Raw genomic sequence first — 72,089 nt, 5'->3', positions numbered from 1 at the left:
TTTCATAGACATCCATCTCTTCAAACGAAAGCAGGAAGCTGAACAAAACAAGCGCTCCTCTTGCCAAGGAGGACTCTGCAGCCAGACAGTACGCACCCACCACAAACTCACACTGGCCTCAGCTCAACATCCCTGAAGCTGTTCATTAATGTTTATTGTAGGAGGAAAATTTAAAGTTGGAATTAATGGGAAATCAGTCTTGTGTGACTGTGTGTGTGGATGAATGAATACAGTACATAAAATGTTTGGTATAATTGTTTTTCCTGTGTGTGTGTGTGTGTGTGTGTGTGTGTGTGTGTGTGTTTTAACCTTCAGAGGTTATTAGAAATTAAACATTATCTTTTTAAGGGCTTCTGCGTCTCTGAGCAGAAAGTTTGCTGCTCTCACTAATATTTATTTTTTCAAAACCAAATAGTGTATTAGATCTAAAATGGATGTTTTCTGTGGTGATGCAGCGTTGCCGGGGGATACAGAAGGATTTTACTGAAACTGTGGAGGGTGATGGACATTAAATGGTCTTAGATGTAATCAGTGCAAAATCCAAAAATCCTGGACAACTGGCAGAAAGAACCATCAGGGATAAGATGAAGGTCCGGAGGCCTCTAGGTTTAAAAGCGTTCATGTTCAAATGATGATGAAACAGCCTGAGACTGATGACTCATCATAGCAGGATATGAAGAGGATTTATGAAGATCCTCACAAATATAGTGACATGTGAATACATCAGAAGATTTTTGTTTGTTAGTTTAATGAAGGAAGGCTCGATTTTATTATATATCATCAAAAAAGCTCAGCAGAGGATGTATTTCCTGAGGCAATTGAAGAAGTTCAACCTGCCAAGGACTATGATGGTGAACTTCTACACCTCCATCATTGAGTCCATCCTCACCTCCTCCATCACCATCTGGTACGCTGCTGCCACGGAGAGGGACAATAACAGACTGCAGCGTATCATCCACTCTGCTGAGAAGGTGATTGGCTGCAATCTTCCGTCCCTCCAGGACCTGTACGCCTCAAGGACTCTGAGGCGTGCAGGGAAGATTGTAGCTGACTCCTCCCACCCTGGACACAAACTCTTTGAGACACTCCCCTCTGGCAGGAGGCTGCGGTCCTTCAGGACCAAAACCTCTCGCCACAAAAACAGCTTCTTCCCGTCTGCTATTAGCCTCATCAACAAGGCTAGAGAGCCCCACTGTTGCTGATCAATTGCACCAATCACCAGAAAAAATTCCTTGTATGTGAAAACATACTTGGCAATAAAACTGATTCTGATTCTGATTCTGATTCTGATTCTGATTCTGATATGACTCATAAAGTAACAATATTAACGATTTTTTTAGATTATTCTTATATACTTCTACGTCTATATACGTCTACAATTAGTGACTGGTCGTCTTAATGAAGGCAGACAGGACAGAATAAGAGAAAAATGCTGAGACAACAAAGACAGTCTGGTGGCGAGTGAACAGCAGCAAGGTGCTACATCTACTGATGCTAATGATGTCATGGAGAACAGGTGATCAGCAGAGGTGGGAACCGCAGGGCCAGACTGCAGAAGAGAACTGTCGCTGTGTCCCAGTTCAGGGGCCACATCCATCAGAGGCTGCATTTAAAGACCCACGGCGTCACAGCGGCACGACTAGAGCGTCCCACTTCGAAGGCTCCTTCAAATCCGGCAGTGAAATGTGTTCTTCTTTTCCTGGGCAACAAGGGCTCCAGCCGAGGGCTCAGGCCTAAATTATCCCAAGATTCATTGTGCACAGGTGAACAAAAAGTAATATGGCAGCAAACAACACCTGAGGATTATTAGTTCATTTCAGCTCAGTTCAACAACTAGTACAACTGTTAAACTCGAGGCCTTCAAAAGTTTTTCTGACAAAACGTTTTGTGTTGTCAAGGTTGCTAGGGAAACTTTTTCTTTTTTTTCTGGTACACAAGAGTAACACTCGAGAAACTGTGAAAAACTAGATTCAATGAGAAACCAGTTTATTAGTTTTGATAAGTAGGAAAATAAAAAATGAAAAAAACAGTAGAAATACAGTAAATAACTGCAGTGCAGCCGCTCTATGGGAGCAGAGGAAAAACATAGTGTGTTCACACAAACCCTCAAGAGCTTATCACCAGCGTGTAACTGCATCGCTCTGTTACATCCAGAGAAATCAGAGCTTAAGAGGAGACTGTCATGAATAACTTTCCCTGTGTGGTGGTAGATTAAAGGCAGCTGCATGAGGCAACTCTACACACTGAAAGCCACGAACTATGGAGTCCTAGAGATGACAAAATAGGTGGCAGAAGGTTATCAGAAGCTTAAAAAATATAAATGAATACATCAATATGTAATACTGCTCACTGAATAATTTAAACTGAGTAGAAAAAGAAATAAAGCTTTATAGCCATTTAACCTCCAGTCAGGCAGAAGCTACACTTTTCAGACCCAACAGTCTTTGATACTGAAAAGATAGATGCATTCATTTAATTTGTAGTCATTAATTGGGCTGTAAATGGACAAGAATTCCTGACTGTAACACCTAACTTTTTTTTTTTTTATTTTGGCAAACGTCAGGCCATCTCCTTCACAAGAAGTTGGATCCTTTTCCATTTCACGATTAATGCTGATGAGCTGGATGTATTCCCACACTCACATCTTTACAGTTTTTATCTTCCTCTGTGAGGCCAGTTATATAATCATAACCTCACTAATGTGCCCTTGGCGTGGACGTTGTGCTGATGAAGGCCTTAATTAATGTCCTCTTGTCTTTAAGTATCAAAAAACTGTGTGTGTCTCTGTGCCTCTGTGCACATGCATGAGGGTGAGCTGGTCTGGTGTTTCAGACGCTGCCAGGTGGAGAGATTTCTCTTTAATGAGGCAGCTGAGGTTAGTTTTCAAGAGTTTTACCAGACGTTCAACTTTCGAATGAAAAGTCTTTGTTGCCTTGAAAAAAAAACACAAATCAATCTCGGAATAGAAAGAGAGAGAGAGAGAGAGAGAGAGAGCTACAGTTTCAGCTGAGACTCACAGGTCGTCTGTCAGCAGGTTACTATGACCCATAGTTAGGTTTTGTTGCTAGGCGACATCTAGTGGTCGTAGTGATGATGACAGGAGCAAAGGGAAAAGTGCGGTGACGTAGTTTATAGAGCGACAAAGTCCACGTCAGGAGGAGGTTGGGGTGGATGGATGAATATGACACAGATCAACCCAAATCACCATCTTCTCCTAAACCTGACCAAGGCATGACCATTATTATAGTAACCATAGCAACGAAGGTGGGTATGCTGGTCTCAGTACAGTCTGCACATTTATTATTGTAACCATGACAACCAAGGTCCAGTGCGCCTGCTTCCGTATTTCAGGTAACACTGCTACGGCTCATATCAGAGGGTCGAACAAATGACCTTTGTGGTTGTTCAGGTTGGAGCAGTTGTTGTATCAGCTGCATGTCAGATTTTGGGAAAGGTCAAAGGTCACCACCTTTACTCTCTCCTCTGCTTTTCCACTAGACTGAGCTGGTGCTTGTAACATCCATGAACATCTCTTCCTCTGACCTGAATTAGACTCCAGAGTTAGTCAGAAGAAGGTTATTCATTAAAAACAGGTCTATAGACACATGCAAACACACACAAACACACACACACACACACACACACACACACACACACACACACAGGGTAAGCAGGTATAGTACAATCAAGTATAACCTTGGACCTCTTCTGTCTCCTTTTCCCAAGTTATCACATGACCCCATTCATTATATAGTGACCTATAAGTATTATATATTTACACTCATAGAAACATACAGTCACACATACAGGCCTCAGGTATACCACAGGGTTGAACTGACACCATTAAACTACATAATTCATATCATATCTGCTGTGTTGGATTGAATAGATGAGATAGAGCTGTTCCTAATATTCTGGTAACTCAGTGCATGTTGATGGAAAAACCAAAAGTTAAAAGTACAAAGTGTGAAATCAAACCACAAACTACACACCACAACAGAAAGAGGAGACCTTTACTCTTTAACACAGTTTTTCCAGACACAGTAACAAAGCTGCCTTCAGCCCATACACTTGTCTTCTGAGGTCACTGCCAGTCAAACTGATTAATAGAGAAATAGAAGATGAATATAAAACTAAGATACTTTATTGATATCTGTGAGGGACTTCCAGATAGTTTGTTAAGAACAGGGTACAGATATGTGGAAAAAATATAAAACATTTTGTAAGCTATGTACAGTTTGTGGTGGAACAATGAGTTTATTGTTGATTTGGACCCAAACATCTTTGTAGGACTCCCAACAACCAACAAACCTCTGATACGACCCATAGCAGTGTCACCTGAAATAGTGTCCCAACGGCAGCGGGCGTACAGGACATTGGTTGTCATGGTTACAATAATAAACATGTAGAGGTTACTGACATTGGCGTGCTTCTCCTCGTTGCTGCAGCCGATGATGGAGAAGTCTTTTCTTGGATAACCATCTTTGGAGATGATTTTAAAAAACTTTGTGTAGTCTCATGATTTTCACAAAAAACATATCTTACTCCTCATTCTGTCACAATCATATTATCTCTCCTACCATTTTTACATTTCTAAAAGCCAAATCTGTTTCCTTCTCGTTCCTCCTCCTCTGAACGTCTTCCATCTTCTTTCCTTCTAACGCTCTCTCCCTCTCACTTTGGTCTCTCCTCACATTCTTCCCTCTAAGCCATCCCCTCTCCCTGTCTTCCTCTTCCTCCCCCAGCTGCATCATTCACAACTCTTCACTTCCCTCTCCCGTTTTTCCCTTCAAAGCCAATCTCTCCATTCACCGTTCTAATTAGATTCCCCGCGACTCTGCCCCATACGTCCACACCACTTGATGGGAGTTCTCCATGTTAAATAATGGATGAGGGCTGGTGGAAGACCTGTGTGTGTGTGTGTGTGTGTGTGTGTGTGAGAAACTGAGTGAGATCCAGTGTGTGTAAACAAGCAGGAGAGCAGCACAGCGAGGGTGAGTGTGTGTTTCTGAGTCTGTCTCTGGGTGTTTGGGGGCCGCAGGGACGGGCCCTTGCCATAATAATGGATCAATGTCATCCAGCCTGTTGCCTGAAGGACCCCTGCATCTCAGCCAGGAAGCCATCATTCTAGTCAGGCATCTCAACGGGCACCATGGGGGCCTTTACTCATTTAGCCTGAAGCCTGAATGGGCCCTCTCCCAAGTTTCCACACACGCACACACACACACACAAACATACATTTGCAAGCACATATAGATGAACAAAAGCACACAAATGCAAGAAATACACATCGGTAATGAGCTCAAAGCAACTTACACACAACGTCTACCTGATAATGTTTTTCACTTCAACGTCCCTGAAGTATTTTACAGGGAAATCTGATCTTTTTTTGTTAAACAAAGTGTCTGTGCTCAGGAGGCAGGAGAGGAAAATGGAGAGCAGGCAAACACGGGGTGAAAGCTTCATTAGGAGGATCATTAAATATGGATAAACTCATTCCACAGATCAAAATAGAGACAGAGGAGCTAAGGCCATAAACTGCACTGGAGACAGGGGGGGCAGAGAGGGAGGCGAGTGCACTTTCAAAGCAAATCACTTGGTGGAATTTACACTCACAGGAAATTTTCCTACATCCTCCTCTGTCTGGATTTGAAGATTTGTGCAAGTCAATATTTGAGGCGAAGTCGCAGCAGCTGCAAACTGGTTTTATCATATTTGCTTTCGTTTTGATGATGTTTTCTAGTTTCACTGTGAAGCTTTGTGGATCTCCCACTGTGACCTCCAGCGTCTGTGGCGGTAATTGTGTGTTGGATGGTTTAACACAATGAGGCACACACACACAGGGATGTCTAAAAGCTGTTTATCATGAGGAGGTGACTTTGGTCTGACTGTCTGGATTTGGAAGGACACACACTGTCACACTCACAGACACACACACACCTCTTTCTGTCTCTTAATATGTCTGGGCCAGCAGGACAGTGTCACCCCTGAACGACAATGACAGGGACACGTCCTGTCGTCCACTTAGCACGCTGGATTTAGGATAAATCCTGTATGACCACAATTAAAAACAGGTTTGCTAATAAACAGCATGTGAACAATTTGTATGAAAAGTTAGCAGCACACCTGTGCTCTGGTCTCATCGCTCCCTTTGTCAGAGGCCTTTTTAGCCGCAGTCACTTTCACCTGAACGCTGCGTACTGCACTGTGTCATCTCACCTGTGGGCAGTGCCAGTCTGTTAAATGTGGGGAGGGCCAATGCTTAAACAGGAAGTACTCACAAACATTAACATGTAGGCTACATGCTACCAGACCAACAACCAAGACAAAAACAGAAAAACTCAGATTACATCACACACAGAGGGGGTGTGGCTTCGTTCTCTGCTCAGGGCGCCATGACTCCACTATATCTTTACATAGAAAACATTTGTTTGCTGTTGTGTTATTGTTTAAAATCTCATTTACAGAACCTTTAAGAGAGGTTGGCAGGTTTTTCTCTGATGATTCTCTTTTGTTTTGAGGCTGCATTAATTTAATGGAGCACAGCAGGGAAAATTACAGCAGAGATTTACATGTGGTTAGTCACTGTTCTGTCACTGTGAAGTGTTTGTGAGATGTAAACAGTCCACGACTCAACTCACAGCTCACAGCTTTCCATAATCAAAATCTAGCTCTGCCATCGACGTGTTAAAAAATGTCAAATAAGTAGTCGACACAGAAATGCATAAACTGTATGGAAATTGCAGAGTAGCAGTTGTTTGTATCTCTGCATTCACCCTCACTGTGCAGAAAAATCACACTTTTTTTTTTTTTTTGTCGCCCACTTAGTGTTGACATACTGTTTCCTCCTCAGTGTGTGCCATCATCTCCAGCAGGGGGTCATGTCGCACTGAAAGGGTAAAATGAAAGGAAGAAAGCCTTCACTTCCTCAAAAATGATTTAAGTGTAAACACTGTGATATTGCAACATGTTTATTTAGATTTCTAAGTGGCCACATGAGGCTGCAATGCTCATTACACACCAGGAAGTAAAACTGTTGGATGAATGAAGAGTATCTAAAGTGTAGATACTCCTCCTCCTACTAGCAGCTGTGCTTTAAGTGTATCTGTTAATACCTTACCTTGTTAGCATTAGCATCTAGTAGATGTTCAGATGAGGAAATTTAGCATGTAACATTTTTGCATGCTAGTGTTTATGTTAGCTTGCTGATGTTTAAATTGATATAAATGATATAAATGTTAAGGCCACACATTTTTGTAAGCATAAATGTAATGTCAACGTTAGTTTGAACATTCAAACACTTTGGCATTTAGTATGTTTCTTTGTTTTCGGCACTAAGTCGGTGAGCGTTGTTTGCCCTTTGTCCCCGACCCTGTTTGTGATATTCATGAACAGGATCTCAAGACGCAGCCAAGGTGAGAATCAGCTCCACCAAGTCTGAGGTCATGGTTCTCAGCCAGAAAACGGTGGACTTGGACTGCGGGGTCTTGTTCACGAGCAAGGGTAAGATGGAGCCGGAGTTCGACAGGTTGATTGGTGCAGCTGCAGCAGTAATTTGGACCTTGTAGTGGACTGTTGTGGTGAAGAAGGAGCTGACCCAGAAGGCAAAGCTGTTGCTTTACCAGTCGATCTTTGCTCCTACCCTCACCTATGGTCATGAGCTTTGGGTAATGACCAAAAGAACGAGATCACAGATACAAGCGGCTGAAATGCGTTTCCTCTGTACGGTGGCTGGGCTCGCCCTTAGAGATAGGGTGTGGAGCTCAGACATCCGGGGGAGCTCGGAGTAGGGTCGCTGCTCCTTCGTGTCAACAGGAGCCAGCTGAGGTAAGCATGCCTCCCAGACGCCATCTCTTGGAGGTTTTCCAGGCATGTCTAACAGGGAGGAGACCCTGGGGCAGACCCAGAACTCACTGGATGGATTACATATCCCTTCTGGCCAAGGAACACCTTGGGATCCCCCAGGAGGAGCTGGAGGGCAGGGATGTCTGGAATTCCCTGCTTATCCTGCTGCCACCGCAACCCGACCTCGGATAAGAGGAAGAAAGGGGATGGATGGACCGTCTACGATCTAAGATTAGCTACAGCTTCTGTCATGAAAAGGTTTGTTTAAGTCTGGTCCATATTTCTCGTTGGTAGTAAACACACGGAGGTTGTGGTTTGAGTTGGCTGATGTGAACTTCAGTCATGAACAGTGAGCTGCTGGGTTTAAAAAAACTGTGACTCCATCTGCAGTTCTCTGTCCTCTGCCCGTCTCTCTGTCTTTCATCAGCCCTCTTTGAGCATTCCCTCTCCCTCCATCTATTCCAGCATTCCCAAGACACTTAACAGATCTCTCATTCACCTCCTCCTCCTCCCTTTCCATGCTCACCTCCCTCACTCCACCCTTTCTTCTCTTCTGATGTCGAACCAATTCCACCTTCTTCTGTTCCCTCGTTCTCATGTTCTCATTAATCATCCCTTTTCCTTCCCCCAGATTTTGTCACTTTCTCCCCCCTTATTTTGTTCTTTTCACGACCGTCCTTTGCAGTGATCCTTGTATGTTTTCTTGTATGCTTCTCTAACAGTCTTTATTTGCTCCTCTTTCTTTCTTGCTCTTTCCTTCCTCTTTTTATCTCACTGTCTCCTCTATCATTTGTTTCTTTTCCCCCCTTTCATACCTTGCACTTTGTCACTATATGCTTCCTTATTTCTCTATCTTTCCAAGTTTTTCCTCCCTTCCCCCCTCTCTCTCTCTCCATCCTTCCATCATTCTTCCTTTTCTACACTTGTGTCTCAGTTTTAACTTTTGGTCAAACACCATGTGTCTTTCTTTAAGTGCTTTATAAATAAACTTGACTCCGTGAGTCTCTTCTTTCTCCTCTCCTCTCTCTATCGCTCTATCATCCCTCCTTCTCCTCCTCCTCCTCTGACCTCTTGTCAGTCGGCTCTGTCCTCAGCCAGGTGGCTCGTCAGCACTAATGAAAATCCTTTACACTTTATTAACCAGGACTAATGAAGCACCCCGCCAATCACAGTGTGTGTGTGTGAGTTTATATGTGTGTGCATTAAGTAGTGACTGTGTGTATAGGTGGGACAACGGGTGTGTTTTTAAGGAACCAAGGTCTCACAGTAAGCTGCATGTTTTTCAGCACATGTTGTGTCTGCTTTCTAAGGTGATATGTTTTTGTGTGTATTGCTCTACATTGACTGTTGTGATGGTGTGTCACCTATTTATTTTACTTTGAGAGAGATTTGAATATATTTGTATAGTGTCTATAGTGTACAGTGTCTGACCACTGGGAACAATCTGGGTTTGAGTGTGTTGTCCATGGACTCCACACTGTGGACAGGAGGAGCTGCAGATTCGACTGCGCAACTGTTGCACGACCTGCTCTGTCAAACATACAGTGCATGTATGTTTTTACGGATATTTATGGCAAACTTTACCGACACAAAATTGTGTTGTAAAATGTATGTTTTTTGGTGGCAGTGCTGGTCTGTTTTGTCCAAAGATTCATATTTAAATGTAAATAAATGAAGAAAATGAATGAATGAATAAATGAATAACTACAGACACTTGTAGTGAAAACTCTTGTGAGCTGAAGAAAAGCTGTTCACCAGTGAGGATCAGGAGTTTGGGTGCAGATCACTCCGGCAGAACTATTTATTGAAAGCTTGATGCACCAAGATATCTGGTCCTACAGGGCCGACTGTAAATATTTCTTAGCGTCACATGGTTACAACACTTAGCGTACCTCACCCAAATAAGGCTAATGTATAGTTTTAACCTATGTGTGGATACTCTATTGCTCACTTAATCCTTGTGCATCCTGAGGGACATTTTGTCCTTTTCTTTTTGTATTTTTGGGGGAATTTTGGAATTTCAGACTCCTATAATATATCTGTGATACACTGTGTACACAAAATGGTTACACACAGGACCCTGAGGACAAAAATGTACATTGAAACCCATTAAAACTTCAGTTTTTCATCTCTCTGCCATTTCAACATAAAACCACACAATCTGTTCCATTAGGCTTTCATTCCAAAGTTCTGGCTCCAAAATGTAAGTTTTCATTTTCAATATGCAGCCATATTTGGCCTATGGAGCAATACAAACCTTTCCTGGTCTCTATGAGGGGTATTGCTCTCTATTAATTCAGTGAAAGTGGGAAATGTGTGGACATTTTCATCCTCTCAGGACCCCAAGTTTTTTTTAAAAGGATGCACAAGGGTTAAATCTGATCATGATCACATGTTCTTATCTAATTAACGTGTCTCGTCTTTTCTCCTTCCTCCAACTTGTTCTTGTCTAGAAACTTGATTTTGGACAGTTTCCTCTAAGTTATGCATTTTCTCTACATCCTTATCTAGAAGACCATGGTCACCACAGCAAAAAGGAAAAATGGCTCCAGCTGGACACTATCAGTCACAATAGAAGCTAAACAGTTAACCATTATCTAAGCCTCTTCTTGGAGTGTTAGTGTGGGCCTACAAAATAAGGAAAGAAGACTGGAGGGAGGGAAATTCCTTCACAATACTTACTGGAATAATGCATCTTCACACCGTAAAATTTGGATCAGCAATTTCCTGACCCTGCAATAACCTGTTCTTCTTTCTACACAAACAAATGCACTGCAGAATCTCCCCTGGCAAAGCAACCAAGATAATGTGGGAAAAGGAAAACATTTTGTGCAATGTAACATTGTTAGATGTGACACTGGTTTCAGCAATGACGCTGGATTAGTCGGCTCTTTGAGCTTTTCATTGTGAGGTATAACTCAGTAGCCCTGGGATGAATGTGCGCTTGCACACATACACACAAATGCGACACACTTTAGGGCATAAAAACACACAAATCCATGTGTAGGTACACAAAAATGATTGTGCACATTCTCATTCAAGTAGCATTAAGTCCTTAGCTTTTCATCTGTTTTTAGCTTTGGCACACACACACACACACACACACACACACACACACACACACACACAGTGTTGTAGGTGCAGCACAATGGGATCCAGAGTGAGGCTCTGCTAACCCCCTGCAGTAGCCTGAGGATTGGGGGGGGGGGCTGAGAGTTGAGGAGGGCAGGTGAGAATGAAAAAAAGAATTAGAAAGTGGATGATGAGATTATAAAACCAAATGAGAGGAGGATTTATTTGCAGCAACAAAAGCAGGTAGAAACTGAGCGGATATTCACTCTAATTCCACCGGTAATGGGCTTGTCAAACAATAGTTTCCAATATGCTAGATATCGTAAAGTGAAGACTGTGTTTAACTGTTGTGTGTTGTTTTCCAATTGGCAATTTTCTGGTCCCGAAGACCCCGTACTTCATTCTGAACAACTGCAGAGAAAACTAAACGACAAGCAATTACAGAGAACAGGCAATTACTTGTGCTGCGATCCCCAACACAAGCAGCTTTATGTGCTGTACATGCCGCGGGTAATGAACACACATGAATATGATGCATACACAGCAGTGACAGGCAACACATATCCACACAGCAGTAACACACCCACACACACACACACACTCTCACAGCCTAACTTGTATCATTTTAATGTTATTTCTGTGTAACCCGTCAGAAGCTACAGAGACCCTGTGAATTAGTGTGTTTCTGTGTGTGCGTGTGTGTGTGTGTGTGTGTGTTGTTCAGATTGTTGACAAGTGTCAGGTCACTGTCAGACGTCCTTCCTGTCATTCCTGGCTGGGACATTCAGACACAGGCCTGGATGTCTGCACCACAGTGACAACAAGAGAGAGGACTGGAGGAGAGGAGGATGGACAGACTGACTGACTGTGGTTCCACAGTACAGTTGGTCCAGTTTGGAGCGGGAAAGTCCGTCGGTTGCAGTCGGATATGGTTCAAACCTGTTGAGTTACAGCCCTGGTGAAGCAGCGGTGGACAGAATGACCTGACTCTGTGTGACCGTTTTAGAAATGTGTGCATGTGGTTTGAGCATCTGTGTGTGTGTGTGTGTGTGTGCGTGTGTGTGTCTGTGTGTGTGTAATAACCCCAGCCGATACTAAACACTGTAAACACACAATCAGAGAAGCAAATAGCAGAGCAGAGGTGGCAGCTTGACACTGTTCAAGTCACATGTGAGGTCTGCAGGAACTGCTTTAGACCAATGAGCCCACGGCTGAATGGTATAAGGCTGAAATCAAAGTGTGTGTGTGTGTGTGTGTGTGTGTGTGTGTGTGTTTGCCTGTCTGTGTGTGTAGGCCTGGAGGGCAGCAGACATTATGGAAGGCTAACAACATCCATTATTGCTGCATTAAGCCTTTCGTCACATGGGAGGGAACACATACTGGTGTTATTAGGCTATTTATTTGATTAACATGCAGAGTCTCCCACCCAACACACACACACACACACACACACACACACACACACACACACACAGAGAGAGAGAGAGAGCTTTCTTTTTTTTGAAGCTCATTCAGAATAGAGGAAAAATGTTCTATAATCTCATGAATGTAATCTCAGTAACACCCTCAGGACATTTCTTCAAATTTGGCACAAACATTCACTTGGACTCAAAGATGAACTAATCAGATTTTTTCTGGTCAAAGGTTAAAGGTCACTCTGACCTCACTAAACATGTTTTTGGCTATAACTCAATAATTCATACACTAATTATGACACAATTTAACTCAAATGTCTAATGGGATAAAATGACGAGGTTAGGACATTTTATATCCAAAAAGTCAAAGGTCAGCTTCACTGTGACATCATAATGTTCTGGACATTATTCATCACTCTAAATCAGGAAGATTACGACCATATTTCCTGCAATTTAGCTGGAACTTGGGAATATAACTGTGAGGTAGTGAGTGTAGTCATTTTGTGCATATTGACACTAAATTGAAAACTCATATTTGTTTTTTTTTTTCTCAGTTAGTCTTAAATCTAATTTCAGGAATCATTAAAACATTAAGACAACTTAAATATAGCAAATGTGCAGATACAATCAATCTTTTCTGCCCACAGTACCTCTCAAAGCACACACACACACACACACACACACACACACAACCTGTTTCTCCAGTCTCTCAGGGATTCGTTTCCCTCCCTCTTCGAGCCTTTTATAGACTGATTTTAAATTAACATCTGCTGCTACTCCATAAAAAATGAACCTGGAGGATTCATTTCAATTAGAATGGGAAAAAAAGGACGGCTTAATTCATTTAGAGGAAGATGAACTCTGAAAACTAGGTTGCCCTGGCCACCTGTGAGGAAGTGGAGACAGAAAAACAACTTTATCAAATAAAAAAAGCAATTTATTCAAGGATTAAGCATTAAGTTTGTCTTTTCAACAACACCATGAGATAATTTGATTCATTTATGGAGCATTTATAAGCTTGCTTAAATCAATGCATACCTTTAGAATGAAATGCCTCAAAATATCAGTACATGAATAATCAACAGAGCCTCCAATCGGTGGAAACAACAACTCGACAAAAGGACTTTTATCACTTGGCTGGCAGACTGATGAAAAACCAGATAAAGTGTGTACCGTCAGTACGATTAAGAGATGAAAACGTCTGCCATCTCTGTCAGAGTACATTTTTGTTTCTGTAGCGATCTTACTCAGATGTTTTGCTTGGTTGAATAGAGCATTGAATTCACATTTGTGCCACGAAATACATCTGTACTTATCTCTCTCACAACTCTTTGTGCTAAACTTTCCTGTTTTCAGCTTTTTGTGATTATTTGTGGTGATTTTGCTCCCTTTGAGATCATTTGTTGCTCTCTTTTAACACTTAAACACTTCATTTAAACACTTTATGATGTTTGAAGCTTAAATACAACCAGCAGCAGTAAAAAGCTCATGTTAGGCAAAAACCAACGACACCACAGTCACATGACTTCACCGTCACCACCACTCACCTTCAGCCTGTGGTCTGATTCAGCTCTGAGCTCTTCTACAGAAGCCTTTCCTCTGACAGAGTTAGTGACAGTCTGTAGAAACACAGCGAGGCTGTAAAGGTGGACTGGTGAGGAGGTCGGTTTCATGTTGGACAGATGACGTTTAACATGTTGTCTCATTTAGACACTCGTTAGCAACCAGCCTTTTTAGAGTGTTAACCACCATTCAAAACACCCACTTTCTTTGTATATTGGACTCATTCCTGCTGCGATCTATTCTTCCTTCAGGTTAGTGGACTCTTTAGCTCATAAATTAGGGAATCAAAACCTTTTGGTTTCCAGCTTCTTCGAACACATAAGACCATATGGTCCTTTCTCTTTCGTACTCCAGAGTATGAGAGTGTTTGTTTCTCTGTGACATTGTGTGGTTGTTTGCTGGGATTAATAAAAACCTCCACATCTCTTGGACTGAATCTCATGGTGAACTACGATATCTTCCACTGACACAGCACAGATGATTAACTGAGACCACAGCGATCATGGTTGTATTAACATACTGTACGTTCCCTGTCCTCTAATCTCACTAGGTGGGCGTCTTCAAGCTCCATAAAGCCCTGAGGAAGACTTCAGCTCGGCTTTAAAGAGTTGATATTATATGCATTTCCTCTTCAGAACATACTATACGTACACCAGTATAATCTGGACCCCTCGTGTGATACGTTCTCCGGTAAAGCCTGTAAGACCCGTGACACCCTCACACATGCAAACACATTCACAATTAGCCTCCCACTCAGTGCATTCTTCGGCTACATGTAACTCTTCTCGGATGTGTATTGACACATTTGGTGTAACATTAATCTGTTGGGCACACCTACGCCGTGCTCTTTGGCTGATTATTAAAACGTCACATCACATTTGACTTCAGCGTCCGGGACTGACGAGGATTTGAAGGATTACAAACTGCAGCTGAGATACGACACCAGCAAACATGATGCAACAGCAGGCACGAGTTCAGCTAGGTGAGTGAAGACACACTCATACATGCTGCACATACACAGGCTGGATATAGCATTAAGACGGTGACACATTAACATATGTATTTTTCATTGTGTAAGTTATGTGTTGCAGCACTTGCTTTTTATTGCTGAAAGGTTCTGTAAACGATCGTCACTGCCACAAGATGTCACACTTGACCTCCAGCGTCTCAGACCAAAACAAACACTTCTTTGGTCACAGCTAACGTTAGCATGCTACCATAGCCATCACTAATGAAAACAGACATTAACATTATGTAGCATCAAGTTACTGACACATGGAGGAGAAAACAACCAGTTCTGAGTCCAGCTGGAGCCTTTAGCAGCTCGTAGGGTTCTCCACCTCAGTACAGACAGACCAGGACTGGATCCACGGTCGGACTGGGAATGAAATTCAGCCTTGGACTGATCCACTGGGACCAGCTGCATGAATGACACTGATGGAGCTGGTAAAGACTTTAAAAACACCTGTGACCAGTATTTGAGCCTGTAGTCCTGAGTCCAGTCCTCCTGTGCTCTGGTCTTAGATGAAAACGTGGTTCCTTCTTCAGTTGAGGAGATTCTGGAACGTCCCTTTCACCTGAACGCTGCATTCTGAACTGTATCATCTCACCTGTGGGCAGAGCCTGTGTGTTTATAAATGTGGAGCAGACCAATGGTTTAACAGGAGGGACTCACATGCACAAACATTCACATGTATGTGCACTAACATGCACGTGCTACCAGACCAGCTACCAAAACAAAGCCCAGAGAAACTCAGATCACATGACGCACAGAGGGGGTGTGGCTTCGTTCCCTGCTCCGGACGCCATGACTCCACTATGTCTTTACACAGAAAACAATTTGCTGCTGTTTTCTTGTTTAAAATCTTGTTTACAGATTCAGATTTCAGATATTTTCTTCAGTATCAGAAGTAATCTGGTGAAATCAAGGTGCTTTTTGGATCTGCTGGTAGCCAAGTGGAGCATGACTTTATATGGTGCAGTTCAGCCTGTGATAGAACAAAACACATCATTATTCCTTCATATCATTGGTTTTTTTTCTGCTCACTGTTGCTCTCAGAAGTGCCACTGCTCCCTGTTGCACATCAGATGCCAAATGTCCCGTAAGCATTGTGGCTCCCTCAGTGTTCATGCCTGAAAAAAGCCCAAACAAGCATCTACAACAGCACCTACATCTGACTGATGAAAAGCCACTGATGAAACCAGGAATGTTACATACTAAAACAGGACTTACATCATGTGTAGAGGTACAGTGATTATCCCACAGTTTTAGGGAACAGAGAGCAACTGGACAACTGACTTAAGATCTGACTGTTAATAGAGAAGGGCTTAAGCTTCGACACTGCTCACTTAGTTTAGTCGATGCTGTCACTAAAACCTTTATTTCTCAGCCTCTGAATCAGATAGAAACATGAAATAAAAACCATATGAGCTTTATTTTAAATCATTGCCTTTACTCTTGTGTTCATCAACATTTAAAAAAAATAATAAATATTTTAAAAATTGAACTAAACAGAAAATGTTAACAAATGTGCTTGGTTTTCCAGCCATATCCAATTTATGAGGCAAAGTCAAAGATTTCAAATGGAAGCCACAGGTTTAAGGCCTCAGATGATTTTTATTTCATGTTTCTATCTGCTTCAGAGGCTGAGTAATAAAGGTTTTAGTGAAGTGGTTGTTTCGAGACAATGTTGAGGTTGCCTGGGTCTTAACGGTTGATAATATGAGTGTGAATAACTGTTTTCACATCACAATAGACATACATGCTCAAACATGTACATTAGGGTCCAAAAAATAAATGAATCAAAATACAAACACATAAATTTGCAGTTAGAGTCACACGTGCCAACAGAAGGGGAATGAAGGGATTTCTTCAGAAGCCTGTGAGATCTATATTCTCCTTGTTATTTACACACACACACACACACACACACACACACACACACACACACAAACAGCAGATGCCTGGAAACCCTTCATGGCCCTGTACTACCCGAGCAGGTTTCAGGGTGTTTGTGTGAAAGCTGTTACGATGTGTCCTCCGCCAGTGCCTCTGGCAGGAGCACCTTCCACACTTTGTTCAGGTCCATCTGGAGGTTACACACACACACACTCATGTACACTCATGGAGACACACACACTTTCTTTCAGACATGGTCACATTACTGATGTGAGTCTCACTCCTTTACCTTGAGCAGGTTGAGTGTGTGGCAGTGAAATGAGGCAGCTGGGGGGGGTCAAACAGTAGACAGAGTGCAACTCTCAGATGATTTCATGTGACTTTCATAATTACCATGTCTTGCAGATGAAGGCAATTATGGCAACTGTCGCTGGCAAACTCAGCTGTAGCTACGTCTGTATGTCGCCAAACAACAGGAAAGAGAATCATAAGTGATGACTAATGATCGCTTAAAGCTCCATCCAGTCTAAAGGTAGATGTCCATGTGTTGGTGATTATAAAGCAGGTCTAGGTTCTATATTAATACTGTGAAAGTATCAAAGCCTCAGTCCACAGAGAAATGCACACAGCCTGTATTCAGACACTGAGCCTTAAAACCAGCCGTCAGGACTTCTGTCAGGAATTCAATACATCATTACACAAACTTCCCAAGGACAGAAATACAAGAGACCAGTGGCTAAAGTTTACCTCTCTGCAATAGTGTCACACTAATTTCTGCAAAGACTGACCATTGCTGTTTGCATTTACCACTGAGTGTCACCAAGCTAAAGCAAAAAAGCTGTTACCTGTGGTTGGCCAGAAACCAGTCACCCAATCGGAAGAAGGACTCATAGACTGACACAGAATGTCTTGTTCTTGATAGATCTCCACAGAGAAGCCTGAAGGAGGAGATGTTTAACTATACTGAGACAGTTTTTGGTACAAAAAAACACAAATATATCTTCTTATGGAGATCAACACTTCAAATAAAACACTGGATAAGTGTAAAATATGGGACCCTTAAACTGTTATTACTTATTTTCTCTAATCAAACATGGCAACCCTGTAAACAGACACATACACTGAGCTTTATGATAAAATATGGATGTATTGGAAAGGAAAAGGGAAAAAGTTACTTGATGCTGTTCCTTCCTGTCAGCTCCAGATGTTTGTGAGATTTCACCTTGTGTTGTGCAGAAATGACAAACCTGGACCCAAAAACTCATTCTGCTGTGTGAAAATACAATTCAGGTCAGCTTCAGTGTGGACTAATTGCACAGTAATAACTGTCGACTAATATGAAAGATGTTCCCTGCTGCTGCTGTGTGTGTGTGTTCATTAGATTTTAGACCTGGTGCAGCAGCCCTCTGCAGTTCAGAGAGGAAACGTAACAAATACAAGCTGCCGCAGGAGGCCTGTCAGTAATTGCGTGTTTATGTTTTATACAAAAGCACAGCGTGATGTAAATGTGTGGGAATGTGTGTTCCTGTGCAAATGGAACAGTCTTTGTTAGAGGGAGACTGACTTTTGTGTGTGTGTGTGTGTGTGTGTGTGTGTGTGTGTGTGTGTGCGCGTGCATGCGTGTGTGTGAGACCGTGTGAGTATGTGAAATCATATAACAGCCCAACATGAAGTCAACATGTGTTCCCTCCCATGTGTCAAAAGGCTTCATACAGCAATAATGGACGCTGTTTGCCTCGTGTTATCACAACTACCCTTAAGGCCTACACACACACACACACACACACACACACACACACACACACACACACACAGACTGGTTGCCGACATGGTGTTCTTCTCATAGAACAAAGAGGCTTGGATGGCAGTTGTTAGGGAGTGGAGGGGAGAGAAGTACTGTAATACACAGATATGATAAATACAGGAAAATTCTTGAGGGGAGGAAAGAGACAAAAAAAAAGATGAGAAAACATCGTAAACACTGAAATAAACGCTTGTGTTGTAATTCATTCAATTAACTTTACAATAAGGTTGAAAAAGTGTGAGGATCTGTGAAGTGAGAACCACAGCAGATAATGACGAGTTAGTGGAGAACAGACTGGGAGACACTGTATTCATCAATCATTAGGAAATGAATAGTTCACCATCTGCAGAGTAACGACCAGTGTCTTCATAAGTCACTCCTGATTAACTAGCACAAGCTACTAACAACTCATTCATTGCTAATGACTTATTTACTGTCTCTCTGCACCTGAGAGTGCAGTGGCAGATCATACTGAGCAGTCACTGAGTGAAACTCTCTGTCTGCACTTTTCCTTGTGGCTGCTCCAGTGTGGCTTCAGATGAAACAGTGCGCAGCTCCTGAACAGGCAGTTAGAGGGTCCCAAGGGCTGACAAACTTAACTCCACGGCAATGTCTTCAAAAAGGGGGCCCATTTAGAATAAAAACAATGAGGATCAGTAATTGGTCGTTAGGTACGGCCATTCACAGCTCATTCACGTCTTCTGGCTGGTGATTGGTTCATTGACGTGCTGCTGCTCTGTCCCGCCCACTGAACATTGTCAGTCTAGAGCAGGGGTGGGTAAACTACGGCCTGCGGGCCACATCCGGCCCATTGGTCTTTTTAATCCGGCCCGCCGACGGTTGGTACAGAATTGCCCAAATCAAATCATATCGTAATCATAACTGCATTCATTTGGCCTTGTCCTGTAATGCCTGGCGCTCCACCAGGTGGCGCTTTAGGCACAGTGATACATGACTTGATTTTGTGGAGCCCGCACTTCTTTCGGCTATTACTCTGCTACTGCTTTGAACCCACCAACAATGAGTGGACCAAAGAGAAGAAAAGTCGACAGTGAGTGTCGAGTGTTCAATAAGGAATGGACAACTAAATACTTTTTCACTGAAGTCCAGGGGAGTTTCTAAAAGAGTGCATGGTAGAGACAGCAGCTGTCTTGTGTCTTGAGAGCAAGAACAAATTTGAAAAACTTAGTTTATCACGCAGGACAGTGACTCGCCGTATTGAGTTAATACACGAAGACTTATCTAGCAGGCTAAATAAAAAAGCGGAGTCATTTACATTATACTCTTTGGCACTGGACGAAAGTAATGACATAAAGGACACTGCTCAGCTTTTAATTTTTATTAGAGGGATCGATGGCAATTGTCAGATAACGGAGGAGTTTTTGGCCATGGAATCATTAAGGGGGAAAACATGGGTAGAGGACTTGTTTGACAGCGTGTCGCGCGTCATCGAGAGGCACAAGCTACCTTGGAGTATGCTAGCCAACGTTACCACGGATGGTAGGTAACGACTGGCAAAAACGTCGGGTTGCTCAAAAGAATCGAGCAGAGGGTGAGAGAGGACAACCCTGAGCAGGAGCTAATTTTCTTACGCTGCATAATCCACCAGGAAGCTCTATGTAAATCTGTATTGCAGCTGGACCACGTAGTGAAGCCAGTTGTAAAACTCATTAACTTTATTCGAGCGAGGGGACTTCAGCATCGTCAGTTTATTAAGTTTCCTGAAGAAAGTGACGCTGATCATCAGGACTTGCTTTACCACTCCAATGTCTGCTGGTTAAGTTTGGGCAAAGTATGTCAACGAGTGTGGGAGCTCAAACAGGAGATTATCTCATTTTTGGAGCTACTTGAGAAAGCTGACGATTTTCCTGAGCTGAGTGACACAGACTGGCTTTGTGATTTAGCTTTTGCTGTGGACATACTGACACATATGAACGAGTTGAACATGAAGCTACAAGGGAAAGACCAGTTTGTGCTTGAAATGTACACAAACGTCACAGCCTTCAAAGCCAAGCTAGCTTTATTCTTAAAGCAAAGGTCAAGCAAGTCATTCATTCATTTCCCCACACTGGCTACACTGAAAGAGGCCCCTCGACACGTGAAAAAATACAGGAAATCACTGGCTAATCTGCATGGAGAATTCTGCCATCGGTTCTCTGATTTTGGGAAAATTGACAAGTCACTTCAGCTGGTGTCATGTCCCTTCACACAAGACCCTGAAACTGTACCACAGGAGTTGCAGTTGGAACTGATTGATCTCCAATGTGACTCTGTGTTAAAGGAGAAGTTCAACTCTCTTTCACTGGTTGAGTTTTATGCTTCTTTAAGCACAGCCACATTTCCAAATATCAAGAAGATGGCACAGAGAATGCTGGTGTTATTTGGCTCTACTTACGTGTGTGAACAGACTTCCAGTGTGATGAACACCAACAAAGCCCCCCACAGATCTCAGCTGAGTGATGAACACCTCAGATCTGTTCTGAGAATTGCCACAACTAAACTAACACCAGACTTTGATGCACTGGCAAAAATGGGTGATCAACAACACTGTTCCCACTAAAAGTGAATGTAACTTTTAACACTTTAATGCCTTTTTTATGATTTTGCTTGATATATATGCATCTGGTGCCAGCCCGGCCCGTCTGTCAAATTTTAAAAGTCAATGTGGCTCTCTCTTCAAAGTTCTTTTCAACTTTCCCTTAAGGTACTTGTCGACTATCGGTCTCGTGCCGTGGCCCCTGAGCCAGAAAGTTTGCCCACCCCTGGTCTAGAGCCACATCAGAGCTTCTTCACTCTGATGAAGTCTGTCCAGAAAGTCTACCGCAGCGGTACTCAATAGGCGGCCCCCGTGGCCCCCGAACTGTTATTTCTTCAGTATGTGTTTAAGGGTCCTATCGGGACTTGTCTCCATGCCAACGAAACACAGACAGCCTGTTAATGGGTCGCACCGCGAGCACATTTTTAAGTTTCACTCTCGCTTTTGAAGCCGTTCGCATTGTCACTTTGCCTGAGAGCAGGGGAGGAGCCTAGATTGCACACGAAAAAAAAAAGGTTGCACGAAAATGGCGTGTTCCAAATTATCTGCCAAAAGAAAGGTGGACAGTGAAAATCGCCAATTCAAAGAAGAATGGACTAAAAAATTTCTCTCATTAAGCTGTGTTTCACACTGACACACTTAGAATGTAAAATAGTTTTTCATTATATTTGATTCCTGAGATCTTGATATGTTTGTTTGTTACCTGTTACGACTCTATGGAGGTGCTGATTTATTTTTGTTAAACTTAATGGTAAACTGGCCTGACCGACCTCAATAAATGGACCTTTGAGTCACTGAAAATCATCTTTGTGGCCCTTGAAGATTTGTATTTGAGTGCCCCTGGTCTGCAGATATGTCACTAACTGCTTTTCTGAAAAAAAGTAGCTGGAGAGTTTTAACAGTCACCAAATCTAGAGAGAAAATCTGATGTCGGTTTTTATTGTTCTTTATAATCTATATTTAGAAAATTACAAGGTTTTTCATGTTCTTTATATTCTGAAAATTCTATTATATTCTATCTGTATAATTTTATGCACATTCGGAACAAAAAAGAAATGTTTCAATTCCACACATTCTGCATGGGTGTCAGATTATTGATTACATTATGGTGATGGATGCTGGGTGTTTACAGGGCCAGAGGAAAACAGGCATGTGGCCCAAATATGGGCCGGACTGAGAAAGAACTTGAACCACTGTGACTGTGTCCAACCAAGTGGCAACGTCCCACTGAGAAATGAAGCCAACAGTGAAGAGCTGAGAGCTGCAGCTCCTCTAATGACCACTAGAGTCTGGCTCCAGCAGTGAGTCAGTCCCCAGAGACTCCCATGTTCAAATGTCCAAGTTTACAGCAGAAAGAAACATGTTTACAGCCTGGTACAGAAACTGTTCTGGTCTCTAGAGATCATTTCCTCCTTCATGACACCTGTACGGCTGAATTTTATACAACTCACCTGTTTACATTTCATTAAGGAGTAAAGTCATGTATAATTGAGGGCGTGGCCTATGTGAGTGACAGGTAGGTGAGAGTATGCTTGCCATGAAGCGGCACAAACCCAAGTTTCATCTCCGCACTGGCCCCACCTCTTTGATGATGAGCTGGGAGTCAGACTCTTCAGAAACCTGTGGGCGACGTCACGGAGGCTACGTCTATCTTTACAGTCGGTTTGTCTCGTGGTGTTGTTGGATCAAGGGGATCATAAGTAAACCAAACCAACAAACACATGACCCAACCTTAACCAGAGAGACTGTTCTCCCAGAAAAACCTGTTGAAGCACTTTGTTTACATTTTGACAGCAGGATGACGGATCAGGATAACCACACCAAACCTAAAAATGATGAATCAGAACACATTCAGAAAAAAAATAACAAGACATGTCCACACAAGTCATACACATGTAAGCAAATACAAATACACACGCTCAGTAAATCCACACGCAACATGAAGCACTAACACACAAACACAAATGATAAAGATTCTCCCTGTTATATCAGAGAAATGACAGGAGGGAGGAGGAGGTGTGTTCACTGGTGTGTGTTTATGTTTGTCTTCCCTCATCCCTCCACCTATCCATCTGCCTGCCTGTCCATCCCCTCATCCATCCTCACCTTTAATGATGTGTGAAGAAGAGAAGCGTCCAGAGGAGAGGAGGAGGAGGAGGAAGAAGGAAGAGCCTGCAGTTAAATAAGGAAGTGCTTCCTGACATTATTCAAAAAATGATATTATGTGTTGATTAAACAGAACTGTACCGTGGTCAGTTTGATCCTTATTAATTATTTGTTGGTGCATTTTTATTGTCTTTCATGTGAAACATGTCTGTGACACAAACATGAAAAGCTAATAAAAATCCTTCGATCAACATGAAACTGATGTCACAGCAGATTTTTACCTGCGGTACCTCAAGCTTCAAAGTGACGATTGTTGGAAACAGAGAAGACACACACTTGGATCATGAGCAGACAGGCACAGGTCAGTGCTGGAGATGTGATGCGGGCAGATCGGTGAAAAGGTTGAAGGACGACATTAACGTGGACGCAGCTCTCACGGCGAGCGTTTGTAAATGCATATGTTTGCTTTGTCTCCACGTGATCGTTGTCCTGGCAACACGTCAGGGAAACGTCAGCTGGACTCATCTGATAGTTTCACAGAACAACGGAACAAATTCAGTTCAGCCACTTTAAAACAACACAACGATCCACCGTGAAGTGTGGTAGATATGCTCATGAGCTGACTAAAAGTAATTCCCATTAAACATTTTTCTCAGAGCACGTGGGTGGCGCTGACACGAGCTTAATTTTAGCATGAAGGAGTTATAAGAACATTTTTCATTAATCTGCCAGTTTGTGCTGAAAGTTGCTGCATGTGAAAAGAGACATCAGGAATATTTTGGTATGAGCATTTATGCAAGAATGTAAGAATACAGCTGAACATGCTGTAAAAATATGGAGGAAAAATAGGTAAGGTCAAAAAGTACAATGGCCCTGAGAGCTCAACACACTGCAGCTTCAGGTTTCAGATAAACACTCAGAGAAGCCAAATCCTGCAAGCTTGGATGGTGGGTCCAGGTGGGCGGGGCTTGGGGCGTACTGAGAGCAGTGACTGCTTTGTTGTGACATCACAAAGTTCCAGAAGTCCTGACGGCTGGTTTTAAGGCTCAGTTTCTGAATACAGGCTGTGTGCATTTCTCTGTGGACTGAGGCTTTGATACTTTCACAGTATTAATGTAGAACCTAGACCTGCTTTATAATCACAAACACATGGACATCTACCTTTAGACTGTGTGGGAAAAGTTTGACTCTGAATCACAACTATTATGGTAATATATACGTTTTGTTTTTTTAAATAAAAACTATCCTGACGAGTGTGGACTGTCATGTGCAGGAACCACAGCAGTGCAGCAGGTCAGAGATGCAGCGGAGTCCCAGCTAACTCTTCCATTAACAAAAAACAAGCAGCTCTGCACGTCGCTGGCAGCTCAGCTGAATGTGCTGCTTCTGTAACTGAAGTTCTGTGTGTCTCTGTTTCTTCAGCACAGGCCAAATGTCCCGGCTGTTAAACAGCTGACAGATAACAGCTGTGTTTAGACAGCAGGAAAAATAAAGTGATCACTGCTGTGTCTCAGATCGAGGAATGAATACATCATTTCTTTTCAAATGTTTTTGCATGTTAATCTAAAGATTATTACTTTTCATCCCCTCACTCTCCTCTTTTTGTTCATGTTTTCTATTTTTATTTATTTCTAAGTTCTGTCTGCCATTTATTTTGGTGGATGATGGCGATGGTCAAAGAAAAGTGAGCACAAGATGGTGAGGCTGCGACATGTGCGTGTGTGTGTGTTTATAGCTGCATTTTTATTAAGCTTGACAGGTGTAAGATTTAAATTTGACTTTTACAACCATATTTATTTTACTCAGAATGTATTTGTTTCCTGCTTTAAACGTGCAGTATGTAACTTCTGCTACTAGAGGTCTCTCAATCAAGACAATACAAAAGATGGCATTGGATGACATTTTGAAATGCCGTGGAATCATGGGAGTTGTTGTCTTAACCACCGTTGTTGTCAGCTTCTCCACCGTTGTTGTCAACTCTTCTCTGTGGAGAATTCAGCTGCGGATGAAAAACCCCCTGAGCCACTGACACTGAAGGAATCCAAACCAGAAGAAGCTGACGACAACAACTCCCATGATCCCACGTTGTTTCATGACATCACCCAATGAGATCCTTTGTTCTTGTTTTGATTGCGAGACCCCTAGAGGCAGAGTTAACAGACTAAGTGTTCAAAAGATGTAAGAGATGTGCCACTAACACGATCGTAAAAATAAAAACTTTTTGATGGGTCTGATTACATAATTTAACATAATTTAACAACATTTCTCATAACTGCACACAGAAAATACCAACAACAGTAGACACATATGAGACCTTTCATTCGTCTGAGTCTTGTGGAAGTTGATAATGGGATGAGAGAACGGAGGGGACTAAAGGGAATGGTTCAGGCTTTCAGGCTGAATGCACCACTGATTCCTTCAGCCTGTCACTTTTCACTCCTTCCTCTTTAAGTCTTTTATACAGCCTCCTACCTGCAGATGCTGTCTCCACCTTTTCCCTACTTTTAGCTTTGATTTCCACTCCATCTCCCATTTCCATTTTCCTTTCTTCCCCCTCTTTGTGATGCCTCCTTCCACCACCGCATCCTGACTTATCCGTCCTGTTCGCTCCATTTCCTCTCTTCCATCTTCCTCCTATTTCAGCATTTCCCTGCTTCCTCCTCTCTTTTTTTCTTACCCACAATCCCAATCCTCTGAAATAAATGAGCAACCTGGTTCCAATTCTCATCCTCTCTCTGGGATGGCATTTAAACGGCAGGGTGGGAACGCACACGCGTGTACCTGCTGAGTGTGCAGACAGCAACTTTTGATTCCGCACAGCTATGACATATGATATCACACACAACGAGGTACCACACATGCACAAAAACAAAGAGCCTTCCTCTGGCACATTCTTCTGAGCAATCCAACTGTGAAAGAAAATGGTGAGAAAGGAAGTGCTTCACCATCTCCCCCTCCCACGCCTGTTTTCAGGTGTGGTCTGTTGTACTTGGCTGATGTAGAACGATGTAGCCTGAGTAAATTTACTCTATGCAAACCTGCATCTGTATGAAGGTAGATGAAAAGTACTCAAACAGATCACTGCAGAGGATGGAGGAGAAAAACAAAATAAAAGAATAACATGTAAATATTATAATACTCAGTTCTTTGAGGCTCTGCTCCATGTTGACATGATTGCATCACATCATTTTTACAGATTTGTCAGCTGCCAATCTCCTGTTCTACCACATCCCCAGGGTGTTCTACTGGATTCAGATCTGGAGCCACTGAAGTTGAAGATCCTGTGGGAAACCGCCTTCAGATTCAGACTGCAAATGGTTTCTCGTTGATCGGTTCTTCTCATACAGGCGTGGTGGCCAAGTGGTAAGGCGTTGGTCTCGTAAACCAAAGATCATGGGTTCAATCCCCATCCATGCCTTGAAATCTACTTCCCTTAAATAATGAAGGAGAAGACGGGAAATATGATCAGATGACCTCACTGGGTTTAAGGTCTTCTCTGGATGCTTCAGATCCTCGCACTGGGTTAAAGGTTGTGTTTACATTGAGATGAAACTGGAATGTTTGCTGAAGCACTGATGAGAGTGTTTAACAATGAACTTATTCTCTTTTGTGCTTTGCTTATAACATTGTAATTGTAATATGACAGCATCTGAATTTTTATTATTCTGTTTAGGTTTTATTGTTTTTAAAAAACACACATGCGTTGAGCTGTTGACATGCTTTTGTGTTACACTGTCACTCACTGTCACTAATATTGTTTGGCTCTTTTTTATTTGGAACATGTGGAAAACATATCTTCTGAAAAAAAGAACAAAACAAAAAAAACCTTCAACATTCACATATTTGGGGGGTAAAAAGTGTCTTCATGCAGCGTGGGGGTGGCACCACAGGAGGCTCCTCCAAAACTGTGTCATGCAGAAACAAGTTGAATCTGGTTCAACTTTATGAGCTTCTGCCTGGACGTGATGTCACCCGGCGAGGCAGCAGGAAACTTGTTTACCATGAAGCATCGGTGCATTTTCCTGTTCACCCAGAAACTGTGAACATGCAGGAGAAACTCATTTCCTCCTTCCAGTTTGAGTCATGTCAATTCTTTTTCACTTTTGACTTGCATTTCAACATTTTGAAGTTTTTGCATTTTTATCTTTGAACCTTCATGGTTATTGCCACCTTGCAAAGTTTAAAGTATTCAAACAAACAGTCTTAATCTAAAGGATTCTTGTAGAGACATGGTGTGTAAAGAGCAGGAAGAAGGACAGGACGAGACAGCGAGGCAAGAGGAGAAAAACTGAGAACATTCCTCTGTGGCATTTTTCTTTTGTCAGCCCACAGTGAAGACAAATGGAGAGAGAGAGAGAGAAAGAGAGATCGTTCTCCCTGAGTGAACCTGCAGCGAGGCTTATTGGAGAGAGCTAGCTACAGAGAGAATATTCCTCATAATGTTTTTGCCGTGCAAACCCACAGAGAGAGGAATTGAAAAGCAGGAGGAGGGAGCTGTGGCAGGAGGATCTCACTCCTCCTCCTCTCATCATCTGAGTAGGTTAAACCCTCCAAATGACACTGGACAGAGAGCTTGTTATTATTGGGTCTGCGTTCTGGACAGGAGCTATCATGGGCTCGGCTACAGGGTAAATAGTTGAATTAAGTCTTTACAAAGGGTTTGTAGTAAGCATCTTAATTTGTCATCAATTTGTTGAGAGTCTGGGCACAGTGACAGTACATGAGTTAGGTACAGAAAAGTGTGAGTAATCTGGTTTTAAAAAAAGATGGCAAGATGGAAATTCATGAGACGTGTATTCAGAGGAGGATTGACGTGTGACGCCCGTGGGAAACTGACAGTCAGTGACCCACGACCTTAACCTCACACTTATTATTGTAACTACGACAACAAAGGTCCTCTTGCCTTGAGGAAGAAGTTGTTTTCATTCAAACCACCATATTTTCTGACCCTAACCATGTAGTTCTTGTGCCTAAACCTAACCAAGAACCTAACCTGGCTGTGATCCTGGCCTGCCAACGTACCATTGTACCAGTATGCATCGAACGTAACCGTTGTCAAATATTCAGAACTCAGGCATTGTTAAAGTGCAGAGTTGTATCTGTACACACCCTGAAACGAGAGCTCATTTAAAGGGATTACACTGTGAAAGGGAAAAATACACCGGTGAGGAGGAAGATGGAGGGTTACTAACACATGGAAGTCAAAACAGGATGAGAAGAAGAGTGGTCATGAGCTGTGTCCCAACTCAGGGACTGCATCCTTTGAAGACCAATTGCGTTGCAGTGGTGCAACTAGACTGTCCTGTTACGAAGGGTCCTTCAAATGCATCCCTCATTTCCTGGGCATCAGAAGGATACAATGGGTGAATCCTTCAACCTATCCCAGGATTCATTGCACACCATGAAAATATACAGCAATCAACCACAACAGAGAGCCTGAGGATCACACTTTTAAATATAAGTTCTGGGTTTCCGCTCAGTTCAACAGCTAATGGTGCAACTGCTAAAACTAAGGACCTCAGTCTCAAGTTGTCAAGGTTGCTAGGCATCAGGAGATGCAACACTTCAGTAAGGGCGAGCACAGCTGGTGACACAAGGTGAAACTCCCCCACAGCCCAGACCTTCTCATTTCAGTTCAGCCATTGCAGTCTCTGACAGCTGCGATGGGACGCACCTTCGTAGACCACTGGGACTCAGCTGTGGAGTGATATTGGGAGAGGTGGAGAAACTAACAGGAAGTGTTGAGAGAGAGGTAAAAAAGGCACAAAAGAAAGCAAAAAAAAAAACTTTTAGCAGTATTTCCTGTAATTAAATTGATATATGGTCAATGTCAAATGAGTCAGAGTCAGGTGGGCTAAGAGACGCACAAAATGCATTAACAAACAGAGAGGACTTGTGACTAAAGTAAGAGAGAGTGGAAAGTGAGAAAGAGAAGTAGAAAAAGGAGGGATAAATGGATGGAGAGTAGAAGAGAGAGAGAGAACGAGAGGCAGGAGAGCAGCTCCGCAATGATTTGACAGTTCTATTATGAAGAAGGATGAGTGGTAGAAAAGTGAAATTTGAGCAGATCACTCTTTTCTCTCTCGCTCTCCAGTTGTCTCTCGCACTTTTCTCTTTCCTCTTTGTTCTCTTGCTCAATTTCTCCCAGTCCTTCCCACCACTTAGCTCCACTTTTCTTTCTCTTTCTCCCCATCTCCATCGCTCCCATGTGCCTGCTACCTAAATGAAAAAGGAGAGCTCTAATCTTTGACCCCTTCTGGATGATTACCATTTTATCTTTCAATTACCAATAATCCCTCTCCTCTCTCCCTCCCCCTCTGTAGCTCTATTTTTATCTCACCCTCAGTTTCTTTCTCCTTTACATTTTCCATCTTTCTGTTCATTTATGGTCCATTTGCTGTTAAAACATTTTTTCATAATTTTATTTCACCTTTTTTCCAGTTTTCTGAGGTGACAGAGATGAAAATGTCTTTTTAATTTAGCTTCCTGCGTTGGTTTGAAAACTTTTATGGCCTTATCACTGACCCTTAACCGCAGCATTGCCGGCTAGCATCCAGGTGGGGGCTTTTGTTGGAAAATTATATCTGGAAGCTCATGATGATTCGTATGTATGAAGATGGTTTGAGGAGTAAACAGCGACTCAGATGAGGAGTCTGTTCAGACCAGAATCAGAGACTAGCAGATGGATCAGAACCGTTAGTGTACTTAGTTAGTTTTATTTGCTTGTAACTGGCAGTGGCTGACACAGTGTTAGTGGCTGTGCCCCCCTGCCCCCTTTTTATGCAGACATTGGTTCACTGCAGGTCAAGGTGGAAACACTCAGTCATGGTGTTGACTGATTATTTCACTCATCAAATGTCTTGTATTATATAAAAGCACCATTTGGACGCTAACAAGGTGAAACATTTGACTTTAATCAGAGGGGCCTTTTTCCTCCACCAAATAAACCAGACTCCCACAATCTGTAACCCCCCACTTACCTGCTGCTCATCTCTTCTCCTCGCTTCACCTCTCCTGTCTCTGTTTTCTATAACTCTTAAGCCTTCTAAATCTCTGCTCTCTGTATTCTGTCTCACTAACTGTAAAGCTGCCTCCTTTTCTTTTTTCTGTCTTCAAGTAAGCCCAGAATCATGCCTCCACTTCAGTGCGTCTCACTGTCGGCGGTTGTTGTAACAGCACCTCAGATTTCTTCACCTCACTGTTACATGAGCAAACTGCAAACAGCCAAACTGTTTTATAACCAAACTTCTTACTCACACTGAGAACAGCAGTTTATGGGGCAGCCTGTTCTTCCCAGAGGTGCTCTGCAGTGTCAACATTATAAACCTGCAAATTGTGCATTTTTTTCACTGCTGTGGTGATGTTTTTGTACATAAAGCAACCAGACACTTGAAAGAAAATTGAAAATTCAGTCCGAACCATCAACCCCTGTGATGCTTGCATTGCAACCATTCTCCAAATATCTTTTTGGGGATGTTTATTCCTGTAGTTTTTCAAATTAAACTTCCCATGACTGGGAAATATTGAATGGGTGTGATCAAATCATTGTCGCTCAGGTGCAACGTTGCTCACCAACAAGTTTTTTGTTTTGTTTTTTTTTTACTTTCAGGTACTTTGACAATTCCTGCTGAGGGGTTTAAACCTTTGGCTTTTATTGTAAATCATTGTCTGCACCCTTATGTTCATCAACATATTTAAAATCTATAATTTTAAATATTGGATAAAAGTTGAACTGAACTGAGAATGTTGACAAATGTGCTTCTTTTTCCAGCCATATACAATTTACAGAGCAAAGCCAGTGACTCACAAGAAAAGCCAAACGTTTAAGTTCTCAGATGTTTGTATTTCATGTTTCTATCTGCCTCAGCAGCTGATTAATAAAGGTTTTAGTGAACAAGAAGTTTTTCAGAAAAGCCTCAGTTTTAGGAGCTTGTTTTCGTACAATGCTGAGGTTTTAGAGGGAGACTCAGGTCTTAATGGGTTAATGTTTCCTGTCCCTTTCCCCTCACCCTCCTCACCTTCCTCACTCCTTCCATGTTTTCAGTCCCTCTTCCCTGCTCTGGTTTTCTTTCCAGTTGGTGTATTTTACCTCCAGGTGTCAGATTGGTTCATAGATTAAACTGACTTACTGCCTGGCTTTTCTCTTTCAGACTACCCCACAACACAGACACACACACACACACACACACACACACACACACACTTACCTCACTCAGCCTATGTTTCACTTCTCTTCACAGGCAAGACGAGCTGCAATTACCTCCCAAACTGTCTTGTCTCATCCAGACTTAGAGCCTGGGTGAGCGGGATCCCTGGTGTTTATAGGTATTTCTGTGTGTGTGTGTATGTGTGTGTGTGTGTGAGAGAGACAGCACAGTGTGTCTGGGTGTGTATATATATGTTTTGTTCCTGTATTTATATACTTATTAGGACCAAATCCATTTGCAAGAACAAAACCTTTGGTGAAACGTTTAAAGTGATTTGAATCCGACCTGTAACCATGTTGTTTATCTCACTGGTCAAAGCTGAATATATGGAGGGAAGCTCTGCCTCTTTACTGACCACCTCTTGGAGAAGTCAGTGAACTCTATGACTGCACAGTGCTGGATGCATACATCTCTTCCTCCAGGTTCAACAGAAACTCTTTACTGAGTTTGTTGACGTTGAGCACTGAGTTGCTTCTTAGCCATCATCTTGTTCAGCTTTTAAATTAAGCGTTATTGGTCCCTCGCCACCTATCTGAATAATTAATGAGGGCTACATAAATCAGGGCACTTGGTGAGGTAGACTCAGTAGGAATCACTGCAGCTGCTTGCTTGTTGTTCGGGGTTTGATGAAGTTGATGCACTGCTGCTTTTTGAACTTGAACCAAAAACGTCTAAAAAAATAAAGTTAATTGAAGAATATCTGGAGGCCTTTAGCTTCACTCCCCGATTTGTCATCTCTATACAGTCAAGCAGCATTTCACAACCTTTTGCTGCAGCTCCTTTCTGATTGTTCAGGGTCTGACACCTTGTTAAGGCCCATCGATGCACTCCTGCTTTTTGGACTTAAACCAAAAACTTCTGAAAATATTGAGTGAATTGAAGAATAGGCCAAGGACAAACAGCGGGGGCGTGCATAAATCTGTGTGAAGTAAAGGTTTGGAATTCAAAAGATTTATGTCAGAAGAAGATGGGAGTAAAAGCCATAACTGTCTGACTTGAAGTCTATTTAAAAAATCTGAAATCTATTTTAGAAAAATTACAACTCAACACTCAAAAGATGACTTCTTCACAGCCAAACTAGAAGAACTGCTTGACCTTAGCCTCTTGATTAAATTTCTTCCATCCTGTTTGTTTACGCCCTACGTTTTCTGCTTTTTTTAAAAAAAGAAAAATTCAATTTTCACTATGTAAATAAACATCAGGAGTTTTTCAGTTTGTAGTCGTGTGGTATACTTGTTCTTCACATGTGAGGCATCCCCAGAAAAACAGCTCAGGAATCCCTCCCCTGCTCTTCACAGTCCGAGTCCTGACACCTTCTTCTGATGTCTGTCTGCACCTGAACAAAGCTGAGCACATCACCTGTGGCTGCCACCATGCACAGAGAGAGAATGGAAACAAATGTCCAAGGTTTTCCAGCATAGACATGAGCTGCAGTTATGACATACCTGCCTTTCTAGTACCAACCTATTAAGAAATATCTGAGATATGCTGAAGAAGAATTACCTTTCCCTCCAAGAAGTTTGGTGTGTGAATGCAGCTGCAGCACCATCACTGACAATCCACTACAAGTCCACTTTATTCCAATCATTTCAAGGCATAGACACCATGACGTATAATGATGTGGATGGTGTATAATACAGGCTAATTTGCAGTGATGACATGTTACCTAGATAATGATGGGGTGGGGAGACACATTCTGGATCAACACTGCTCTGTACGCTGCAGGTGTCTGTGTGCAGGAGGCGGACTGTGTACGTCTGCTTGTGCATAAAAGTGTGTGTTTGTGCATATGTGATTTAGCATGAAAGCTTGCTTGTATACTTCATGCATTTTGTGTGATACATTACCGAGCGTGCACGTGTGTACATGCACGATTCCTGTGTGCATTCAGATGATCCTGACATCCTTGTCTCTTGGTTAATGAGGTGTGAAGATGAATGTTGCTGTTGAAATGCTGCCAGGAAGATGATGATCACAATGATGATGATGATGATGATGATGATGATAGGAATTACTCTGTGTGTGTGGTAGTGTGTGTGTGTGTGTTTTTGTGTATGAGGATGGCTGATGGGAGATACGATGAGCGTGTTTGTGTGCTGTGGATTCAGGAGGTGAGGTTCGGGCTGAGTGACGCTCCATAGTTACTCATAAAGCATGTCTGATGAAGATTACCCCGCTTATAGTATCATCACAAGCCACAACACTCAGTCATTTAATAAACTGCATATATTCTGATTGGATCCTGTGTGTCCTTGTGCCTCAATAATGAAGAGGAAATTGAGTTATTTCATGAATTGATGAGAGGAAACTCTGTGTAATTAATGAGTCTCTGGGAACAAATATGAAAATGGCTGCAGTTCTTACTCTGATCCACTATTTAATTAAAAACACTGAGCATCATTCATCAAGTACCATACTACATTTACATTTGTGTGAAAATCGTGTTTAATAGATACAATAGCAAGGCGAGGTGCCACAGAGCTCAGCCTCAAATTGCACTCAGAGTCACCGGCAAACAGACATTGAATATTTTGTCATGTATGAACTTCATTGAAGTTTAATTCAAATACTCCTCTTTTTTTCATTTTAAAATGTCACTCTCTCTTACTTGTTATTTGGAATCATCTATTTTTTATTATCTTTTATTAATTCTTATAGTTTCATTTTTTTAATCAGAATCTCTAGAAAATGATAAAATAAGAGAAAAGAAAATCAGATAACTACAGCTGAGGTAATTTATCTTTTGTATTCAACCTTGTGCAAAATGTGCATTTAGGAGAAATGAAGGGAAAGTCCCAAAACAGCTTATTACAATAAATATTTTAATAAGCAGTTGGCTTAGTATTCAACATTAGTATCAATGCACCATGTATTATATTTACCCCAGGTAACAAGAGATATCCACTGGGGGCAGTTTTGACCCTGATACAGTCTGTCCTCCCACAATCAATTAGCCCACACACTGTAAATGAACACAAACAAGGGGTCCATGTGGGGCCTCGGGATCATTGCTCACACAGGCCTGAGGGCCCCACTTGTAACTCAGCTTGGCCCCATTAACCTCCACATGGGCAGACACACATCGGGCCTGTACGGCCCATCAAACGGCGAGCTGGCTGGGCGCCTGATTCCCTCCGGCTTCGTTCATTCTCTTCCAGCTTTTCACTCCAACTTCTCCCTGACAGCTATTTCCACTCCTCCCTCCCTCTCCTTCCCCTCCTCCCTTGCGTCACCCTGTCCTTGCTTCCTCTGTTGTATTCTCTCCTGTCCTCTTCTCTCCACTCTGCTTTTTATTTTTCTTCTTGAAGCTTCAGTGCATTAGATAAAAGAAAATTATCCACAACAGCCCAACAAAGCCACGAAAAGTCTGTCTGGGGACGGGGCCATCATCATAGTGTGTGCAAGGATCAGTGGCTGAGGCTTCTATGTATAATGTATAGAACACTGTTGACCAAAGTTTATGCCTGAACTAATATTTTATTCAATGTCTGAGTGAAAAAAACATGTTTCTTTTGCTTGCAAAGGAAACTGCACAACTGACCATGGAATCAAATGTTTCAGCAGCATGAACTCCTGAGATTAAAGCTATAAAAGCACTATGGTACAAAACAATCTCACCATAAATTTCATTTAGCAGCTGTTGAGTGTGTCACTCACTCTGCCTCGACCAGTGGTGTCCAGTTTTCATAGAATTGTAGAATTTGTTCTTTACCCCCGCCCCCTGCTTTTTTTTCCCTGGATTTTGAAACAACATAATCTGGAGAGAAAAAAAAACAAGAAATTGGGAGAGTACAACAACAGATAGTAACTAACGTACAAATTAAGATCATTCTCCAGTACTAGTTATTGCTGGCCACTCACAACCTGAATACGTGCTGAGAGAGGAGAGAACCACTCCTACAAATTCATCTAAGGTTCCTTGTAGTACACTTGATAACCTTTCATAAGGGAGAACTGAAAATAATTTATCATACCACACTGATAACCTTGGTGGATAAGAATGAAAGGCGAGCAGCGCACAACATGATACTTAGCAATTTAGCCTTTTGACCAGACAAGACACTGACACCGAGAATATATCATTTTGTATCCATTACTGTCCAAGAAAAGAAGAAGAGTGTTGTGATCAATGGATGCGACCACATTCAATCAAAATAAGAGTCAAGTTGTTTTTGGATCTTCTGACAAACCTCAGGACATGAATCTGCTGTTGCAGCAGTTGTTTGATGATGTTATTTTGTGTTTCATGTGATTAGTCTGACCTGAAGACTTTGCTGCAGGTCTGGTTATCTGGTGAACACCAAGGTCCTTTTCCAAGACTTATCAAATGATTCAGAGTGAACTTAGGGAACATGTGACCAGTGTATGGAAAATCTGATAAGTGACAGATGGACAAAGCTTTTGTAAATGCATGTTTGAATGTGCTATTAGCATCTTAGCATTATTCTTCTCTATGTTACAGAAAAAGCCCCTGATTGAAAGAGCTTGGAATTAAAGCCTGAGCATAAAGAAAAGAACATATAATCACACTGGAGGATACTCAATAATAGAGGAAAATTAGAGTAATTTAAAACCAAAGAAAGTTAAATTGGTGAATGAGGTTGTTTCATTATGAATCGTCATGAGTCTATTTTCCATCATTATGTCATGAACTAGCTCCTGTCCATTCTTCCTCTTCTGCATTAGTACAGTGGTGGAAAATCTTGTGCTTTTTCAGGAGACACGGTGTCTTAAAGATCTATTGATGCTGATTAACAGGTTAACTAGTGAATTATCTGTGGAACCCTGGAACAAATGTATACAAACCCACACAAACGCACACATCACTCCTAAACAATGAATTAGAGTCAGCTAAGTCATATAATGAATCAGTGTTTTCACATCAATCCTAGACACAGACAGTGAACTATAGTTTTTAGGACACACTCATAAGTCTTACAATACTAAAGATCTAAAGTAGGGAAATATAACTTTCATGTTGTAGGACTATTTGTTCAAACCCTGAATATCAAGTCACCAAACACTGACAGTCGACTCCATTATCTTTGCTCCTGACTGTCAGTCCACATTCAGTGGTACCATGTCGCCATCTAGTGGAGATGTTGTACATGTTTGATAAATCCACACAATGATATTGCAACAGTACACAACTGGGCCATGAAAATCCTCACAACCATCTTCTTACTAAGACCAGTGAGGTCGTGCATGAACACAAAATGTTCTGTTTCTGCAAAACTTAATTTTGTGCTTTTATCAATTATCAATTATCTAGTAATTCATAATTAATCTTAGATACACAGTATGTATCAAGTCAAAGTCAAAGTCAAAGTCAAAGTCAAGTCAAAGTCAAGTCAAAGTCAAGTCAATGTATGCTTTTAAACCACTGCGTTCAGGGGTTTTAGGTTAATTTCTTAAGTTCTAATGGTTAAAAGTTCATTTAAGTCCATCCAATCAGAAAAATTACACAAATTAATTAAACCTGCTGAGATGTGAACCCGGCATCCGTCTGCTGAGGAAGGGTTATTCCCCTCTCTCCACCTCCTTAGGCGGATGGAGGTAGGTCCCATCAGGCCCAGGTGGGGGCCCTCCACCCTCCCCACCAACCTGCTCCAGTCAAACCTACAAATTAATTTTATATAATTTTATATAAAAGAAAAATGAAAAAAAGGATGAAGCACCAAGGATGTGTTATTGTAAAGAAGGACAGAAGAGTGGACACAAGAGGAATCAGCACTGGAGGTGTGTGTTTTAGAGAGAGCGACCAGGTGTCATATGATTTGATGTTTTTTAGAGAAGCAAAGTAGGATTTAAGAAGTGTTTAGTTTGCAGGTTCATTATTTGATTTTATTGAAAACAAAAAATGGAAACAGTGGATTTAGATTTTTTCCTTTATTTATATTGACTTTGGCAGCATTTCTCACAAAAGGACTTTCTGAACTTCGTCTTGCAGCAGGAAACAAATGTGAAGCAAAACATACACAAACAAAAAGCTATAAAGGATGCGCCTTATCGGTTTGGTATTAACTGTAATAATGAGGACGGTGGCTGGTAAATATCACTTTTGATGCCAAACCACATCATTAAACATTCAAGGTTTCATTTTTCAGACATTCATGAACTGATGCTTTTTCTACATGAACTTTGTCGCTGTCGTGAGAAAACCTTGTTCCTACAGTGTTTTCAGGTTTTCATCCTCCTTTACACAAAGTGGGCGTCATTAGCCTGCTGAAGTCTATTACAATGTAAAATTAAAAAAATAAATCTGTCAGTGTGAAGACTCTAATTCCTCAAATCCTGTTTAAAGATGCTTTATCCTCTGACAGCACGTTATACAAAATACTCCATTTGCTGTTGAGGAATAAAAATGTTTTTAAATGTCCACAGAGACGTACAAGAATACAGTTGTGTAAAGACAAAGAGTTTCTCCAGACTCATCTGTAGAGTTTTGTGAGTTATTGACACCAATTTCTGAAACAAGGATGATAATTCAAAACAAGATGGTGGTTCTTGAAAATTGTTAGTTACATGTTCAGGCATGAAACACTGCAGTTGTGTCCCAGTTAAGGGGCCATATCAGTGTGGTTTACTTTCATTAAAGGTGCGCAATGAATCTTGGGATAGGTTGGTCACGAGGGATCCACCCACTGGTTCCTCCCAGGAAAAGTAGGATGCTTTTCTCAGACGCAGGTGAAAGAGCCTTTGAAATGGGACAGTCTTGTCGCGCCACTGTGACGCAGTCGGTCTGTGAAGGTTGTGGCCCCTGAACTGAGACACAGCTTGTGTATCTCACAGACATTAAGGGATGAGGATATTGTGCAGATAAATATGTAAAAAAAAAAAGAATACAGGGAGCAAAGGGTGTGATCATTCCTACAGAAATTTCATTTCTTCACACTGATAATGACACAGTAGTTTGCTATAATCTAACTGAACTTCAATCATCTCTCACTGGTGATTAAAAGCAAGGGAAATGAGGTGAGTCAGTGTTTACCGGTGACCCGCGTTAAGCCTGAGGCTTCAGTGTCTTTTCCACCAGGCTTTGGCTGCACTGACGCCACACAGGCTCCTAGTTTTTCTCTACCTCTGGACTGTTAGGAGCTGAAAGAGGCTAAAAATCCCTCCCAGTGAAGCAAAGGGCAACGTGCAATCTTATGAAATTCTGTGCTTTTGTGTACTTACACAGACTTTCAGTGCAATGCCACAGGCTGGAAAAGTTTTCAGTTTAGGAGACAGGCAACATCAGCACCAGTTGGCTCATTTGTCCAAAGTTTTAAAGGTCCCATATTTTACACTTCTGTGTTTTATCTGAAGTGTTGATCTCCTTCAGAAGATATATTTGTGCTTTTAAGAACCAAAAACCATCTCAGTGACTGTTTTCTGAGTGATCCAATAAAAATATAGCAGATTCCGAGGGTGATGACTGTTTAGTTGTGACATCAGAAAGTCCTGATGGCTCCTTTTAAGACACAGTTTTTAAAATATGAACTGTGTGCATTTTGTCCACACTTCAATACTTAAACAGTATTAATACAGAACCTTTCATAATCAAAAAAGACATGGAAAACTCACAACATGCCATCTTTAAATTCTAATCTATACTGATTCACTCAGGACAAATGGGGGCAATGGTGCTGATGCCAACTAATCAGAGGTGACTACATTAAACCTTCTTCCACAATATCCAGTTTTCTGACTGACATCTCAAAACATGTCGACATGGATAAAATTGAAACGGCACTGATTTGTGAAATACTGACCCCAGAGAGGGTGTGTGCAAACACTCACTGTCACTGAGTGTTACGAGACAGATTGTGGCAAACACAAGCAAATATATCATTTAATGCATTTTAAACACATGGCAAAATACATTCTAGTGCAAGTGGTGAAGCTTTTGCAGGGATCTTAGACACAAGCTGCAGCTGCAGCTGGAGATTCAGCAGTATTTTGTGTATCTGTTTCCTGTTCAGCACTGTCCATCAATTGAAATAGTAGTTCTGAACAAAGACGGCGTGGCTGCCTCCGTAGACAGGACAGAAGTTGTAGATGAGAACGTTCTCTTCCTCCGCAGGACTGGAGAAATGGTGGTGGTTCTTCATGGCTGAAGACAGAAAGTCAGGAAGAGAGTGAACAAGAGAAAAAAGCAGAAGGTAGTGCTTAACCTTTGGCCATACACCGTGGGAGACGTTCTTTCCTTCTTGTCTGGGAGTAATTTCATCTTATTGCTCTAATGGGTCCTATGGATGAAATGCCGTCAACATTTACAGGATTACTCTCTCAGAGTTGAATTTTGCAGGTGTCATTTAAATTCATTTCTTTAATTCAAATATCATGGCGCTTTAGTTCAAATAAACCACATCTACTATAATTTGGTATGAAGTCACAATAAAGTGGTTCATCAAATGGCCAAATCACTTCCTTTAATCAACTTTAAGACGACATGGACGAAAAATCCTCAAAGTGCTCAGCAGAAACTGGCAACTGAAATTTAAAAAAATATTTCCTTGAGAGGTGGGCAAACTCTATCTGCAAATGAAGATCAAGCGATGTGACTGAAAGCTCCAGAAGAACCACTCAACTGAGTGCTTACATGCTCATCATGAAGAATGTTTGAAATGAAGGAGGAGGAGTAGAAACTCCTGTTTGATTTCAGTGATGGATTTATCTTGAACAAATGAATCCAGAGGAGAAGAGTTATAGTTGTTATTTAGCATCAGAAGGTTCGAGACAAACTAATCAATTGTCAGTATAATCAATGACTTCACCTTTGGAGATATTCTGCTAGAAAACGTGCAAAAACAGAGGTAATAAGACAGAAGTACCAGAGGTAACAGAGCTACAGAGGTGCCATGTGTTACCTTCAGAGACAAAGAAGCTGGCAGTGTAGAAGGAGGCTCTGACAGCAGAAGTGGAGTGAATCATACCCGGCTTATCTATCCACTCGAAGGGGCTTTTCTCTGGATGCCACTGGACAGCATAAAACGGGTAACGGTAGGCTGAAGAGAACCAGAAACACTGTCAGCAGTCAACAACTTCCCACATGTACTGAAAAGGTCAATGTCATTCCACAGTCTCCAACATGGAGCGGTACCTTCCATTGTCGAGATGAATTCCTTCTTTCCATCATTGTTCGTGGACAGGACCCTGTAAAACCTCTTCAGTTTGGCGTTTCGGCTGTAGTTCTGTAGTAAAGTAAAGTTTGATATTAATATAATTGTCATGCTTTGCTCCTTTCACATGGAACAAAGAATAAATACATGAATGTCGAACTTTGTTTGCTACACTGAACCTTAGGGTTCCCCCACCTGTCAAATCCGACTTTGAAGAACCATATGTGGTAACATCTAGAATCGAGGTGAGTGTTCCACACTGAATAGACAGATATACTGTACAAGCTCTGATCATTTAAGATATCGGACAGATACAACTTACTACTTGGACATCAACCCTTTAACTCTGTGTTCCTACAGAGGCGTGGTTGCCAAGTGGTAAGGTGTTGGTCTTGTAAACCAAAGATCATGGGTTCGATCCCCATCCATGCCTTTAAATGCATCTGTTTACCTTATGTAGCAAATGTGGAGGTTTAAGGCATCAGTATGTACCTGTTCAGACCTGGTTTTATCATCCATCTTGGGTGAACACACCACAGATGCATTTGAGATCTGATCACTCAGACAGATGTGGCCATGCTCTTATAACAGTGTGAATGATGTAAATGCGTCCTGGCCACAGTGAAGGACCGCCTGCTCTACTGACGTCCTCTGCCACAGCCAAATTAGTCCTGTCACAAGTTCACAATGAACTGAAAATATTTTACTATAATGCACAGCAGTGAAGGCTTCATCCAGACTTAACACTATGCTGTGCTGATGCTTTTACTTAAATGCAACAGAACAAACTGAAAAAGAAGTGGGAAACACAAGAGAGGAGCAGTAAACACCTGAATCGACAGACTCCAGCTGTGGAAGTTGGAGGTGATGTTCTCCTCGGCCAGAGACTGCAGCAGATCCTTGGGAAAGCTCTGAAACAGACGGCTGGACTGGGCCGCTGCAGGTTGGACAGAAGAAAGGAAGTTGCATTTCATTTTAAAGTTAATTATACTTCATGTAATATGTTGTGATGTGTACTTTCTTACCAAAGCTGTAAGTGACCTAAAAAAGCACAGCTGTAAGTGACCTGACTCAATATCCCTCTTTCATGCTACTGATTGAGTGTAATCTCATTAACATGGGATCCACCCACATCCCACCACACTGAGCACCGTGAGTGACGCTGCTGTGGGTTGAATACAGATCACATTTTTAAACATGGGTGCATCAGGATGTTTTGCTCTTTAAGAAGTTTTTCTAGTAGGATTCTTATAAAGAGAGTCCCTCTTCCAACTGTCAAAGAAAAAGTCTATTATTACGCTAAAATGAGGACTGTCCAGACTATATTCGTAATACACAAGAAAATTATGCAAAGCAAAGTGACAGACTATGAGAACCACAAATTTAATTCTAAATTCCATTTGGTTTTCCCTGGACCTTGGGGTTACCACACCTGTCAAATCCCACAGTGGTTACAACCATTTGTTGCAACATGAATCAAGCTTGGTTTTCCACATGGAGTAGATTTATAAATGTTTCAGTTTTTAATATTTACAAGAAAAGAGAGATTGAACACCACATATAAATGACATCAGAACTCACTATATTACCAGCTGACATACAAGTCAAGGATCCTGTGGGAAGTGCCCTCAGTATTCAGGTACTGTAGATTGCACATGACATCACTTTCCACCCCTCACATGGAGGCGTGGTAGCCAAGGCATTGGTCTTATAAACCAAAGATCATGGGTTTGATCCCCATCTATGCCTTTAAATAGTTTTTGTTGCATAATGGAGATCAAACAAGGTGTAAGCTGTCAGTGTGCTTCAGATAAAAGGCTTGATTCACCTTCATTTGAATGAGGTGCTGCTACTCAGACTGTTCATGCTACCTCAGGACACGTGTTTGTTTTCATGTAAAGCCGGAAGTGAGATCCACACAGAGATCACACATTTTAGTGCCAGGTATGAACTGAGGTACTCAGAGTTGATTGTGATTGGATCACCTGAGACGCATGTCAATGCCAGGTCTGATTAACCACTCAGCAGGGCGTGGTGGCCGAGTGCTAAGGTGTTGGTCTCGTAAACCAACGCTTGCAGGTTTAATCACCATTGGTGCCTGTGTTCTCTAACTCTTTGCCTTTACTGAATGTGAAGAAAGTAAATATAATTAACTCCTAAGGTTAACGGTCCTGTTCAGACCTGAGGCCTGAACTATAAAACAAGTTCAACATACCCAGGATATCTCTCTGTCATCTGGTTTAACCGTCCTGATAACCTGTGCTACGAAGCTGGTTGTCAGCTGGCTCAGTTTACCTGCGTTCACCTGTCCAGCTATGAGCGTGTTCATGTGAAAGAGGCGGAGTTGTTAATGAATACTGAGAAAAAACTGTGTTAACTGTAAATAAATTTGCTTTTAATCACTTTCAAAAGTGATCCTCAACCGGGTGACGTAAGGATACACTACAAATAAATGCATGAATGATTAAGTTTCTTATTGAGTATTTTTGCTCTTGTCTGATGAGGAACAAACTATTATGAACAACAGCCTGAGAGAGGAGATGTAAAACTACACTGAGATAGTTTTTGGTTCTTAAAACCACAAATATATCTCCAATATATCAGAAGAGTAAAATATGGGACCTTTAATCTTAACAGTGTGAGTTCTCATCGGGTTCGCCTGGGACCCGCCCACATCACTCCACATTTAGCACCATGACTGATGTTGCTATGATATTGCAGATATTGCAGATAAGCACAGCTGCATTGTGTTGTGTTTCTCTGACAGCATACCAGTAAAAGTCATGTATGTATTACAATAACCTACCGTGTTTTACAAACCTGTTAATCATCCTTTCACAATGATACAGGTCCATGGTTGACTGACCTCTGACCTCACTGTGAACTTTCATTTATCAGGGCAGGACCACTCTAACTGACTTAGGTATAAATAAATGCTGCACTTCATGACTGTGTCGCCACAATTGGAAAAACTATTTACCTGCATATAAATGTAATTTCTAGTGTTGCTACCAGAAAACCAGTAATGCAGATGAGGCTGTGTTGGATTAATGAGACATGTTCTCCACCTGCAGTCTCCTGGTGGAGAGAGGTGCAGTGTGCAATTTATCTAAAGCAGTTATAACATCATTAATTATTTAAACATGCAAACACAGCAGCAGGACCTAGTGGCCTTCTGTACTGTTTTACATGTCAGACTGGTAAAATAAACACCAGGGTTTACTGCAGCATGACCTCAGTCATCTGGGGTTTTACAGGCAGCTGCCACCATGAATCAGAGCTGTTGAGATGTTTTAACATTTATGCAAAACGTATGCACACAGTTTCCTCTGGTGAGTTAACAACATGTTTATGGGAAGTTTTTAGTTTTGCTGCTTTCACGCCACAGTCGTCACAGCTGAGTATTGTGCACATGGATGGACAGCTGATTGTCCTCCTCTTGTTCCTCCTCTTCCAGCTGCACCACAGCTGCATGGTGAGTGAATATTGTGGTTTAGTGTTGTGGATTTGTCATATTTATGAATATATAAATATATATTTAAGAACTTCTGGGGTTTTTTTTATGCGAGGGGGTGTTACGGCCCTAGTCTCTTTATAGCTCTTCCTCGCTCTCTCCTGCTCCAGGTGGAGTAGATTAACTGCATGCAGCTGCTTCCAATCAGCAATTAGCAGGTGGTGTAAGAGTGGAGAGTGGGGGGGCCCAGTCAGTGCCAGTGGGCCGGTGTTTGACAGTGTGAGACCTGTGTGCTGTTTTACTCCTCACTGTGGAAGGAGGGTGCTACAATATCTGACTTACCTGTGTTTTCTTTTGCTCTTTGACCTTTGTTCAGTGTTAAGTTGTGAAAACCTGGGTTTGAAACCAGCGCTTTTAGTTGCTTTTGTGTTTTGATTTAGTTCAATAATGAAATTCCTTGTTGTTGTTTTCTTACACATTGTTCTGCCTCCTGATCTTTCTTTCCTCCTGGGAAACGTTTTATTTTTGTTACTTCACCTCATCCCCCAGTTCCTCAACGTAACAAAGTGAGCGGCACAGAGAGCCGGAGGAAAGAAGAGCTGCTGAAGTAGAAGAGAGAAGAGTAGAGGACAGAAAATAAAAAGATACCTGGTGTGAATGTGAGAGGAAGAGCCACGGCCTTGGTGTCAGTGAGCGTGAGCAGGTTTTTGTTGGCTGTGAGGACGGACAGCTGCTGGAAGCCCTGGCAAGTTCCCCACAGAGGGAAGTAGTCCCCGGCGTTGTTGGCCTGCACAGGATGAAAGGGTGAGGAAGAGGAAGGTAACAATGAGGAAGGTGGAATGCCAGAGGTATATTGTTCTCAGGTTGTTCGTCCATCTGTATGTATGTCCCACTCTCATGGACAGCATAGTCACACTCCAGCTCAAAGTTAATCAGGTAGCAGCTGAGCCTGAATCAGCTGTCAGCTAATGTTCAGCCAGTCGCACATGAAAATCATAAATAAAGGGTTCCCATGAGTGACATGTACCCCCTCAATAAAAAATGTACTTTTACCAAAATATCCATCAGCTTTCTAAAAACAGCTGAGACCTGCAGTGAAAATGTTACAGAAACCAAAACCACTCAGAGGTCCAGGTGATGTTCACGAGGCTTCAGCTGTCTGAGCTGACAAATCAAGTCTTTTCATTAGTTTTACAAACACTATCTTTGGCAAAAACCCACTTGATTTGTCTAAGTCAGACTGAAATCCATCAGAACGGGCAAACCAAAAAGTGTGACTGTTGTATGACAGCAACATAAACTAGTTAAAAGTGATTCTCTCCTTTAATAAGAGGGAAACAAAACCAGACAAATCAGGTTGTAGCAGTAAAAAATGACCTTCAGTGTAATTCTGAGGTGTCTCTTCATATTAGCAGCTGGTTGCACAATTACCTTCAGAGCCAAGTTGTAAAAGATCTTGGCGGCTCGACTGTACTGTGACGTCTGAAGATCTACATCTCCTCCCGGCAGCAACAACCTGAGGAGAGAGTGCGCTCCGTGTCAGACATGTCAGCTGCATGCTGGGAAATGCAGCTATTAAAACTTGAGTAGATGATATCACTTTCTGACAGCTCACATGTGTAAATATGACTTATAATGACAAATAATCTGATATTTTACACAACTAACAGAGCAACGCCAGGAAATACATTTATATCCATCAAGTGAGACTAATTGTAATGAGACCAGATTTTATATTAACATAATGTGTTATGTGTTACTGATCAAACAAAATATAGCATATTTCAGATAAACACCAAATCCTGCAAGGTTGGATGGTGGGTCCAGGTGTCACAGCCATGTCTCAGCCATGCTTGGAGCATGGAGCTCCTTTGTTGTGACATCACAAAGTTCCAGAAGTCCTGACGGCTGGTTTTAAGGCTCAGTGTCTGAATACAGGCTGTGTGCATTTCTCTGTGGACTGAGGCTTTGATACTTTCACAGTATTAATATAGAACCTAGACCTGCTTTATAATCACAAACACATGGACATCTACCTTTAGACTGGATGGAGCTTCACAAATACATTTAGACTGAAAGTAGTAGTTATATCATTATTAAACTGTTTTATGGTTTTGTCTAAGCACTGGCAGCTTAGATCCTGATCCTGTTCTGGTTTAATACAGAAAATGTGTTTGTGTTGCCTAAACCTGACAGGAATCTGGGTGTAAACCTCAGTCTCTGGTATGATGATCACGTACCCAGTGCACCCACCATCCACCCCGAGCACTTCCTGGTTATTCTGCTGTTACTAAATGCAGCATAAAAAAACAGAAACAAATGCTGACTCTGAACATGATCCAGCATTTACACTTCCTACAACACATTTTTTGCTGTTGCAGTTCAGTTGTAGATGAAGACAATTTCTAGCAGACATGAACAAATGTCTGCGTCCCTATTTATTGATCACAGAGAACTTCCAGTTAACCAGTATGACCTCTGAGCCTGATAACCAGTGTATCCAGTCAGATAACTTCCATTGTCTTTAATATGTAACCAATTAACACAGTATGTAGCTAGTATATGCTAAACCTTTGTGACCTGATACATTGTGCTGATTCTAAATTAGCATTTGCCGTTTGTTTCTGTAATAGAGCAATAAATAGCTGAATTGACCAACAACCATTGTGATGTTTAATTATCACTGAGCCTATTTTTTTTCATTTAGATGTTGACCGATAAAAACCTGTGGTTCCATGTAAAGCAGTAGATACAGTATCAGCACTGTTGAACTCACCCATTTATTGAGGAGAATATCTCAGCATATTCTTCTTCTGTGAGATTGATTCTGGTGAACAAACAAAAAAAAAAACAATCAAATACATGATGAATCACTCTGGATTAAAGCAGCAGATGTTTCTGTGTGGTGACCTCAGACAAATTAGCCTGAGAAATGAGACACTGAGACATTTAGAGGATGTTGAGTCTGTGTCCAGGCTCAAGGCTTCAACCGTGACCATGACTATGACGGGGGAGGGGGGGCAGAAAAGTGTCTCATCATTACATCAGATATATTTAAAACATTTGTGTCATTGTGTAACTCAACATAATCACCTCGTACTGCCGTGACATACTGATAAAGTGACTCCCTCTCGTTTGTACAGGCTCCACCCACATCAAACCACACCTGGCACCATGACTGAAGCAGCTGTGAGTCAGACTGACCTCACAGCTCCACAGAAGCATCAGACAGGATGATTTTGCTCTTTTGGTAATTTTCTAGCAGGACTCCTATAAAAGGAGTCCCACTGAAACTGTGGAAAGATAATGACTGATGATTGCTGTTAACGCCACATTCACAGGGTCATTATTTATAAGCATATAGTAAACTCTGTACGTTGAATCCTGTGTATCTCAGAGGGTAAAACACTGGAACAGCAGCTTTCAACAGAGCAACGTTTCCACTCAGCAGAGTCAAAATGGACAAAGACATGAGGACAACGCTGCACAGTCAGTAGTCTCCTCCGAAGGCTGCACCTGATTCTGCTGCACCCTGCTGAGCCCCTCTTCACCTTCGGTCTGTACATTGACTTGTGCGTCATCTTTTACACCCAACACCAGCGTTGAGCAGACGTACAATGAAACGGACTGAATGAGTCACACCTTTGGGCAGGTTTTCAAAGTTTTACTGTAGAGAGACACTTTATGCTCTGCTGCGTTCATGAACCAGCGATCAGGGATTCCACTTGTCTGACAGGCGTTTCTATAGAGTTATTCACAGTTAATGTACAAGCTTTTCTTCTTCTTCCTCAAGAACTCACTTCACAGTTTTCTGTTCTTGCTGAGAACCACGTGGTTTCTTTTGGTGTACCTCAAATGTTTTGTCAAAGAAAACGCTTCATTTACAAGAGAACAAGAGGAAAACTACGTGCTGCTTTACATCAGAATGTAGAAACCAGCCTGAAAAACTGGACCCTCTGGCTGAGATTTTCTTTGGACCTTTTAAATACAACTCTACGTTACATGTACTTGTTAGTTCGACAGTAAACTTAAGCTCCTCAAGATTTTTATAACATCCAGCCCTGTTTTTGATGCTGTCTGTGGCTGAGATGTTTCAGTGTATCTACCTCTCTGTAGTTCTTGTCCTACATAAGCAAGAGGGAGTCACAGGAAATGATACATGTACGTAACCCTGTTCATTTTATCTCGTTGATAAGTGCCCTCACTGTGTATCTGGGCAAACAATGAAGTCAAACAAATGTCTGTGTGGACTGTACTTAATGGGCATAAAGGCGCCGGGCATGTCAACAGAAAGCAAACTCTTGTCCCTGGGCTCCCTGTAACAGGTTGTCCAGTCTGGCTCCTGCACCTAACAGGACTGAAAGGTCACTAACCTAATAATGCGACTACAGTACCTGATGGGTACAACCCTGGCACCAGCTCCCTCCAGGTATTTGACATAGGAGGCGGCGATGTAAGAGGAGCCCTGAGCAAACTGGTCTCCTGGAAGGTTTTCCTGCGCCAGAATACCTGAGGAGAAGAGACAGATACACAAATATGTGGAAGATTTTAGCACAAGAAAATGCTCGGATGTTTCAAAGGGGAAAATATCCTAATATCCTAATTCTGTTGAATGCAGAGTTTGCAATGACAATAAAGGCTTTCTAATGTAATATCTGCACTGCTGCAGACTGTTTTAAACAGATCTCTAAAAATATAACTACAACGTACTTTAACTTTAAAGCTGCACCACAATACAGAGATGTAAACTCATAGTAAACCAAGTTTTTTTCAATCCAGCACATTCAGTATTTCATAAGAAAAAAAAACAAACGTACTGGAAACTAAACCAAACAGATCAAAAGTTTCTTGTTTTAGTTGCTGCCACAAAACAGGCAGAACCGGAATCAGGTGACACACCACAACACAAGGTGACATCAGCACGCTCCCTACTTTACTTTTCACCACAAATCATTAGTCACTTCAGATGGTCAACACAGCCTGAGAGGCTGCACAGGACGTTTCTCTGGGTCAGTGAAGTCTGAGGTGGGACAGGTGTGGCAGGTACCACATGCTCCTGTCTGTGATCCCACAGAGACCAACATCATGGAAAACAAATACAGGATATGTCCATCACCCATTCACCCATTCATCCAGTGATTACGTACAGCACGTACTGAATGACATTTACAAATACTTGAATGTTTCCTTTGTGCTGGAACACATCCTTGAAAATACAAACCAGAATATGTGAAGTGTAGTTTTTATTGATTGTCTGTATTAACCAGGAATATCTGCAGAACATATGGAGGAGATGGTCATTAACGCTGGTTTTGGTCTAAACGAAGTGTCGATGTATCTGTGGCACACGCATGATTCTCACACACACACGCACACGCACACGCACATAGGAGAAACAACACAACGAGACAGATTATACAACGTGCATTGATTGGTGGTATTTTCATTATGACATAATAGTACATACACACATACCCTCTCTGTCCCCCCCCCCCCCCCCCCCCCCCCCCCCCCCCACACACACACACACACCTTTTCTCGAACATTCTGGATGAGAATTACATAAGAGCCATTATAGTCCACCGGTCTCTGCGGGGACAGAGAGCCGACAAACAGCCGTTCCTGCGGCTGAACCTCACCGATGACGGGTCGCTGGTTGAGCTGCTGGCTTCTTCCCGCGGCGCACAGAGCCGGGCCGCACCAGAGCCAGGCGGCCAGCGCCGCCAACACCGCTGCAGCCGGCCGACGCATCCTCAGCACCGGGCGGGATAAAAGCAGGAAGCCGCAGGAGATGCAGGGATGAAGGGGGGAGAAGCGTCTGCCTTCCGGGCGGCGATGCTGTGCGACTGAGGGCAGTCCTCCTCTGATCTGTGCCTTTACCTCCGTCCAGGCTCCTGTACAAGATCATCAAGTCAATCACGTCTGGATCTTCCCCCCACAGCCACACGTCAGCTACACAAGTCTCCCGCCCCCTCCCCCTTTCCACACGCCAGTCAAATCTGACTCTTCCTTGTTCTCAGGTGCAGCTCAGGTAGAACATTCCAGCTCCTGGCGTGGGCGGACCCTGCCCACGCCAGGAGGCGGACAGAAACATGATAAGAGCTGGTCCAGCAGAGTGCCACAATATTTTTGTGACCAACCCTGAAGTCAGCATCACCCTGGTTCCCTCCACAAACAGCCAATAGGATTTCTCCATTGTCTTTTGGACTATTACACAAAAAAACCATCAGTTTCTGATCCTGACAGGTTTGGTTCAGCAGGATCATCTTCTCTAATGACTCCACTTTATGATGTTTAAAGCCTAAATACAACCAGCAGCAGTAAAAAGCTGATGTTAGGCTCTAAACCATCGGCACCACGGTCATGTTCTGCTTGTTTGCTGTCTCTGTATGTCACCACTGTGCTGCAGCAGCTGTGAGGAGAGACAGACCTGAACTATCTTCCCTCCTAACATGTGGGAAAAGTTGCACAGGAGAAAAAAGACGTGTGTGTTTTTGCCTTCACTGCACATCTGCTGCTGCTGTTCTGTGAACGTCTGAGTTTCTGCTGAGCCACACATTTGTCATCAGAAGCTCTGCTCATTTGCTTCATTTGTCTCATAATAATCACTTGTTATCAGAAAGTGTCTGTTCTTATCTCAGAAACATTCCTGCACGTCCCCTTCAGTTCTATGAGAACATCTCAGGTACTTACTGTGTGCATGTTTGTGAGTGAGAGAAAAAGCACTTTTTGTGTGTGTGTGTGTGTGTGTGTGTGTGTGTTTTCATTCCTGTGCTACAGCATCGACATTTTCCTCTTACTGTTAATTTGTCCTTTGTGTCACATCAGGTCATCGGACAGCGATGGGACAGAGAGCTGGACAGAAGTGTGCATGTGAGAGACCGTGGGTGGAAATGTGTGTGTTTGGAATGAGCACTGCAGTAAGATGTTTTAGAGTGTGTGTGTGTGTGTGTGTGTGTGTGTGTGTGTGTGTTAATTTGATGAAGTCAGCAGTTTGTAATGCAGGTAGCTCTGACTGAAGTCACACGATATTGCAGAGGGAAGAATTGCACTGCACCTCTCAGGTCTGACCACAAGAGGTCACACTCCTCCACCAAACAGCCCTCCCTGTTACAAACAGGGTGTGTGTGTGTGTGTGTGTGTGTGTGTGTGTGTGTTTGTTTGTGGCACAGTCAAAACACCTCATTATCCATGGGCTGTAAAAGTTCTACAAGAATGTATGTCAGTAAAGCTGGATATCAGGCTGTAATGGCCTCCATTAATATGACTGTTTCAAGTTATTAATTAATGCAGAGGTTTAATCATATGTCAGTGCAGTATTCTAATAATAATAATGATATTTTGTGTTTTTTTGTTTGTTTGTTTGTTTCGTTCTTGTCCAACCAGGATGAGGATTTCACCTGCCCCTGAACCGGCCTGAGCGAGCTGCAGCCCTGTGGTAGTCTATGCAGCTTAAAACAACTGAAGTGCTCCAAGTTGAATGTTGCTAAAGAAAAAATCATCCACATGGGCTTTAGTGAAGGTTTCTGATGCCCAATGCAGGTTTACATGTAGGTCAGAAGCATTTTCTCTGCAGGTATTTAGCCACAAACCAAAGTATTGGACGAATTAAACCACCAGATGAAAATTTAAGGGATCAACAAACTCATTATCAGCTGGGAACCGTGAATGTACGAAATGTAACAGCAATCCATCAACAGTTACTGTGATATTTCTGTCCAGACCAGTGGTGGACCGATCACTGTGGCCATCCCTGGAGCCATGCTGCTGGGCTAGCTATGGTTAGCATGGCACATGACTGTGAGTCCAGTCTTGTCCTTCACAACAGGCCTCTTGCCTTAACAACAGCATTTAGCTTCACTCCAGTGTTGCTACTAATATCAGCAGCTGTGGAGTTAGCTGGCAGCAGAGAAGAGGAGAGGAGTGCAGTGATTAATGACGTGGATGCTTCATCTTCATGAAAGAAATGAAAACGGACCTGGGCATCAGTCAGTCAGTCAGTCAGTCAGTCACTCAGGACGTCAGTCGGTCAGGACGTCAGTCTTTAGCTTCTTTTTGTGTTGCTGTTGATGTTACAGAAGTAACAGAATTTGGAAATTGTTCAGAAACCAAGAATGTGGTCCAGCTCTAGCAAAGCGTTCTCAGTTGTAACTTTAATAAAGTACAAGACGACAAATGGGAACTGTTATGGTAAATGGACTGCACTGACATTTCTACTCTTATCGACCACTCACAGCACTTTTCACTACAAGCTACTCTCACCCTTTCACACACACATTCATACACTGATGATTGAGTATCTTGTCGAACTCGAACCCAGGAACACTTCCTCGTGTGGACAGGAGGAGGCGGGGACTGAACCACTGACCCTCTGATTGGTGGACGACCTGCTCCACCTCCGGAACTGAGTGTGTGTGTTAGAGAGACAGAGATCATGCAACACTATCAAGAACAACTACAGCATGTGGGACTGTGACTGTGTGTGTGTGTGTGTTTGTAAGTGTGTATGGTTTGTCATCTCAAAGTATGAGCCCCCGGCTGAAGCCACTGAGAGGGAAACGTGCATTCAGATCTGCTTCCTACGCCTCAGTGCAATTCAGTTTGTACTGGTCTTCAGTCTGATATCACCAAATGAAGGAGAAAAGCCCCTCCCACCCCCTCTTCTGTGATGTCGTGCTGATGCACCCTGAAGCTCCACAGAGACTGAATTAGGGAACATATAGTAGATGAACGTGACAGTGGAGCTGCAGCCGGAGCACAGTTCTGCTGCTGAGCACTAAATGGGAAGGAAAGCTTAAAGTATCACAAATCAATATTTTTTTTGTTTTGACAACAGTTCAAATGACTGTGTAGTGATGACAGCAACTCTGCAGCTCTGCAAGTCGTCAGAGTTCAGAGCCGAAACCGAGCGGTGTTCTCGTTACTCAGGAATCCAACAGGAACGTGAGTCAGCATGTGTTCGAGTGGCCCCCGCTGTGGTTTGATGGATGAGAGGAGGAAAGAGAGTTTGAGAGGGAAGCTCAAATCTTTCTCACCTTTTCACACCTGGCCAGCTGCTGCATCGAGTGTCAGATTCTCAGTTTTGGAAAGTTACAGAAATTGTCTGTGTCTGTCAGTCAGGGTAACCTTATACAAACAGAATTCCTGGTTCACTCACACTGAGCCATTTTAAACTATATAAAGTAAAACTAGGAAAATGAAACTTCTGGCCCAACATAATGCCTGCGTCCTCAGCCCGAGTCTGGGCCATATGCCTCCACATCTGGGCAGATGCAACCAGGTGTATACAGGGCAGAGGAAAACAAGCACGTGGCCCAAGTATGGGCCGGATTTATATTGCTATCCAGACTGTTGATGTGTGAGTCACTGGGGCAGAGCATCTTCAGATCTCCAACAGAAACTCCAGTGGCCTTTCACCTCGTACCTCCTTCTCACGACTTTCTCGAGGAAGTTGATTCACAGTGTTTCAAGAAGAACTGGGGGGTGATTTAGTCATGTAACTCCCAATTACTTTAATCATTTCAGTGAACAGAAGTCAGAGTCTGCACCAAACAGGCTCCGTCCACACTAACACACCTGACCATTCACGTACACTGGGCATGTGCGAGCCGCTGTAAACAGGAAGCCAGGTCAAGCAGTGTTTCCATCCGTCTCAGTTTCAGGAGCTTGAAAACCGTGGATACTGTTCATGGCAGGAGATAACGTAACAGAAGATACACATTTTCAAACTATAACAGTAGTGTGTACGCAGCCTTAAATCTTAAAATATAGAGCACTTTCAATGCTGTAGTTACCCAATCACCCTTTTTTTGACTTTTCAAATGTATGAGATGTTCATGTTTCAAACAGTTGACACTGACATGTCCAGTAAGGCTATTTCCAGAGAGCCCAATTAATGCTGGACAGACGGAGCGATGTTCCTTTACTCAGCGTCCACACTGTGACCTGCACCCCACAGCTTGCACCCATTTAATCATATTTTAAGGGACAGCCCTGGGAATTAGTCTTGGTGACACTTTTGTAGAAGCACTGACATTTCAATTAACAAAACAAGCACAAGAGGCTGTCACATATGGTGCAAGGTCAACAGCACCTCACTTTCATTGTGTGTGTGTGTGTGTGTGTGTAATAAAAAATCAGAATTGCAACAGGGTTCTTTGCTTTCATCACTGGCACGCAATGAATCTTGGGATAGGAAGGAGCCTTGGAAATGGGACAGCCTAGTGCCCCCCCCCCCCCCCCCCCCCCCCCCCGCTGTCATGCAATCAGTCTTCAAGGATGAAATGGGACAAAAAATAAAGTGTGAAGATGTTGCTGCTGACGACCCTGTTGTTTTCCGAGTTGATCATGAGATCGCATGTTTTCCAGAAGTCAGACTTTCCCACTCAGAAGTTTCCAAGTTTACCATTGTCTTGAACGCAGCATTAGTGCCTGAAGTGTGGGGCCCTCACATAACCACTGGCAGAGCACCAACTTCAACCAGAGCAGGGGCCTCAGATCACCTGTGGGGGGGTGAGTGGACTGAGCACTGAGGCTGCTGCAGGTTCATGAGCTCAGGGTTGTGTGTCTGTGTGCGTACAGACCAAAGTGGAGCGAAACTACAATGTTTTGTCTTGACAGCAAAAAACACTTTGAACTGAAAATGAACTCAGACAAAAAGATGATGGAGAGAGAGGGACGAAACAGTGGGGGCCGGGGGGGGGGGGGGGGGGGCAGAGGAAATGAAAGAAAATAGAAAGACAGCCACTGAGAGAGGGAGAGAGAGAGAGAGAGAGAGAGAGGGGGGGAGGGAGACAGGGGTGACAGAGGAAGGCAAATACACAGAGACAGAAAGAAAGAGGTGACTGGACTGAGTTAGCAGAGTCAGAGAGAGAGAGAGAGAGAGAGAGAGAGAGAGAGAGAGAGAGAGAGACCATTGGTGCCGCAGCGGGACCGACTGTCACACGGACTGTCAGCGGGGTCGTTACCGGAGAGAGCAGCCGCTACCCGCCGTTTACCGACACACACACCGGGTTGGAACAGAGGAGGAAGAAAGAAGGAGAAGAAGAACAGCAGGAGAGGAGGAGAAGAAGAAGAAACAGGGGGAGTCGTTATATTTGCAGCTGTCGCCTCCGTGTCATCACCTCGACTCCGACAGGATCTACTGCCTTCATCATCATCATCATCACTCCTCCTCATCACCCCTCATCTTCATCACCCTCCTCCTCCTCTCCTCTTCCTCCTCTCCTCCTCTTCCTCACCATGCCGGGCTGGCGGAGGAACCTCACTTTCTGTCTGCAGCGGATGCACGAGGAAGGTAAGACAGCAACAATAAAACGAACGTGCGCCACCACGTGTGTGTGCGCGAGGACACTTTGAATCTGTGTTTCCTGCTTCACGTGCGAGAGTTTTCTGGATCACCAGAAGTGCGCGCGCCTTGTTTGCGCAAGTGCGCACGGGGCAGAAACGCACCTGCAGCTTCAGAAACTGTGCGCGTGCGTGTGAATGTGCGTGCGTGTGTAGCTTATGTGTGCGCGTGGACACGCTGGGTCTGTTGGAGCCGCGCGCTGTGCGCACACGTGTCACCACCGGTTTGTTCTTCAGCGCGAGGCGACTGATGCTGGCGGGTCATGGTGCGCGTGCGTGTGAGTGTGTGCGCGTGCGTGCGTGAGAGTCCTGCAGCAGGAGCGCACGAGGGGGCAGACAGTGATGATGTTGGGCAGCTACAGTGTGCGCGTGCGTGCGTGATGGTGCGCATATGTGAACGTGAGAAACTGTCGCGTGTAACAGACAGGATGGTGTTGACAGTGGGGGGGTGGGGGGGTGTGGTGTGTGTGTGTGTGTGTGTGTGTGTGTGTGTGGGGAGGGGGGCTTGTGTGTTTCTGTTGGTTAAAGTCAGAACAAGATGAAAAAACACAAACTTTTATTTTGACATTCTGTCTGATGAATTATTTTGTTCTAACTCTAAAACAGTTTGTTTAAAAAATACCTGAAAATAAGATAAAATAATAAATGATACAGAAATCTACATGAAAATCTAATATTTTCAACAATATAATTAGCAAATGATAATATTCATTATTTTTAACAGCTTAAAGGGAATCTCTGCACTTTATTTACATTTTATTCCCACAGCTCTTCACTCTTTAAAGGCTTCAACAGGAATATTTCTGCTGTGTGAATAACTGTTGTTGTTGTTGTTGTTGTTGTTAATAATAATAATAATATTTACAGCACTTGTGAATCTGGAGTTTATTTAAAATCGGGGTGAAATAATAATTTCCTCTCTTTTAAAAACAAGCAGTACCTTATGAGCCACTGTACGTGTCGACATGACAACAGGACGTTTTGATGAGTAGCTTTAGCATGTAGCCTGTGTTTGGACTCCATGCTCCACACTGTTCATCACAGTTCATCTGTTGCTCCCACTGAGGGGATCTCACTGCTGCAGCACACACTAACATTTCAGGTCCATAGACGCATGGATTTCTCAGCTCGGTGTGGAAGAACTTACACAGAGCGTCGAATTTAACCCCATCAAACACCTGTGGGATGAACTGCAGGCCCCGGGCCTCATCCCCCAACATCAGTGGCCAACCACACTATAGCTTTTATGGCTGAAAGGAAACAAATCCCTGCAGCCGGGCTCCAAAGTCTTCAGTGAAGTGGTGGCACTAATGAAAACCCAGGGTGTTGAATGAGGTTTTCATCAGTCACATGGGCTGTAATGTCCAGGTGTCGGGGGACTGCAGTGGTGCTGTAACTGAGTGACAGAAGCTGATGTCTTTATTGGAGCAGCTAGAGACATGTCCTCCATCACTGTGCCTCGTGTACACCACCTCATCCTGTGAACACATTCATCTCCGCCTGAAAATCCTCAGATGACTTCATCTGCATGTGTGAGAGAGAGAGAGAGACGCAGAGCATGGCCGAGTCAGAAGAGGTGTGTAGCATGGGTGCTGTGTGTTTGTGTTAACGCAGGTGTTTGTGTGAGGTGTGAGGGTATATTTACGGGTGTGCGACTAAGCGGAAAAGGTTTTTCTTTGCTTAAGATGAGTGTGTGTGAGGGAGAGAGAGGTGAGGTGACACAGTAAGAATGATGTTTGAGAGAGAGAGAGAGAGAGAGAGAGAGAGAGAGAGAAGTGCTAGACTCAGAGAGAGGTGTGTGTGTTTGGTGTTTGCTCTTTGTGTGTTTAAGCCAGAGATGCAGCTTTTAAATTAGTATGCTGGATACACAGTGACCCTGCTGTCCAGTGATAACTGCCTTATGGACCCATGAGTGGCTGTTTGAGGCTCCTAATTGTGCCAGTCCTTCATTTTTAATGGGAGCCACTCCACTGAGCAGTGGGTACAAATCCGTGTGAAGGAGGTGAATGCCTCCTCTCCAGCGTTGAGTATCTCTTGAGCAAGGCACTGAACCACCAGCTGTTCAGTCAACATTACTCCAGGATTGTTAGTGTGCAGAATGTGACACCAAGTGGCAATAAAGACTGAAGAATGCAAACCAGGAATAAATAAATCAAGCTGTAGAAAAGAAACTGAATCAACCTCATCAATAAAAGACAACACAGGCCTCAGAAAACAGACGGTGAAGGTAAGAGGTGGTGCACAGTGACTTTCCCTCCAACTGTCAACTGAATGTCAGTTACTTTTTAGAATTAAAACAGTAGAGCTGTAGGTGTGTGTGGAAGACCAGAAAGAACCCGACTGCTTGGCCAAGTTGTTAAGTTTCCAGTAAATTAGAGCACATCTCATTTCATTTCTCCTGACGACGCTAAAAGCAAAGCTCTTAGCAAAATTGTGTCATCACAACTGCAGATATTGGCTCCATGATCAATTAGTTTTCCAAAGTAAAAGTCTACATAATCCTGTTTATTTGAGATGTTGGTTCGTGCCTTGATCATTTGTGGTTGTCCAATCAGATTTTGAAATATATACATATACATATATTATAATATTTTACTCAGCCCGTGCTCCGTCAGAGGTAAACGTCTCCAAAGCCTCCACACCCACCAACTTTTCTGTATCTGACACAAGCAGCTGCTTTACAATATGGCAGCATTTATTGATCATCAGCAGCTTTATTCAGCAAAGGCCTGAGTGGGAGATGGAGCCCTTTGAACACAGGAAGCCCAGTGTTTACGGGTTCAGAAATGATGGGACAGTGCACGAGGTCAAAGAAAATCCTTATTGATATTTTGTGTAAAATCGTTTGCAGTCAGTGACTTCACCAAACCTTTTGTATCCTCCCTGCTCTCCCAGACCTTCACTCCTTCAGCTCCTGCTTGTTGTGGGGTCTCTCTGCCTTTAGTCTGGTCGTCAGCAGGCGGATTCAGATCAGGTGACTGACTCAGCCGCTCAGGGATGTTCCACCTCTTCACCCCGAGAAGCTCTTTGGTTGCACTGACCTTATGTTTCGGATCGCTGCCCTGCTGAATGACGAAATGTCTTCCAATGAGTTTTGATGTGTTTGGGTGATCTGAGCCCCAGACTTGCTCCTGTAGACCCCTGCATTCATCCTGTTGCTGCTTCAGTCAGAAGTGGACTCGTCAGTAAATGCCAGTGGGCCAGTCCCACCAGCAGCCTCACAAACCCGAGCCATAACAGAATCAGTGCCACGTTTGACGGATGTGGTGGTGGCTTTGGGTCGTGAGCTGTTCCTTCCGTCATTTTGATAGAGGTTCTGTTTTGTTTCATCAGTCTACAGATCTCTGGAGAACTCTATCAGTGTCTTTTTGTGAACTGCAGCCTGGCCTGACTGCGGGGGGTATTCATCTTGTGGTGAATCCTCTGAGGCTGTGAACATGATGTCTTCTTTTGATTGTTGACAAGGAAACATGTCCGCCTATATCCTGGAGAGCATTCTCAACTCACAAAGGGGGTTTTTCTCCACCGTGCCAAAGACTTTCTCTCCTCACTCAACCAATTTTCAACACAGTTTTTTTTTTAATTGTTGATTTTAGCAAACCGACGACCTTTGAGCCTCAGTATCTTTTCACCTCCACGGTCACCTCTTTAGTCCTCATATTTACAGACAACTCCACGTCAATTTAAACAGCAAGTCTAACATGTCAATCATGAGCTAATGTTTTATTTTGGAGGGAATTTTTACATCTTCACAAGAGATTGTGAAAGTACATAGATGACAGGAAGTGAGGGGGGAGTGATGAGACCGACGGTGTTGTGGTTCATGGACGACTCCTTAACCCTGAGCCACTGCCAAACATCAAAATGACATAGATGAAAACACAGACAGAGATAAAATTTATGATACAAAGGACATTGTGTGTGTGTCAGTGTGTGTATTTACAAGGAAATAACCACCACTGTGTAATGCATTTATAAGTAGCTTCGCCACTGCTGTGAAACAGTTGTTTAATCAAAACATCTCATTCCCCTGTTGAAGGACAGATAGTGGATAAGAAACTGTGTGTGTGTGTGTGTGTGTGTGTGTGCGTCAGCGAGAAGGGAGAATACATTCAACACTCATTCATCATGCTGACGATGGAGTGAAATTTAAGGGTACCAATAACAATGGCTGCTGTGATCTGCATGAAAGATGGTGAGAAAGGAGAAGTGAGTGAGAGAGGACAAAAAGGCAAATGAAGGGACAGAGACCTGAGAGGGGAAACCAGAGAGAGAAATTAAAAAAAAGAGAGGAGAGTGTGAAGGAGAGATAGAAGGCCTGGTTTGGCATCCTTATCGTTTGAAGGGGGAGCTCCCATTAATCAGGCGACTAAATGATCAAATACTGTGCTGGTTAGTGGAGAGCAAGTGTGTAATAAACTGAGCATGTGATTGAGCTCCAACCCTCTAAAAAAGTCCTTTTTAATAAGGCTTAGTTATGTTATCGCTATGGGGGGTGGGGGTGGGGGCAAGGAGGAGAGAGGGAGGTCAGAGGAGGAGGGGGAGGAGGAGGAGCAGGCAGGACGCAGTACTGAAGGTGCTACAGGAAACATTGGTGTGTTTATTTATAGGCATTAGTATGATCGCTAAATGAGGCTATTAGTGAGAGAATAAGCAGCGTCCACACTGGACGAAGGCCAAAACCACACCCAAGACGATTTTTTTTTTCTTCTTTTGGCAACCTGCTATAATACCTGCTGTAAAACCTGATATGATTGATCATTTCTGAGACACAAACGCCATAATAAGACTGCACTGATCTGCAACACCTGGTCACTGCTTTCCAAGAGACTGTCCTCCAATAACAAACGAGCCCACAGGTCGACTGTCAGCAGGTTATTATGACCCATAGTTGGGTTTTGTTGCTAGGCGACATCTAGTGGTCGTAGTAGTCATAACAGGAGCAAAGGGAAAAGTGCGGTGACGTAGTTTACAGAGCGACAAAGTCCATGTCAGGAGGAGGTTGGGGTGGATGGATGGCTTCTGGTCGCAGCTTCTCAAATGAGAGTAATTGCTGCTTTTCTGTGTTTTATAAAATTAGACCCTGTGGTGGCTCAGAACTGGAAGGAAATGCGCGACTCATAGATACAGATTAAAAGTTCAAAGCAGTTCATCCTTATTTAGGCTCGTCACACAACAGCAGATGAGCATAACTGGGAGATGAAGACGGCAACATCCAGGAGAACCAGGGAAAAAGAGGCCAAAGGAAGAGGCAAAAGACAAGCTGAGGTCAAAATAGGTTATTAAGGCTGAAGAGCTGCAGCTGGGATGACACAATAGACAATCTGGCAGAGTGTAGGTGGAAGTGGACCGAGATATTTTGTAACTGGGGAATGAGGAATAGGTGAGTGGGTGGGCACGTAGGAGTCAGGTGGCTCGGGTTACTGCGGGGCAGGTGGGGGTGACAGGATCTGAAATGAGAGGAGAGTGATTGTTGGGAAAGACAGGCAGAGAAAGAATGAATGAATGAATAACTGAATGAACTGTCATAGAAACCGAATATCTATTGGCTTTACGTACTTTCATCTATTATATCCTGTTCTAACTTTACAATTATACTTTAAACGAATATACTTTCCAATGAATCTGTCATGGGAGAAATCAAGAGCTGCAGTACCCCTGAGCACCACTGGCTGTTACTATGACGAAGACTTCCTCCATTGATTTTTATTTCATTTTATTTTATTTTTTTATTGTAACATATTCACATAAATTTGTTTTTGTAGTCAGTAACTTAACACTGCACAGCAGTTTCTGAATTGATGAGACTGATCCAGGATCTGAAAGCTCAAGCAGCTCTCACTCAGCTGAGTGAGTTCTAAAGGTCGATCTCCAACTTCAAGTCACATCAAACTGATCCTCAGGTTGACTTTTCTCCTACAGTTGTCTTGAACGTTTGACTTTTCATTAATGAATCACTGGATTTTCTCGTTGTGTAATGATGATTCAACTAATTCTCATCCAGGCCCTAAATACTCTCTGACTGTCACCTGAAATACTCTGATCAGCTGATACCCCCCCTCCCCCACCACTACTCTGAGTTACTGGTGATAGACACACATTTCATGTGATTACAGTACTCATATCTCTGCATATGGCAATCAATTTTCAAATAACATATTGATATCTGTAAATGCCACATGCAGCACCTTCCCCAGTAAAGGTCACATGATTGATCCCTGCAGCAGCCACTGTACATACATGTTGAAATGTTCATACAGAACTCACAAACATGCACTGATTGTGAAGTGCTCTAAACGAAGAGCATCGACTACAACCAGGTAAAGAAAGCAGCCTGGTCCATCTGAAGCAGGGAAGTTGTTTGAGTATCTCAGAGTGGCTTCAAGTATTGTGTGTCTGTGTTTGATCCTAAGAATCAGGATCTGAAATGCAGCAACACAAACGCACAAAATACTCTCTGACACCAGATCAGGATAGGATTTAAAAGGTGAGACAGCTCTGCGATATAGTGGTGGAGGATTAAAGTGTGTATTTGTCTGATTCTCAAGAATCTGTCGGTGATGGAAAAAGCTCAAGCATCAGAGAGTAGACAGAGGGTATCTTGTAGGCACTTGTGTGCATGTGGGTTGTTCAAGATTCAAGACGGATTACTGTCATCCTTCAGTATACTTGTGTGGAGGGGAATGAAATGGTATTTATTCTGACACCAAAGTCCATACAACATAGTATCTACGGAAGTGTTTTCCTGTGGAGAAGTTGACACTGAGCCTTGAGACAGCACTACCTTGGCTGTTGCGCACCCTTCAGACTTTACATTGCGCCAGAGCACGTAGAGTCAAAGCTATTTGAACTCTAAAACATCCGGGTTGAAAAAAATGATTCTCCAGTTCAAATCGATCTTCATTTAGGTAATCTGATATCGATTCATAAAATCTTCAGTCTGTGTCTTCTGTGGATGTGTGAAGCTGTGACCCTGATAGTCTCACGTGAACACCCTTCAATGAGAGCTGGTTAAGTGAGAGACAAAAACATGGCAGACGCATCTCCAGTGAAGTCAGCAGATTTGTATCTGTTCTTGTTTTTGAGCCATACAATGACACATCTGCTTTGAGCAGAGCTCCCTGCACTGACCCTGCCTTAAACCAGAGGAGAGTGCAGCTCAGCCTGCCTGTCATGTGTAGTTAGCCTGTAGGCACATGGTTTCATCATATTTGTCCCTGTAGTGTCTCCTCAGTGAGACAGCACTGGGAGAGCAGCTTGTGCTCATGCATTTTCTGAATGTTTTGCATGGGAGGGATTGTTCAGTTCAGTTTGTTTGTAATTGGCTATGAATCTGTAAGACACCAGCAGTTTAATTTCAAAGAATAGCATTAAGGGGAGAAGGTAGGAGATTAAGCCAAAGTGTGTTTATTTCAGTGTGACCCAGTGAGAATCAGCTCCTTAGGCCCTAACTCTGGCAGAATTATTGCCTAAGTCTACCTGCTGAATCTACAGATTTCTTCAAAGGTCTACATGACACAGCTGAATGACAAATAGTTTGTTTGTCAGTGCCTTCCACAAATGCTCTGCTGTGTGAGCATTTTCTGATCTGCCGGCTCTATAGTTAAGGTCTGGTTAAGTTTAGGCAACAAAAACTAGTGAGTTTAGGAAAAGACTGTGGTCATGGTGGAGGTGAGGAGGAGACTGTCATTGTGGTTAAATTAAACCATTATTGGTAGAAGACAGAATGCAAACCACAGTATTTTGTTTGAAAGTCATGCATTTTTCTGACTCGACAATGCACCCAGAACTCCTTCTGAAGAGTGTCATACTAGTAATTTAGAGGCCAGTCATTTTTCAATGACCACAAAAGGTCAGGCGCTTGTTTGGACAGGGCAAACAGATTGTTTGCAAGTCCTCCAACTTTATTGAATAACACTTTCAAAGACAGATTAAGAAAGATGATGAATGATCAGAATCCACGCGGCAGAGGTTGAGCTGTCCTGACTTTTAGGCCCTAGCATGGGCTAAACCTCCAAACTTAGTCTTGGTGGTCCTATACCAACCAGTCCTACAACCTGAACAACTACACAGGTGGTTATTTTCAACCCTCTGATCAGCCCAAAGGAGTGTCTCCTGAAATGGTGTTCCTATGGCGGCAGGCGTACTGAACTTTGGTTTGATGGTTACAGTATGAAACATAACCTGCTGACAGACGACCTGTGGGCTCGTACGTTACAGGAGGACAGTCTTTCTTATACACTTGCCATAATGCAACTTTCACTTCAAACACTCTCTGGAACAGATGCTTTCCACTCGAATGTCGGTGGTTTCCAAGCCTCAGTTGACGTAACCCTGACTTTGGCGTTTCCTAGTGGTCAAAAACACCCCAGAACACTGGGGCACAGTCTGGATATTTATTGTATTGCTGGATTTTGTCACCAGTCTGCACCATAGCTACATAACTGCCATTTCCACTCATGCAGTTCTGTTAATTTCACACTGCTCCTGCTTACTACAGTGGCACCACGTCACTCTGTAGGTTAAGAAATTGATTGAATTGGGGGGGTCAAGGGTTAGAAAACAAATGAATGTGACAGGAAATATATAAGTATTGAATGTTACACAATGCCATGTATTATGAGTCCTAATCTTATTTGTAGCCAGTGTATCTGTAAATTGTAATCTTGTTAATGTGTTTTTGTGGACCCTGAAATAAAAGCTGTTACCTTGGCATTTTGTGATGAGAAAACATTCAGAAATGTCCTCAGAGAAACAGCAGTGGTGAGCTCTGTGTGTGTGTGTGTGTGTGTGTGTATGTATGTGTTTGTGTGTGTGTATATGTGTGTGTGTGTGTGTGTGAGAGATGCGTGTAGAAGGCATGTAGCCGTAGGTTAGCAGTGGGCGAGAGCGGTAACGCTGTTTCAGTCATAATAGGATCTGACGATGACTCATGCACAGCAAAAACAACAAACGCTCTTCTCTGCCCTCCTCTCATCATCTCTTCCTCTTTACCGTCTCATCTCAGTCTCCCTCTTCTTCTGTTTTCCCGGTCTCCTTTGATTCTTTTCTTTTCTTTTTCCGTCTTCTCCCTTTTATCGTCTTTCCACCTCCTCATCTCTCTTTTCTTATCTCATCATGACATTCCCTCTTGCATCTTATCTGTTTGCCTCTAGTTGCTTTACTTAGTTTTTTTTGTCTCTTCTTTTCTTTCCTCTTGTGTTTCCTATCTCCTTCCTTGCTTCTTCCCACGTTTTTTTTTTTTTTTTTGCAGCTTTCTTCTCCAGTGGCAGCTTATTTTGCTTCCTCATACTTTGTTTCCTCCTCTTCATTTGTATTACTTCTCTTTTAATCCCTGTCTTTTTGATTCTTTTCTATTTTCTTCTTTCTTCTTATCGCTGTACACTAACTCTCCTGCCTACAGTAGATAGCGGCTGTTCTGCCACTTTATGTTTTACCAGCCAAATAAATTTTTGGAATTAAAAGAAATGTCCAGATGATGCCTGATTCTCTGCCAAAGTGTCTGAGTCAGCAAATATATGTCCAGTGATATAAACTCCTAAATACAATGATGGCTTGTAAATATTCCCATCGAATGCCAAGATATTACTGTGAATAATTAAATCTGTATGTGCTGCTGCCTTAGATATAGCATATCATAAGCCCCATCCCGACTCCAGCATCCAACTGCAGGCCCTGAGTCTAACCTTGGAGAAGTTATTATTGTCACTTCTCAACCTCTGTTGTGTTGAACTTGGTCCATGATTGAGAGGATGGAACAAGTCGGAGATTAAACCCCAAACACCAACTCTACACATAAACTGCAGTAGCATCCCTGCATCAAGCCATTTGAGCTACTTAAAGAAGAACTTTCTATCTTCCTGTGATTACTTGAACAACCTCTTCTGTCCGCCTCTGTCTGAGGGCGTCAGAAGTGTCTGTTGGCATCATTAATAATCTGACAGGATTACTGCTTCATCTGAGTTAATTAATTTAGTCTGACATCATGTTCCATGTCTTCTTTGAAACGATTGGTTATGGCCTGACAAACTAGTTGTGAGTGGCAGTGATCCTAACTTGAGCTTGAAGGTTCATCGTTGAGCCCTGTTTGGCCTCGTGTCCCGGCCTCCATCAGCAGGCACAGTTCGTGTTTTCATGACAACTGAAGAAAGTAAGAGTTGCTAACAAAATATCTGTATATCGAAATACAGTGCAGTGTTGATATGATCTGCTACTGACCTTTTTTCTGTTGCTATTTTTCTTCGATGTTGTTAAGTAGCTATCTAGCTGTGTTGAAAGCTGATGTTCCTTTAAACAAAAAAAAATCCTGCTACAATTATCTGTAGGCTGTTTGGGAAAACTAGAGCTGTTCTAGTGCTGATATTAGTGTAAGAAATGCCTCTGATACTGCATCTTGTACCAGCGATTACATGGGTCTATGTACCGATCTGACATCAGACAATTTATTTTTTAACTTTTTAGTTTTACACCCGGATAAAACGTAAGTTTCCCAGAAATGAATTCTTCTTCACTGCTCTAAAACAGCCACTGCAGCCAATGGCAACTACTGTTTTCGAGCAGCGAAGAAGAATTCATTTCTGGTAACTGGTGTAGTTAGCAAAATGTCAACAATTAGGTCATATTTTAGACTGGGAGGTCCCACTGGTAAAACGGCAACGTGTTCAGTGTGCAAGGTTTTCATTTTGAATGTTAGGAAACTATTTAACTTATTTATTTCAAGATCTATTTTTTATGATTCATCTATCTGTTCATGTTTTACAGAGGGTCTAACCTGAGCCATGCCATACAACAATAACAGCAATCAAATCACAATTATAGAGGTCCAGTTGTGTACAGATGTTGACATTTTTTTTTTATTCATTGGTATCTGATCGATGCTCATACTGGCCGAGACAATGAGCACAACACAAGACCTACTTAAACTGCTAAACAAACTGGAGATTGAGGTCTGGAGCCGGGCTATGGTTCAGTCTCTCTGTTAACCCTTTTCCACCAAACTGGTTCCAGGGCTGGTGCTAGTGCTGGTGCTAGAGCTGGTTCGTGGTTGGTTCAACTGCGAACCGGTTTGCTTTTCCACAGGCGGGTGCCAGCCAGAGAGCCACGTCATCGCGTCAATGTATACGTATACGTCACGTCATTTCCTCAATAGAACAAGCGCCAAATTCAATCACCACAACAAAGATGGAGGACTACGTTGCGGTCATACCTGTCAAGTATCCCGTTTTGGCCGGGAAAGTCCCGTATTTTACCCTTCTTTCCCGCCGTCCTCCCGTATTAGTATTTTCCCGTAAATATCCCGTATTTTAACCTGCGTTATTAAAAAATAATAATACCGGGCCCGGGCGGAGTAAAAAAAAAAAAAAAAAAAAACATCCCCTGACCTCTGCCCTGAGCTCTGTCACTAGCTGTTGGCTTTTCGTGCCTTTCTTGGGGAGCAAAATTTGGCGATCCAGCAAGTAAATACTGCTCGACGATTATGCAGCAAACAGCGATCACGTTCGAGAAGACGGTCAATAATCCCGCCCCCGCTCGCTGACGTAAGCCCGAAGCCCCCAACGTAACGTGGTTCTTTCTACTGGCCCAGCAAGGAGTTGGTGCTTGCCTAGCACCGGTTTGAGAGCCAGGAACCGGTGCTTTGTCTGTGGAAAACCAAAGAACTGGTGCTAAGTCTGGCTCTAGCTCCGAACCAGCCCTGGAACCAGTTTGGTGGAAAAGGGGTATGTGTCATCCATTCCTCCTGTTTACAATGTCCTTAATTAAAAACCAAGTAGAACATTGCAGTGGTTGAAGCTAACCCAGACACAATTCTCCAGAGCAACTCTACAGAGCCATTAGGGACAATTAGAGAAAGATGAGTCAGGCAGCTGCTCTTCAACATGTCTGAATCCTAATGTAGTGACTGAGTGCTGCTTACCTGCTTCTTCTGCAGCGCTTGCAGGTGTCAGAATGGTTACGTGTCTGAGACAGACCACAGTGGGTTGTTTTTCCACCTCACAGCCCAACACATACATGCTCATTCTATGTAACATCACAGCTGACCCACTGTCAGTCTCTGTGCCCTGTTCTTGATTAAAGTTTGTTGTGCTTGTCCTGGGCTGATTGCTTTCTGAGGCCCTCCTCTGTGTCACTGAGCTGCACACCTCAGAGCCTCTTGTAGAAACAGCACCTGCAATTTTGTTGATTTGTTTCATCATCCTCGGGCCCTTGAAACCTATTTGAGTCATATTGTTGAATCTTACAAACACACTGGCGTCTGCAAGTTTTCTTTTCTTTCTTCCCAGAAAAAAAAATTACTTTTTGCAGAGGTATGTGGTTTTTCCTTCGCCAAACTGAGATTAGCCCTGTCCCCATGGACAGGAGATTTATGAGCCTCTGAATGTAATTTTTGTCAGTGCATGACCGAGATGGCAGATTTTTTGAAAGAGGTGTAAAGCATTGTTCCATGAGTAAAGACTCCTCATCAAGTGGCCTGGTTTATGGTACGGTTTCCATTTGCTTTGCAGACATTGCAAGTCTTTTGATGGTGCAGGCTGAGGACTGTAGAAAGTCCTGGTTTTCCCTGTCACCAAGGTCATCCACATCTCAATCTCACAACCTCATCTCTGCTTTTGTCAGAGCCGCTCCACTGTCCTTTTTTTTATTTCTCATCTTGCGCTTTTTACCTCTTTTCACATCCCCATCAGCCTTAAGTTCCTCCAGACATGTTTTAAACTCTGTAAAAAAGTGACCTGCTGACAGACGACCTGTGGGCTCATTTTCTCCAGGACAGTCTCTTCGATAAAGAGAACAATGACAGGATGTGTGAACCTCGTCTGAACAGCTTTTAAAGGAGAATTACATCGGCCTGTTTCCTTCTGATAAAGACAAGAAAGACAAGAGAAACTCTGCATGGAATCACAAGACACAGAAAAACATGAAGAGGAGGGTTTTTACTGTTTCAGTCCCTGTCAAGTGAAAAACTTCTGAAATATTACACAGATGAAATGTGGTTGTGAGGAGGATAAATCAGCTCCTGTTAGAAAACGTGCTTCCACAAGACGAACGAGGAGCCTGTGCAGGATGTGTTACTGCTGGGAGTGATTATGAATTTGCATTCAGATAACATCGGCCATAATTCATGCTTTCATCTGAGAGGAAAACGCATTTACTCGTTATGATTCTAATGTCTAAACTAATGTCTGCACCTTACAGACAGCGCCTGTCAGGCCACGGCACTTTCCAATTCTTGCACAACTAAATTGAACAATTAATAGAATGTATATTGCTATCACATGCATTTTTTATATCAAGCTTTAATTCAATAAATAAAACACTGTTCTCATCTTTCTAGTTGAATAAACCTTGTTGTGTGTCTGAGTGTTGATTGTGTTCAGTCTGCAGAGCACACAGTCTCCAGCCAGGCCGTGTGGATTAGCGTTGTGTATCCTCAAATGTCCCTAAACTGTGTTGAAACTTTGTTTATCTCAGTGGCTGCAAAGTAGCACGCTCACTGTTGCTGTGCGTTTGTGTGTCTGTTGCTCTCTTTGGACGTAAGAGTGTGAGATGAGAGTCAGAATGTGTGTGTCTGCTGCTTTGCGTGATAATGTGTGTGTGTGTGTGTGTTTGTGTGTGTGTGTGTGTGTGTGTGTGTGGCCCCTTCTGCTCTGCAGTTTTCGCTGGCTGACCTACAGACGGGCAGGGCAGCTCCACAGAGAGTTATGCCTCATGGCCTTTTTCTGCAACACCGTGCGTGTGTGTGCCTTGTCTGTGTGTGCATGTGTGTGAACCTATGACAGAGTGGATGTGTGTGTGTGATGGTGTATGTGCAGTCCATGCACATGTGCACATGACTTTGTTGTGTGTGACATCCTTGTTATTGTCGGTTTGCTGTGTTCATGTCTGCCTTTGTCTGTATGTTTGTGTGTGTGCACGCCTGTGTGTGTGTGTGTGTTTGTGTGTGTGTGTGTGACCCACTTGGTGTTCACTCTGTTTTTCTTTATCTGCTCACAAACCTAATTCTTTCGACTGCTCTGCTTTGCTGTGTTCTGCACGTTTCAGTCGTGGTTTCACATGAAAACAAATCTTTTTTTTAAAGCTACGACTCTTTGCTAAATAAAACGCACACTTGGTTCTGAGATACAATATATCCTGTGTAACATTTGGCCCTGCCATCTGGTTGTCCAAACAGAATCAAACCACGCACAGCTAGCTTCCTCATTTGGCCTCCCCTGCACAAATGCCCATGGCCGACATCAGCGCTGGGGCCACTTACACTGACAGTATCTGCGCTGTGTGCGCTGTGGCTGCACACGCAGCCGTCTCATCCCACAGTCTCCAGTTCAATCCCTGTAACAGCTCACGCCTTGTGCAGAAATGTCACTGTGGCTTAACCCCCACAAACAAGAGTGGAACGTGAGTCACTCTAAGCTCCGACTGTACTGAAAATGATACTGTCACTCACCAGATGCTGTGGAGTTTATGGTAATGCATTCAATCCCCTTCTCCATTAACATATTTAATTTAAAACATGGTGATTCTGTAAAAATTCTTCACCGAGCACTACCTTTCTTTTTTCCCCACTGAACCAGAATCCATGCTGGCGCTGGTGCAGGTGCTGGATCCCACCACTGAGCCCTGTGGTGCTGCCTTCACTGACTCAGTCCCATATTCATTTGGATTCAGTCTCAGCTGCAGCTGTTGTGCAGTCGCAACATCAGAGACTCTGATCTTCACCTTCTTGTTCTTGTGTTTTTGTCTTGTAGCGCTGTGTTTTATTCTTATTGTTTTTCTCTCCTTAGTTTTCCACTGGCAACTATTGTGAACATCAGGCTGACGTGAAGGATAGAAACAGTAAAAACATCATTAAAAGTAAGAGAGAGATTTTTTACAAATCTCTTTGTTTTTACAGATTTTTTAAGAAAGATGGAACTTTCTTTCAAATCAGGAAAATGTGTTTCGTTCGCTTTGATTCTAATGTTTCTGGTTGTTACAGGGCAGCGGTTCCCAACCTTCTCCAACCCACATGAAAATCTCAAATGTCATTAAAATGAATGGTAATGAACATTCAGGACTGAACTGAAAGCAGGGGAAATATGGAGGAAGCTCATTTTTAAATGTTCTGTTACTAACAAGCTAATCCAATCTAAGATGGAATCTTTGAGCACGAAATCAGACTGGCCATAGCAAACAAGTGTAGGATGAAGTCCAGCTGCAGAGAGGTCCGGCCGGCGACAACATAAAAGCTCCTGTCATTAGCTTATCAGTGACAGGCCGTAATACAAGAACCAAAACTATGACAGGAGTTTTTTAGAGTCTGGCCACTTAGGGCTGTAAATCTGGATTTAAGCTATGGAGCCCACACATGTTGCTGCTGTATGTGCACATCAAAAATGTAAGTACACACCAGGACCACTGCGGTTGTGACAACACCAGGTGGAAACCAAGAGAACTGTGATTGGTGGGCTGCTGGTGTTTTCTCTTGAGATCGTTGGTGGTGAGGAAAACATTGAGCGTGTGGGAGAAAGGCCCAGCACATGTCTGGTTTCAGTAACACACATGTAGCAGTGGAGTGCAGACACTCTGCTGACTGATCCCCGCTCTCTGCCGCAGTCACAGAACAGAGCAGCTGCGTCACAGTGGTCTGCCAGCAAGAGACAAGGTGAACCCTCCTATTGTTGCTCTGTACCACAAAGCATCGGCATGCAGTGACATTTACAGATAGGCAAGCAGCACACACACACACACACACACACACACACACACACACACACACACACTACAATACACCCCCTGTGCACCACAGCCTCGTGGCAGTGCTGGTATAAATGGGTGTCAGACGACTGTTTGACCTTGGAACAGCAAGAAACAGCTGAGAAGCTCAGACCTTGTTCAGGCTCATGGAGCTTTACATACAGTGTCTGTACAACATACATGAGGAACTGTCCTGAAAGCTTGACGTGTTTAGACTCTTCAGACTCTTAAAGCTGAATAAAATGACCTGTAACTAAAAATACCCAGAATCCGCTGGTTTGCTCCACTTGTAATGGACTTCCACATGTAATCCACCTGTTTCCATCCTCTTCGATGCTTCCCATTAATTTTAGGACTGGTAGTCATTGAGGAGGATGGTTTGGGGGATATCTGATAAGATCCATATATAAGATACGATAGGCTCAGATCCTCTCTTCTGATTGGCTGACTGACCTGTCATTACTAGAGCTCCAGAGAGAAGCCTGAGAGAGGAGATGTGAAACTACACTGAGATAGTTTTTGGTTCTTAAAACCACAGATATATCTTCTGATGGAGATCAACACTTCAGATAACCCACAGGAGAAGAATAAAACATGGGCCTTTACTGTCAGATGAAGGTTGAACACACACACACTCACACACACACTTAAACTACTCATAGAAGCAGTTTGTCAGCAGCAGGTTGATCAAACAGCTTATTTATTCAAATGTCTGTGTATTTGTTTGATCAAAAGTCTATAAAAGGAAGCCTCCATTGTGGATGCTGGCTGTTGTTGGGTTGGCTTAACTGCTTATGCAGATTTCAGGCAGTTCCTTAATTAGGTTTCAGTTAATTGCACACCCACATGCAGCTTATAAGTCAATTATGGGCTAAACTGATCGTGGGCTATGAAATAGAGTAACACACGTCAGCGCACACACATACACACACACAACACCACCGCCCCCCTCAGCATGTCTCATTGCCTGACTATCATGCACGCTGCCAAACTAATAATTTCCACA

At 42.8% G+C, this 72,089-nt stretch overlaps 1 protein-coding gene and 4 non-coding genes across 5 annotated transcripts; 4 read left to right on the top strand and 1 right to left on the bottom strand.

Moving 5' to 3' along the window:
- Positions 1-26,586: 26,586 nt before the first annotated feature.
- On the top strand, positions 26,587-26,658 carry trnat-cgu (transfer RNA threonine (anticodon CGU)). Its single transcript has one exon. It is a non-coding gene; the product is annotated as a tRNA-Thr (tRNA).
- A 12,598-nt stretch (positions 26,659-39,256) lies between these two features.
- On the bottom strand, positions 39,257-49,958 carry LOC139630943 (gamma-glutamyl hydrolase). Its single transcript, XM_071494808.1, has 9 exons — positions 49,648-49,958; positions 48,403-48,517; positions 46,785-46,835; positions 45,440-45,524; positions 44,657-44,795; positions 41,385-41,491; positions 40,536-40,626; positions 40,303-40,440; positions 39,257-39,545 (listed from the first exon to the last, which is right to left on the bottom strand). The coding sequence occupies exons 1-9, from the start codon at positions 49,757-49,759 to the stop codon at positions 39,424-39,426; spliced, it is 960 nt and encodes a 319-aa protein (XP_071350909.1). The 5' UTR covers positions 49,760-49,958; the 3' UTR covers positions 39,257-39,423.
- On the top strand, positions 40,916-40,987 carry trnat-ugu (transfer RNA threonine (anticodon UGU)). Its single transcript has one exon. It is a non-coding gene; the product is annotated as a tRNA-Thr (tRNA).
- On the top strand, positions 41,764-41,820 carry LOC139631419 (U7 small nuclear RNA). Its single transcript, XR_011693385.1, has one exon. It is a non-coding gene; the product is annotated as a U7 small nuclear RNA (small nuclear RNA).
- On the top strand, positions 47,240-47,296 carry LOC139631418 (U7 small nuclear RNA). Its single transcript, XR_011693384.1, has one exon. It is a non-coding gene; the product is annotated as a U7 small nuclear RNA (small nuclear RNA).
- Positions 49,959-72,089: the final 22,131 nt, after the last annotated feature.

The sequence above is a fragment of the Trachinotus anak genome, unplaced genomic scaffold, assembly GCF_046630095.1.
Source record: "Trachinotus anak isolate AG129_WGS33_773 ecotype Australia unplaced genomic scaffold, CSIRO_AGI_Tana_v1 ptg000013l, whole genome shotgun sequence".
Lineage (NCBI taxonomy): Eukaryota > Metazoa > Chordata > Actinopteri > Carangiformes > Carangidae > Trachinotus > Trachinotus anak.
The sequence above is the reverse complement of the archived record's forward strand: the minus strand, read 5'-3'. Positions and strand labels throughout refer to the sequence as shown.

Excerpts from the sequence above, each read along its gene's own strand:
- LOC139630943 (XM_071494808.1), bottom strand. The coding sequence starts at position 49,759 with ATGCGTCGGCCGGCTGCAGCGGTGTTGGCGGCGCTGGCCGCCTGGCTC. Across the intron at positions 40,627-41,384 it reads GCTGGAGTCTGTCGATTCAG|AACTACAGCCGAAACGCCAA; the intron begins GTGTTTACTGCT and ends ACTTTACTACAG. Across the intron at positions 39,546-40,302 it reads CAGCTTCTTTGTCTCTGAAG|CCATGAAGAACCACCACCAT; the intron begins GTAACACATGGC and ends TTCTGTCTTCAG.